The 72089-nt window shown below is 37.3% G+C and overlaps 2 protein-coding genes and 1 pseudogene across 2 annotated transcripts; 2 read left to right on the top strand and 1 right to left on the bottom strand.

The window, feature by feature from the left end:
- The first annotated feature begins 21344 nt into the window (after positions 1-21344).
- On the top strand, positions 21345-22286 carry LOC100461165 (olfactory receptor 9K2-like). Its single transcript, XM_002823364.2, has one exon. It carries the CDS (start codon positions 21345-21347, stop codon positions 22284-22286), a length of 942 nt encoding a protein of 313 aa, XP_002823410.2.
- Positions 22287-39143: 16857 nt separating this feature from the next.
- On the bottom strand, positions 39144-40715 carry LOC100461533 (heat shock factor protein 2-like; annotated as a pseudogene).
- A 2380-nt stretch (positions 40716-43095) lies between these two features.
- On the top strand, positions 43096-49452 carry LOC100459689 (olfactory receptor 9K2). The gene is made up of 3 exons (XM_054528537.1): positions 43096-43206; positions 43514-43597; positions 46527-49452. Exon 3 carries the CDS (start codon positions 46536-46538, stop codon positions 47475-47477), a length of 942 nt encoding a protein of 313 aa, XP_054384512.1. The 5' UTR covers positions 43096-43206; positions 43514-43597; positions 46527-46535; the 3' UTR covers positions 47478-49452.
- The last annotated feature ends 22637 nt before the right edge of the window (positions 49453-72089 follow it).

Below are 72089 nucleotides of genomic sequence, written 5' to 3' on the forward strand. Positions count from 1 at the left end.
TTGTAAATGTTTTATTGCTTTTTCTCATACTCATTTTTTGAAAGTCTACCTCCAAACTTTCTACAACATACTATACCAAAAAAGTTGTCTTTTATATTTTATAATGTGTTGACACAACCAGACAGTTTTAAATTGGCATATTCCCTTTATTTTCTTTCATACACATGCTCCCATAGTCAGGCATGACTTTTCAGATATGCCTTAAAGTGTTAAATATGAAAATGATACTAATGCATCCCAAATCCTACATATTCTTTTCCGCATATTAAATGATGGCCAGTTTATATTCTTTGTAATAAAAGAAGTCCATGTATATATTAAACCTATACTTGATGACTGAGTATTTTGTCATGCATAGATATGGTATTTAAATGTTTTTCCAAGTAGTGTAAGTAGAATTATTAAATTTTCATCATAATCAGCATTATAACAAGTAAATATATTTATAAGAGGAAATACTTGTTAAAAGTAACCAGATATTATACTTTGTTTCAGTTGAGCTTTTAATTGATGTAATTATAAATTCCTGCTTATTATATCATTTTTGTGAAAGTGAGAACTTACTTATTATAAAATCTACTAAAGGTAATTAAGGAAATTTAAATTGATTAGGCTTTGTGTGAGAAAATCAACCTAACTCTTGTATAAATGAAATTATTATTTTCACGTTCTTTTTTTATTTTTTAAAATTTTATTATTATTATTTTTTAAGTTTTAGGGTACATGTGCACAACGTGCAGGTTTGTTACATATGTATACATGTGCCATGTTGCTGTGCTGCACCCATTAACTCGTCATTTAGCATTAGGTATATCTCCTAATGCTATCCCTCCCCCCTTCCCCCACCCCACAACAGTCCCCGGTGTGTGATGTTCCCCTTCCTGTGTCCATGTGTTCTCATTGTTCAATTCCCACCTCTGAGTGAGAAAATGCAGTGTTTGGTTTTTTTGTCCTTGCGATAGCTTGCAGAGAATGATGGTTTCCAGCTTCATCCATGTCCCTACGAAGGACATGAACTCATCATTTTTTATGGCTGCATAGTATTCCATGGTGTATAAGTGCTACATTTTCTTAATCCAGTCTATCATTGTTGGACATTTGGGTTGGTTCCAAGTCTTCGCTATTGTGAATAATGCCGCAATAAAAATATGTGTGCATGTGTCTTTATAGCAGCTTGATTTATAATCCTTTGGGTATATACCCAGTAATGGGATGGCTGGGTCAAATGGTATTTCTAGTTCTAGATCCCTGAGGGATCGCCACACTGATTTCCACAATGGTTGAACTAGTTTACAGCCCCACCAGCAGTGTAAAAGTGTTCCTATATCTCCACATCCTCTCCAGCACCTGTTGTTTCCTGACTTTTTAATGATCGCCATTCTAACTGGTGTGAGATGGTATCTCATTGTGGTTTTGATTTGCATTTCTCTGATGGCCAGTGATGGTGAGCATTTTTTCATGTGTTTTTTGGCTGCATAAATGTCTTCTTTTGAGAAGTGTCTGTTCATGTCTTTCGCCCACTTTTTGATGGGGTTGTTTGTTTTTTTCTTGTAAATTTGTTGGAGTTCATTGTAGATTCTGGGTATTAGCCCTTTGTCAGATGAGTAGGTTGCGAAAATTTTCTCCCATTTTGTAGGTTGCCTGTTCACTCTGATGGTAGTTTCTTTTGCTGTGCAGAAGCTCTTTAGTTTAATTAGATCCCATTTGTCAATTTTGGCTTTTGTTGCCACTGCTTTTGGTGTTTTAGACACGAAGTCCTTGCCCATGCCTATGTCCTGAATGGTAATGCCTAGGTTTTCTTCTAGGGTTTTGATGGTTTTAGGTCTAACATTTAAGTCTTTAATCCATCTTGAGTTAATTTTTGTATAAGGTGTAAGGAAGGGATCCAGTTTCAGCTTTCTACATATGGCCAGCCAGTTTTCCCAGCACCCTTTATTAAATAGGGTATCCTTTCCCCATTTCTTGTTTTTGTCAGGTTTGTCAAAGATCAGATGGTTGTAGATATGCGACATTATTTCTGAGAGCTCTGTTCTGTTCCATTGGTCTATATCTCTGTTTTGGTACAAGTACCATGCTGTTTTGGTTACTGTAGCCTTGTAGTATAGTTTGAAGTCAGGTAGTGTAATGCCTCCAGCTTTGTTCTGCTGGCTTAGGATTGACTTGGTGATGCGGGCTCTCTTTTGGTTCCATATGAACTTTAAAGTAGTTTTTTCCAATTCTGTGAAGAAAGTCATTGGTAGCTTGATGGGGATGGCATTGAATCTGTAAATTACCTTGGGCAGTATGGCCATTTTCACAATATTGATTCTTCCTACCCATGAGCATGGAATGTTCTTCCATTTGTTTGTATCCTCTTTTATTTCCTTGAGCAGTGGTTTGTAGTTCTCCTTGAAGAGGTCCTTCACATCCCTTGTAAGTTGGATTCCTAGGTATTTTATTCTCTTTGAAGCAATTGTGAATGGGAGTTCACTCATGATTTGGCTCTCTGTTTGCCTGTTATTGGTGTATAAGAATGCTTGTGATTTTTGCACATTGATTTTGTATCCTGAGACTTTGCTGAAGTTGCTTATCAGCTTAAGGAGATTTTGGGCTGAGACCATGCGGTTTTCTCAATATACAATCATGTCATCTGCAAACAGGGACAATTAGACTTCCTCTTTTCCTTATTGAATACCCTTTATTTCCTTCTCCTGCCTGATTGCCCTGGCCAGAACTTCCAAAACAGTGTTGAATAGGAGTGGTGAGAGAGGGCATCCCTGTCTTGTGTCAGTTTTCAAAGGGAATGCTTCCAGTTTTTGCCCATTCAGTGTGATATTGGCTGTGGGTTTGTCATAGATAGCTCTTATTATTTTGAGATACATCCCATCAATAGCTAATTTACTGAGAGTTTTTAGAATGAAGCGTTCTTGAATTTTGTCAAAGACCTTTTCTGCATCTATCGAGATAATCATGTGGTTTTTGTCTTTGGTTCTGTTTATATGCTGGATTACATTTATTGATTTGCGTATGTTGAATCAGCCTTGCATCCCAGGGATGAAGCCCACTTGATCATGGTGGATAAGCTTTTTGATGTGCTGCTGGATTTGGTTTGCCAGTATTTTACTGAGGATTTTTGCATCAATGTTCATCAAGGATATTGATCTAAAATTCTCTTTTTTGGTTGTGTCTCTGCCAGGCTTTGGTATCAGGATGATGCTGGCCTCATAAAATGAGTTAGGGAGGATTCCCTCTTTTTCTATTGATTGGAATAGTTTCAGAAGGAATGGAACCAGCTCCTCCTTGTACCTCTGGTAGAATTCGGCTGTGAATCCATCTGGTCCTGGATTTTTTTCATTGGTAAGCTATTGATTATTGCCTCAATTTCAGCTCCTGTTATTGGTCTATTCAGAGATTCAACTTCTTCCTGGTTTAGTCTTGGGAGGATGTATGTGTCGAGGAATTTATCCATTTCTTCTAGATTTTCTAGTTTATTTGCATAGAGGTGTTTATAGTATTCTGTGATGGTAGTTTGTATTTCTGTGGGATTAGTGGTGATATCCCCTTTATCATTTGGTATTGCGTCTATTTGATTCTTCTCTCTGTTCTTCTTTATTAGTCTTGCTAGCAGTCTATCAATTTTGTTGATCTTTTCAAAAAAACAGCTCCTGGGTTCATTAATTTTTTGAAGGTTTTTTTGTGTCTCTATTTCCTTCAGTTCTGCTCTGATCTTAGTTATTTTTTGCCTTCTGCTAGCTTTTCAATGTGTTTGCTCTTGCTTCTCTAGTTCTTTTAATTGTGATGTTAGGGTGTCAATTTTGGATCTTTCCTGCTTTCTCTTGTGGGCATTTAGTGCTATAAATTTCCCTCTACACACTGCTTTGAATGTGTCCCAGAGATTCTGGTATGTTGTGTCTTGGTTCTCTTTGCTTTCAAAGAACATCTTTATTTCTGCCTTCATTTTGTTATGTACCCAGTAGTCATTCAGGAGCAGATTGTTCAGTTTCCATGTAGTTGAGTGGTTTTGAGTGAGTTTCTTAATCCTGAGTTGTGGTTTGATTGCACTGTGGTTTGAGAGACAGTTTGTTATAATTTCCATTCCTTTACATTTATTGAGGAGTGCTTTACTTCCAACTATGTGGTCAATTTTGTAATAGGTGTGGTGTGGTGCTGAAAAGAATGTATATTCTGTTGATTTGGGGTGGAGAGTTCTGTAGATGTCTATTAGGTCTGCTTGGCGCAGAGCTGAGTTCAGTTCCTGAGTATCCTTGTTAACTTTCTGTCTCGTTGATCTGTCTAATGTTGACAGTGGGGTGTTAAAATCTCCCATTATTATTGTGTGGGAGTCTAAGTCTCCTTGTAGGTCACTAAGGTTTGCTTCATGAATCTGGGTGCTCCTGCATTGGGTGCATATATATTTAGGATAGTTAGCTCTTCTTGTTGGATTGATCCCTTTACCATTATGTAATGGCCTTCTTTGTCTCTTTTGATCTTTGTTGGTTTAAAGTCTGTTTTATCAGAGACTAGGATTGCAACCCCTGCCTTTTTTGTTTTCCATTTGCTTGGTAGATCTTCCTCCATCTCTTTATTTTGAGCCTCTGTGTGTCTCTGCATGTAAGATGGGTTTCCTGAATACAGCACACTGATGGGTCTTGACTCTTTACCCAATTTGCCATTCTGTGTCTTTTAATTGGAGCTTTTAGCCCATTTACATTCAAAGTTAATATCGTTATGTGTGAATCTGATCCTGTCATTATGATGTCAGTTGGCTATTTTGCTCGTTAGTTGATGCAGTTTCTTCCTAACCTCTATGGTCTTTTCAATTTGGCATGTTTTTGCAGTGGCTGGTACTGGTTGTTCCTTTCCATGTTTAGCGCTTCCTTCAGGAGCTCTTTTAGGGCAGGCCTGGTGGTGACAAAATCTCTCAGCATTTGCTTGTCTGTAAAGTATTTTATTTCTCTTTCACTTATGAAGCTTAGTTTGGCTGGATATGAAATTGTGGGTGGAAAATTATTTTCTTTAAGAATGTTGAATATTGTTCCCCACTCTCTTCTGGCTTGTAGAGTTTCTGCCGAGATATCAGCTGTTAGTCTGACAGGCTTCCCTTTGTGGGTAACCCGACCTTTCTCTCTGGCTGCCCTTAACATTTTTTCCTTCATTTCAACTTTGGTGAATCAGACAATTATGTGTCTTGGAGTTGCTCTTCTTGAGGAGTATCTTTGTGGATTTCTCTGTATTTCCTGAATTTGAATGTTGGCCTGCCTTGCTAGATTGGGGAAGTTCTCCTGGATAATATCCTGCAGAGTGTTTTCCAACGTGGTTCCATTCTCCCTGTCACTTTCAGGTACACCAATCAGACGTAGACTTGGTCTTTTCACATAGTCCCACATTTCTTGGAGGCTTTGTTCATTTCTTTTCAGTCTTTTTTCTCTAAACTTCTCTTCTCTCTTCATTTCATTCATTTCATCTTCCATCACTGATACCCTTCCTTCCAGCTGATCGCATCGGCTACTGATGCTTCTACATTCGTCACGTAGTTCTCGTGCCTTGGTTTTCAGCTCCATCAGCTCCTTTAAGGACTTCTCTGCATTTGTTATTCTAGTTATCCATTTGTCTAATTTTTTTTCAAAGCTTTGAACTTGTTTGCCATTGGTTCGAATATCCTCCTGTAGCTCGGAGTAGTTTGATCATCTGAAGCCTTCTTCTCTCAACTCATCAGTCATTCTCCGTCCAGCTTCACATTATTTTTTAAAACTGATAAGAGCAGGCAGAAGAAATAACATTGTTTCTAAGCCGAAATTATTGTCAGCTTACACAAGGCTTTTTTTTACCACATTAATATATCAAATATAAATCTCATTTTTTTGAGAATACTGAAATTTACTTTGTATTCTTCTCTTTCTAACAACTTGCACTACATTGCCACCTGCTGTGAAGCCTAATAACCAAAACCATTACAAATTTAGCTAAATTATTTTTCTCCTTAAGTAAGTTTTATCAAGTGTCTGAAGCTTATTTTAAGCAAGCCAACAAATGTAGAACATTTGGCATGAAGTATTTCTAGAAAGTTTTACAGTTCTCTCATATCGGAAATGCTTTTCTAGTCTTTATAAGCTAATGAAGAACAGCTTCCTTTGATAAACAGACATTACTGTGTAGTTCTATAAGTGAAGATATATCAATATGTTTGCTGAGAAAGTATTTATGATTCAAAACACACTTTATGCTTATCAAACTCTTATGTAGATTAGCACATTCAGAAACAGTTTTTAGCTGACTTACTCTCAACATATTGTGTGTTGCTTTTTCTGTAGCACCTGTTGAGTGAGATTGAGGGTTCAGCTAGTGTCATAACTTTAAGCACCATTAAGTTCGTGATGTCAGTACGTGAAGCATAGTTTTACATCTGAATTTTCCATCATTTGTATATTTCTATGGGCCTTTCTTATAGTGTGAAAGAAGAGAAAGAGAAATCATGTACTACGAAGCATTAGATTTTTCATAGTCATGAAACTCTTCTTCTCAAATCAAAAGTAATTTTCCCCATTCTTAATTCCATTCTTTCATTCATTTGTTCTATTTTGTACAGTTTGTTCAAATTATGAACACTTTTCTTAAAAGCTAGAGGCTTTGCCATACAAAACCAGTTTCAAAAGTTTTTGGGAGACATTTACACATTTTCTCCCCATAGATGGGAATGTGCCTGTTTGAAATAGATGTTATTACAGTGTGTGAAAATGGCTTTACAACCAATTAATTTCCAAATATTTCCTGACATAACAGAGAATGTGCCACAGATACAGAAAAAGTACAAAAGATCTTTGTAAGAAATGAATTACTTCAGGATAGAAAAGGCATTTTTAAAATTTGCATGCTCATTATGAGAACTAGAAGTCTCATTTTCCAGTGGCAGCTGTAAGTCAAAGTAAACTTAGCACAAAAGCTCCATAATAGTCACGGTTATTCCAGATCTCTAAGATCTTCCCTTTATTCCAGAGAGAAATGTATTGTTTTATTTCTGATGATTTAGGCTCATAATGACATACAAATAAAATGCATAGCTTAGAGGATGTTAAAAGAAAGTAAAGACTCAAGATGAAAAATAAAAAAGGTCAACTCTATAGAACATCTGTCTTGTTGACTGTCATCTAATAGATACTGTCCCACAATATCAGATTTCCATGGGGAAACATGAGGCTGGGGACAAATCAGGATCAGAGTTAGATTTGCTGAAAAACCAGAATTAGGAAAGAAATACAAAATTAGAGCAAGAGTTCTATAGCTACATGACATTCACCCTGGGAACTGAGAAAAGAGAGATCTTGGTGAAAACACTTCAGAAGGCTCAAATCCCAGTACATGAGGTTGAGTTAGGTTTGGCCCTCAGTTTACCCAGCAAAACCTTCAAAAGAAGTTTCAAAGGAAAAAGGAAAAAAAGGTAGTTTTTTTTCCTACCTTGAAAAAAAAAAGTAGTTTACTTGCAACGAAAGTTTGCAATAGAGTCCAGGCTTTAGGACTAGCTCACCAGATTGAAGAAAAAAGAAAAGCAACAGCCATTTAAATGAAAACCAAAATCCCCCAAACTCTCACGAGATTATCAAGGTTACAGGTATTATAGTTAATCTGATCTTGGTGATAAAAAAGCCAGTTATGTCACACCCATAAAGGCCATGGCATATCTTCAGATATAAGCATTGTGAAATTCAGAAAAGATTTGTTTTTATTAGGGAGTCAGCAATTTATGGGGAATATCAAGGTTTATCTTAGGGAGGGGTCAAAATTAGACAGAAAGACTCTGTTTTTATTAATTTTTTTGTTTTATTTGATGTAAAGAAGCAAAACTCATGTGATATGATAATTAGTTACCACAAGGGCTGCCAAGCAAGCTGACATGTTTACATCAGGTAATTAACCACAGTAACATAGTGTGATGGTTAATATTAAGTGTCAACTTGATTGGATTGAAGGATAGAAGGATGCAAAGTATTGTTTCTGGGTGTATCTGGGTGTTTCTGGGTGTTGCCAGAAGAGATTAACATTTGAGTCAGTGGACTGGGAGAGGAAGACCCACCCTCAGGAAGACCCACCCACAATGTGAATGGGCACCATCCAATTGGCTGCCAGTGTGGCTAGAAAAAGAAGGCAGAAGAAGGCAGAAGGACTAGACTGGCTGAGTCTTCTGGCCTTCATCTTTCTCCCATGCTGGATGCTTCCTGCCCTGGAACATCAGACTCCAAGTTCTTAGCTTTTGGACTCTTGGACTTACACCAGTGGTTTGCCAGGGGTTCTTGGGCTTTCAGACACAAACTGAAGGCTGCACTATTGGCTTCCCTATTTTAGAGGTTGGGACTTGGACTGGCTTCCTTGCTCCTCAGCTTGCAGATGGCCTATTGTGGTATTTCACTTTGTGATCATGTGAGTCAATTCTCGTTAATGAACTCCCCTTCATATATACATTTATCCTATTAGTTCTGTCCCTCTAGAGAATGCTGACTATTACACGTAATGAAGTCATTAAGGATCCTGCAGCATTTTAACTCACATTGTCTGTCTAAACCGTAAAACATGCTAGAAAGAAGTTAGAGAGCTAGAGCTCCCAGTGTGAGCGACGCACAAGACGGGTGATTTCTGCATTTCCATCTGAGGTACCATGTTCATCTCACTAGGGAGTGCCAGACAGTGGGCGCAGGTCAGTGGGTGAGTGCACCGTGCCCCAGCCGAAGCAGGGGTGAGGCATTGCCTCACTCGGGAAGTGCAAGGGGTCAGGGAGTTCCCTTTCTAGGAGTGACAGATGGCACCTGGAAAATCAGGCCACTCCCACCCGAATACTGTGCTTTTCCGATGGGCTTAGGAAACGGTGCACCAGGAGATTATAGCCCACACCTGGCTTAGAGGGTCCTATGCCCACAGAGTCTCGCTGATTGCTAGCGCAGCAGTCTGAGATCAAACAGCAAGGCAGCAGCGAGGCTGGGGGATGGGCGCCCGCCATTGCCCAGGCTCACTTAGGTAAACAAAGCAGCCGGGAATCTCGAACTGGGTGGAGCCCACCACAGCTCAAGGAGGCCTGCCTGCTTCTGTAGGCTCCACCTCTGGGGGCAGGGCACACACAAACAAAAAGACAGCAGTAACCTCTGCAGACTTAAATGTCCCTGTCTGAAAGCTTTGAGGAGAGCAGTGGTTCTCCCAGCACACAGCTGGAGATCTGTGAATGGGCAGACTGCCTCCTCAAGTGGGTCCCTGACCCCTGACCCCTGAGCAGCCTAACTGGGAGGCACCCCCCAGCAGGGGCAGACTGACACCTCACACGGCCTGCCGGGTACTCAAACAGACATGCAGCTGAGGGTCCTGTCTGTTAGAAGGAAAACTAAAAAACAGAAAGGACATCCACACCAAAAACCCATCTGTACATCACCATCATCAAAGACCAAAAGTAGATAAAACCACAAAGATGGGGATAAAACAGAGCAGAAAAACTGGAAACTCTAAAAAGCAGAGTGCCTCTCCTCCTCCAAAGGAATGCAGTTCCTCACCAGCAATGGAACAAAGCTGGATGGAGAATGACTTTGACGAGCTGAGAGAAGAAGGCTTCAGACGATCAAATTACTCTGAGCTATGGGAAGATATTCAAACCAAAGGCAAAGAAGTTGAAAACTTTGAAAAAAATTTAGAAGAATGTATAACTAGAATAACCAATACAGAGAAGTGCTTAAAAGAGCTGATGGAGCTGAAAACCAAGGCTCAAGAACTATGTGAAGAATGCAGAAGCCTCAGGAGCTGATGCGATCAAATGGAAGAAAGGGTATCAGCAATGGAAGATGAAATGAATGAAATGAAGTGAGAAGGGAAGTTTAGAGAAAAAAGAATAAAAAGAAATGAGCAAAGCCTCCAAGAAATGTGGGACTATGTGAAAAGACCAAATCTACGTCTGATTGGTGTACCTGAAAGTGACAGGGAGAATGGAAGCAAGTTGGAAAACACTCTGCAGGATATTATCCAGGAGAACTTCCCCAATCTAGCAAGGCAGGCCAACATTCAGATTCAGGAAATACAGAGAACACCGCAAAGATACTCCTTGAGAAGAGCAACTCCAAGACACATAATTGTCAGATTCACCAAAGTTGAAATGAAGGAAAAAATGTTAAGGGCAGCCAGAGAGAAAGGTTGGGTTACCCTCGAAGGGAAGCCCATCAGACTAACAGTGGATCTCTCGGCAGAATCCCTACAAATCAGAAGAGAGTGGGGGCCAATATTCAACATTCTTAAAGAAAAGAATTTTCCACCCACAATTTCATATCCAGCCAAACTGAGCTTCATAAGTGAAGGAGAAATAAAATACTTTACAGACAAGCAAATGCTGAGAGATTTTGTCACCACCAGGCCTGCCCCAAAAGAGCTCCTGAAGGAAGCGCTAAACATGGAAAAGCACAAACGGTACCAGCCGCTGCAAAACCATGCCAAAATGTAAAGACCATCAAGACTAGGAAGAGACTGCATCAACTAACGAGCAAAATAACCAGCTAACATCATAATGACAGGATCAAATTCACACATAACAATATTAACTTTAAATGTAAATGGACTAAATGCTCCAATTAAAAGATACAGACTGGCAAATTGGATAAAGACTCAAGACCCATCAGTGTGCTGTATTCAGGAAACCCATCTCACTTGCAGAGACACACATAGGCTCAAAATAAAAGGATGGAGGAAGATCTACCAAGCAAATGGAAAACAAAAAAAGGCAGGGGTTGCAATCCTAGTCTCTGATAAAACGGACTTTAAACCAATAAAGATCAAAAGAGACAAAGAAGACCATTACATAATGGTAAAGGAATCAATTCAACAAGAAGAGCTAACTATCCTAAATATATATGCACCCAATACAGGAGCACCCAGATTCATAAAGCAAGTCCTGAGTGACCTACAAAGAGACTTAGAATCCCATACATTAATAATGGGAGACTTTAACACCCCACTGTCAACATTAGACAGATCAACGAGACAGAAAGTCAAAAAGGATACCCAGGAATTGAACTCAGCTCTGCACCAAGCCGACATAATAGACATCTACAGAACTCTCCACCCCAAATCAACAGAATATACATTTTTTTCAGCACCACACCACACCTATTCCAAAATTGACCACATACTTGGAAGTAAAGCTCTCATCGGTAAATGTAAAAGAACAGAAATTATAACAAACTATCTCTCAGATCACAGTGCAATCAAGCTAGAACTCAGGAGTAAGAATCTCACTCAAAACTGCTCAACTACATGGAAACTGAACAACATGCTCCTGAATGACTACTGGGTACATAACGAAATGAAGGCAGAAATAAAGATGTTCTTTGAAACCAACGAGAACCAAGACACAACATACCAGAATCTCTGGGACACATTCAAAGCAGTGTGTAGAGGGAAATTTATAGCACTAAATGCCCACAAGAGAAAGCAGGAAAGATCTAAAATTGACACCCTAACATCACAATTAAAAGAACTAGAAAAGCAAGAGCAAACACACTGAAAAGCTAGCAGAAGGCAAGAAATAACTAAAATCAGAGCAGAACTGAAGGAAATAGAGACACAAAAAAACCTTCAAAAAATTAATGAATCCAGGAGCTGGTTTTTTGAAAAGATCAACAAAATTGATAGACCACTAGCAAGATTAATAAAGAAGGAGAGAGGAATCAAATAGATGCAATAAAAAATGATAAAGGGGATATCATCACCGATCCCACAGAAATACAAACTACCATCAGAGAATACTACAAGCACCTCTACGCAAATAAAGTAGAAAATCTAGAAGAAATGGATAATTTCCTCAACACATACACCATCCCAAGACTAAACCAGGAAGAAGTTGAATCTCTGAATAGACCAATAACAGGAGCTGAAATTGTGGCAATAATCAATAGCTTACCAACCAAAAAAAGTCCAGGACCAGATGGATTCACAGCCGAATTCTACCAGAGGTACAAGGAGGAACTGGTACCATTCCTTCTGAAACTATTCCAATCAATACAAAAAGAGGGAATCCTCCCTAACTAATTTTATGAGGCCAGCATCATCCTGATACCAAAGCCAGGCAGAGACACAACAAAAAAAGAGAATTTTAGACCAATATGCTTGATGAACATTGATGCAAAAATCCTCAATAAAATACTGGCAAACCGAATCCAGCAGCACATCAAAAAGCTTATCCACCATGATCAAGTGGGCTTCATCCCTGGGATGCAAGGTTGGTTCAATATACGCAAATCAATAAATGTAATCCAGCATGTAAACAGAACCAAAGACAAAAACCACATGATTATCTCAATAGATGCAGAAAAGGCCTTTGACAAAATTCAAGAACCCTTCATGCTAAAAACTCTCAATAAATTAGGTATTGATGGGACATATCTCAAAATAATAAGAGCTATCTATGACAAACCCACAGCCAATATCATACTGAATGGGCAAAAACTGGAAGCATTCCCCTTGAAAACTGGCACAAGACAGGGATGCCCTCTCTCACCACTTCTATTCAACATAGTGTTGGAAGTTCTGGCCAGGGCAATTAGGCAGGAGAAGGAAATAAAGGGTATTCAATTAGGAAAAGAGGAAGTCAAATTGTCCCTGTTTGCAGATGACATGATTGTATATCTAGAAAACCCCATTGTCTCAGCCCAAAATCTCCTTAAGCTGGTAAGCAACTTCAGCAAAGTCTCAGGATACAAAATCAATGTGCAAAAATCACAAGCATTCTTATACACCAATAACAGACAAACAGAGAGCCAAATCATGAGTGAACTCCCATTCACAATTGCTTCAAAGAGAATAAAATACCTAGGAATCCAACTTACAAGGGATGTGCAGGACCTCTTCAAGGAGAACTACAAACCACTGCTCAAGGAAATAAAAGAGGATACAAACAAATGGAAGAACATTCCATGCTCATGGGTAGGAAGAATCAATATCGTGAAAATGCCCATACTGCCCAAGGTAATTTACAGATTCAATGCCATCCCCATCAAGCTACCAATGACTTTCTTCACAGAATTGGAAAAAACGACTTTAAAGTTCATATGGAACCAAAAGAGAGCCTGCATCGCCAAATCAATCCTAAGCCAAAAGAACAAAGCTGGAGGCATCACACTACCTGACTTCAAACTATACTACAAGGTTACAGTAACCAAAACAGCATGGTACTGGTACCAAAACAGATATATAGATCAATGGAACAGAACAGAGGCCTCAGAAATAACGCTGCATATCTACAAATATCTGATCTTTGACAAACCTGAGAAAAACAAGAAATGGGGAAAGGATTCCCTATTTAATAAAGGGTGCTGGGAAAACTGGCTGGCCATATGTAGAAAGCTGAAACTGGATCCCTTCCTTACACCTTATACAAAAATCAATTCAAGATGGATTAAAGACTTAAATGTTAGACCTAAAACCATCAAAACCCTAGAGGAAAACCTAGGCAATACCATTCAGGACACAGGCATGGGCAAGGACTTCATGTCTAAAACACCAAAAGCAATGGCAACAAAAGCCAAAATTGACAAATGGGATCTAATTAAACTAAAGAGCTTCTGCACAGCAAAAGAAACTACCATCAGAGTGAACAGGCAACCTACAGAATGGGAGAAAATTTTCACAACCTACTCATCTGACAAAGGGCTAATATCCAGCATCTACAATGAACTCAAACAAATTTACAAGAAAAAAACAAACAACCCCATCAAAAAGTGGGCAAAGGACATGAACAGACACTTCTCAAAAGAAGACATTTATGCAGCCAAAAAACACATGAGAAAATGCTCACCATCACTGGCCATCAGAGAAATGCAAATCAAAACCACAATGAGATACCATCTCACACCAGTTAGAATGGCAATCATTAAAAAGTCAGGAAACAACAGGTGCTGGAGAGGATGTGGAGAAATAGGAACACTTTTACACTGTTGGTGGGAATGTAAACTAGTTCAACCCTTGTGCAAGTCAGTGTGGTGATTCCTCAGGGATCTAGAACTAGAAATACCATTTGACCCAGCCATCCCATTACTGCGTATATACCCAAAGGACTATAAATGATGCTGCTATAAAGACACATGCACACGTATGTTTATTGTGGCATTATTCACAATAGCAAAGACTTGGAACCAACCCAAATGTCCAACAATGATAGAGTGGATTAAGAAAATGTGGCACATATACCCTATGGAATACTACGCAGCCATAAAAAATGATGAGTTCATGTCCTTTGTAGGGACATGGATGAAATTGGAAATCATCATTCTCAGTAAACTATTGCAAGAACAAAAAACCAAACACCGCATATTCTCACTCATAGGTGGGAATTGAACAATGAGAACACATGGACACAGGAAGGGGAACATCACACTTTGGGGACTGTTGTGGGGTGGAGGGAGGGGGGAGGGATAGCATTGGGAGATATACCTAATGCTAGATGACGAGTTGGTGGGTGCAGCACACCAGCATGGCACATGTATACATATATAACTAACCTGAACATTGCGCACATGTACCATAAAACCTAAAGTATAATAATAAATAAATAAATAAATAAATAAATAAATAAATAAAATTACATCTCTGCCAAAAAAAAAAACAACAACAAAAAAAGAAGTTAGAGAATTCTTTAAACAAGAATGGGAGGCAAGAATAATACTGGTAGAATATAAAAGAAAGATTACTTTTGCACAATGAGTTTAGAACTTGAGTTTTTTTCGTAAGATCATGTATCAATTCTACAAGAAAACAAAACTACAAGAAATCTCAAGTGAATCAATATATGTAAATAAGAAGTATAAATTAGTTTGACTTTGTAACCTCAAATATATTCTAAGCTGCAGAAGTTTTATTACCTATATTTCCTTGTTAGTGAGTTCAATGGCATGGTTATGCAATGAATAATATTTATATAATATTCTCTTAAATGTTTGTTGAAATGTTTTTGAATAAACTTAGAGCTAAAGCAAGAACACATTATTTTGTCTCATTTTGACAGTAATTACATTATGTAACTTTCCCTTTGTACTTTTGTTTGTAGGGCATTTTTTGAACTATGAAATGACATTTTGTTACTTTTTGCTTTATCTATGGATTTTATAAATGGCAGATAAAATTATGTTTACCTTTATAGACTGCAGATAAGTTATTTTAATTATGTGAGTTTAGCAAGGTATATTTAACCAATTTTACAACTATTTTTATTTAGCAATGTTATAGAATGTAATATACTAAAACTAACATGCAAAAAAGAGAAAATATCCTTAATTTATCACACAGAGAGTTGCTTTCAGTTTGTTATCTATATACGTTATAATGTTATCTATATACATTATAGTATTTTTGATTTGTAGCTATGATTCTTCAATAATAAGAATATTTGACACATAATAAAAATTCTATTAACAGTTCACATTAGTTTTCTTATTTTAAAAGAAAATCTTTTATAGAAACTATAGAAAAATGATAGAGAAGTAAATACACATGACTTTATCTTATGTCTTTCAAGTTTATTTACTAGCAAGTATAAAATATTAATAAGTAGTACCAGAAAGTGCACTAATTTCACCAAACTTTAAAAGGTACTGATATGGTTTGGCTGTGTCCCTACCCAAATCTCATCTTAAATTGTGGCTCCCACAATCCCCACGTGAATCATGGGGTGGGTCTTTCTGGTGCTATTCTCGTGGTAGTGAATAAGTCTCATGAGATCTCATGGTTTTATACGGGGGAATTTCCCTGCACAAGCTCTCTGTTTGCCTGCTGCCAACCATGTAAGATGTAACTTGCTCCTCCTTGCCTTCCACCATGATTGTGAGGCCTCCCCAGCCATGTGGAACTATTAGTCCATTAAACCTCTTTTCTGCATAAATTACCGAGTCTTGGGTATATCTTTATTAGCAGCATGTAAATGGACTAATACAGGTACTATACTAGCCTGAACATTCTAACATAATTAAGCAATTAAGCAATTTATGTTTTTTGTTTCTGACTAGAACTATATTTTATGTAACACTTAATTTTTAGCACAATTTTTTAACCTTGCTTTGTCATTCAGGTGTATCTTATTATTTTCCTTTATTCCAATGTTACAATCTCCAAAATTATCAGAAGCATGTATTTGAGAGCACCTGTCAAAATTCTATAGCTTACTATAAACCAGCTTTTGAAAAGGATTAAAACAAGAAAACAATTGTCTGTGAATAGCAAAATGTCCAGGGTAGTTACAGATATAAATACAATTGACAAAGAAATTTAGTTATCTCCATCCTTTACAATAACTTAACAACCTTAATTATGATTGATAACATATACTCACACATTATAATTTTAGAAATCCCATGCAATTTTGGAACATATATTAGCATTATTCACAAAAATATAACCTAAAGAAGATTGAACATCATTTTGGCAATCCCATATACCTAAATATGTCAAATAATTCTGTTTACCTCTTTTCTGGATGTTTCAGGGGCCCTCTGATCCATCCAAAAAGCCAGTCATCAGGAAAGACAATTTTGAAATTGAAGTTTGATTTTGGAAAGCCTGTTAAATATGTTCAAAGTTTAAAACACTTGATATTATGAAATAGAATTTCAGATTACTGTAAATTACTTATTTTGCCAAAATGATGACTCAGAAATTTAAAAATTGTATAACCCCTTACAATTTTGCTAAAGAGCAGAGTAGTGCTTTAAGAATACCTTGTTGTGCTTTTCTTTTAATGCTCAATTTACAGAATAACCATATAATACCCCCTTTGAATGTAGTCAATATGTTCACATAGAGAATTTCTATTTCAAGATTAATTTTTAGAAACCTTCCACCACTTGTTTGAACTTTCAGCTTTGTCTTACATAATTTAAAACAATTTTTTAACCCTAGGCAAAAAACAACTAGAGAGAGCAAAACCAAATTTCATGGGCAGACAAATTTATATAACAAAGTGTGACTATGAATCTCCAAATATTAGCAGGTGGGAACAAAGCATCAACCTCAAAACCTGAGCATTATTGGCCGCTGTGTTGGAGAAAGCAAATGGAAGAAATCAGATTTCTAATAGATATGAGAACAAACAAATTCAAAGTAGCCAACAGGTATTCCCTAGAAAGTGTGGCAGACCAAAATGAGAATAGCAGCTAAAATAGGAGAGCTTTTACCCACTCTAACAGTGAGTCTGTGTAAGGAACACATGGTAAGGCCTAAAACAGTTATGAAAGCCTAGCCCATGTAAACTTTCAAAACATGCCAGCTTCATATCCAGACATAGCCTCACATTGAAAAGAAGTGGTCATAATTATTCACCCCCTCCCTTTGTCCATCCTTTTTGCTATGTCATTTTTCAATGCTCTCCAACTCAGGGAAGGGATGCTCTGCCCATTGCTTGATTCATCCATATCTCTTGCTTTGGCCAGTGAGCTGTTTGCTGGAAAAGTGCTTGTGGTATATTTCTGCTTTTATTTGTCTTTCTCAATCATAGCTATAAGAAGATGTCCAGGGTTGCCTGATGGAAGATAAGACACACGCAGAGAAGATACAAGTTGCTTCAGTCATCCCAGCTAAGGTCATCCTCAACCAGCCAACAATAGAGACTGCATAGCTAATATCATCAGAGATTCCTAGTTGATGAGCCCAGTAACATGAGTTTAATGACACTTAGGCTTTGTGGTTGTTCTGTACACATTATTTTTGTAATAGCTGGTAAGTATGCTAAATAAAATTTAATTTAGATATTTAATCTTGTACATTATATTCTAAGTCTTTGGTAACTGAAATTCAGTATATGGTATACTGAATGGCTACATGTTCATTTCTTTCAAGCTTATTAGTTTTTTTCATTACTTCTTGTATTTCAGTGAGATAGGCACATTCTAATGTTTGGACTCTCAATCTTGTGGTCTAGCGAGAACCACAGTACTTAGTACTTCAGAGGTGACTTAGTACATCAGAGGCGACAAGGCCTTGAGATAATAATTGTCACATATTCAAATAGGCTTGCTTGTTAATTGAATCTTGCTCATTAATTTTAATTATAAATACATTGGTAACCTGGTATGTAATATATTGTATGATACAATAGGCAAAATAGAAATCACCTATGATCCCACAAGAAAATGGCAACAAAAAAACCTATAGAACATAAGACTATGAGCTATCACATAAAAGAAGCAATACAAAAATTCATTGTGAATGTGGAAGGTATAAATTCAACTGAGAAATGGAAATTATGTGAAATACATTACCTCAACCTAAAGCAAGTTTTTCTAACAAGAAATTATTTCCATAAAGACTCTGAGATGGTTCAAGGTAAGTAATAAGGATAGATAGTATCCTTTTCTTGTTGTCTCTTCCTTCCTATGTGGCCCTGGTGGAATGAAACTGGAACTTTTCATTGTTATCACCCATAATTGACTTATTCTTAGCTTCCCCCTGAGGGATCCCCTTCCACAATCTATACTGTAATTACCTGAAATAGTTGCAATAGCGCTAACTAGGGGCACCACCAGTCCCTCCTGCCGTATTCCCATAGATCATCAGGGATTACCACAGTTCACTGGTGATTTAATCTTTGCCTTATTTAAATTTCCTTTTTGCTTTCATTGTTCTCATTCCAATGCCTGTAATATACACTACAACACAGGGGAGGCGTGTTCATGCAGTGTGATCCTTTAGGTTCAGTTGCATTTCCTTTTCAGTTTCAATAAAGAAATATTCATAGGCCTGGAAGAGGCCTTGGTAGATTCTCTTCCATCCTCTTTTCTCTTGAGAGGGGTATATAATTACAGGGGATTTTCAGGCAAAAACACTATTAAGGAAATGAAAAAGACATTCTTAATTCAAGAATGAGCTATTATTAATCTATAAGGGCCTAAAACAGAATAAAATTACATATTTCAAAACAAGATTTTTATATCTTACGCTAAACTTTTATTTTTATTATGCTTAATTTTGTCATTGTCTTTAATTTCCATAATATAGTTTTACAACCTTTTTGCCTTTCTAGAATTAAATACAATAACTTTTTTATCCTCACATCTACCAGTAGAAATTTGCTTAACAAAAGTCAAGAAAGAAGACATATTCAGGTAAGAGATGAGTTTTTTTTTTATTTTAGTCAAATAATTAATCATCCTTAAGTATTTCTGCATGCTTTATCAAATAAAAATTATTTTATGGTTGGCAACATTTTCTTGTTGCCAATTATAAAATAAACCCAGTATGCATCTTAAAAAATAACAATCTTTTTATTGAAGGGTAGATTACAACATGCTGATTATTTCATAATAAATTGAAGGCGAACAAAGGAGAAAATGCAGTGCACTTGTAGTTTGAGAAGAAACTAATTTCTAATACTCATGGGTCACCTTATTCTGGCTGACATACAGTAGATGGCCCACAAGTGTTCAGTGATTGAACGAATGATTGTATGAATAAATATTATTCTTGAAAAAAATTAATCTCAATAATTACTTCCTGATCATACTGGATACTGTCAGGTATAGTTTCAGAAAATATTCTGTAATTTAATTAATAAAACTGGGAATTAGAAGAAAGAAAATTTGCTGCTAAAATACTGCCAAATATCCAGTTGCGTGGTATGAATTTGGTAGCTTCAATAAGGCCTTCTTATTTACTCTAAAAATTTCTAATATTTTACTTGTTCTATTAGCCACCTATTATCTGACGATGAGTGGCTGGAATTTCTCTGTTAAATCTTCATTCCCTTAGCCCTAGTTTTACAATGATATTTAAGTGCAATCATTCTTGCAGATATTAACAGGAACACCTAGTGCTTTTCTTAACAACAAATTTAATTAGGATTATTTAAGTGGGTTTCAAGATGGAGCAGTGGGGGAGAGAAGAAATCTAGGAATCATATTGAGTTGTTAACCAGTTATTTTTCTTGTGAACTAAGTTGCTAACTTTTAAAAAACATATAGTATTGGGAGGAGAGGAGAAAGATCGGGTGATGAGAAGATGATAACAACAGGAGCTGAGTGATTTGGGGAGAAGATAAAGCAGACAGAAAGGTCACACGCGTGAGGGAAGATGAGAGCCAAGGCCAAAATATGATGACTCTGTCCTTCATGCCAACCAAGATAGTACTTTTTAGATTATTTTCTGTGTTTGAAAACCAGAAAGCCTGCAAATTTATAAGACAGAGAAATCTGACTACTTAAGATTTGTGTGATAGATTCAAAGTAACCACCATGACTATTTTAATACATTCAGAAACAGGCTGGGCACAGTGGCTCATGCCTGTAGTCCCAGCACTTTGGGAGGCCGAGGCGGGCAGATGGCCTGAGGTCAGGAGTTTGAGACCAGCCTGGCCAACATGGCGAAACTCTGTCTCTATTAAAAATACGTAAATTAGCTGGGCGTGGTGGCATGTGCCTATAGTCCCAGTTACTCTGGAGGTTGAGGCAGGAGAATCGCTTAAACCCAGGAGGCAGAGGTTGCAGTGAGCCACAATCACACCACTGCACTACAGCCTGGGCAACAGAGTGAGACCCCATCTCAAAAAAAAAAAAAAAAAAAAGAAAAGCTCTCAAAATTAATACTTTTTTCCTAGCTAAAAATTTTAGTCAATTTATTGTGTTGAAGCTTCCTTTTTTTTTTAATTCCACATGTGTTTAAGATTAAATTGGCTTCTTGACAGACCTGTGCAGGATTTGTAAGGTTCATGGATTTCTTTTCCTGGTAATGTGTCTGCACTTTGTCCACTTTACGAAGGTGATGGTGCATTCTATTTTTAAGGGTTTTTTTTTTTTTTAAGTTTAGGAGACTCAATTAAATCCCTTGGTAACCTATTTCAAACTATCACAAACAGTTAATACCCTATTAATGTCTAATGTCTATTCATGGAGTCTTAAATCATTTTTAAATTTGATTCTTCTATTGTAAAATAGAAGCATTATTAAGAATAAAATAAATTTGAAATTACCAGCTAAAGATGACAACAAATATTTATACATCTCTCAAAACTTTCAGTTAGTGTATATTAAACTTACCATGAATATCAAGTGAGGATCTAAACAGGTATAAAGAAAAGAGTGAAAGGCACATTGTCGTAATGGGAAGAGCACTGGGTTTGGAGAAACACATTAGAAAGCAATGAGTTTAGTAACTTATATTTGTGTGAAGATGGGTAATTAAAATATACCTCATGTTGAGTTCCTATAAAAGGGTGCAGCAGTTCATGCCTAACAGAATTGGGGGTCCAAAAGGACATGACAACACAAATTTCAATATCTTCCATAACTAAAAACGGATATTTTATCATCCCGAGAAATAGGCAGAAAGTTCAGTTTTTAACCTTGTCTTGTGCCTTTTAACAGGTTCTTGCCATGGGTGACAAGGTAACAGGCAACCATTCAGATGTAACTGATTTCATTCTTGAAGGCTTCAGGGTCTGCCCAGAGTTCTACATTCTCCTCTTCTTCCTGTTCCTGCTGGTCTATAGCATGGTTCTTTTGGGGAACATTAGTGTGATGACAATCATTGTAACTGACTCCCAGCTGAACACACCAATGTATTTTTTTCTAGGCAACCTCTCCTTCATTGACGTCTCCTACTCCACTGTTATTGCTCCTAAAGCCATGGCCAACTTCCTGTCTGAAAAAAAGACAGTCTCTTTTGCAGGTTGTGTTGCCCAGTTATTCCTTTTTGCCCTGTTCATTGTAACAGAGGGGTTTATCCTGGCAGCCATGGCCTATGACCACTTCAGTGCCATCTGCAATCCTCTTCTTTACAGTGTTCACATGTCAAGATGCCTCTGCACTCAGTTGGTTGCTGGTTCTTATTTCTGTGGCTGGGTCAGTTCCATCCTCCAAGTCAGTGTAACATTCTCAGTTTCCTTCTGTGCTTCCAGAGTCATTGATCACTTCTACTGTGATTCTCATCAAATTGAAAAGATTTCCTGTTCTAATCTCTTTGTCAATAAGATGGTATCTCTGAGTTTGAGTGTCATCATTATTTTGCCTACAATTGTTGTTATTATAGTATCTTACATGTACATTGTATCCTCAGTCTTGAAGATCCCCTCCAGTGAAGGGAGAAAGAAAGCCTTTTCCACTTGCAGCTCCCATCTGGGTGTTGTAAGTTTGCTCTATGGGACTGTTTCCTTTGTGTACCTCACACCTCCAAGCAATCCTGAACTTCACAAAGTGGCTTCCGTATTTTACATATTGGTTACACCCATGTTAAACCCTCTGATCTACTCTCTAAGAAATAAAGATGTCAAAGAAGCTTTGAGAAAAATCCTGTGTAACAAAAAGGCTTTATCCTAATTCTACTTTCTTATGATTTCCTCATTAATGGGTCCATTGATTCTTTCATTTTGATTTGCTTTTAATATGGAGCCAAGCTTGAGTCACTTAAGATCCTTTAACATTGAACAAATAAAAGAGATTTAATAGGAGCAAACCTTGATACTTTCTTCAGCAATCCTTTCTATCGATTTTATCATATTTGGAAATCTGAAGTACTTAACAATTTACATTTAAAAGCATATGCTTGAATCAGGAAAATCATAGCAATGTGGAAACAAAATACTACTTGAAAAATATAAATACCCTCATTCATTAAAATACAACATCAATACAAGAGTTAATGGATGCTGGGCTTCATACCTTGGTGATGGGATCATCTGAGCAGTAAACCACCATGGCACACATAACAAACCCACACATCTGGCACATGTACTGCTGAACTTAAAAGTTGAAGAAAAATTAAATGTGATCATTTTGTCTTCCAAACATTTGTTGTATTGATGCTGTTTTGTTTTGTTTTGTTTTTGAGACGGAGTCTCCCTCTGTCGCCCAGGCTGGTGTGCAGTGGCGTGATCTCGGCTCACTGTAAGCTTCGCCTCCCAGGTTCATGCCATTCTCCTGCCTCAGCAGGAGTATGCTGGGACTACAGGCACCCGCCACCATGCCCTGGCTAATTGTTTGTATTTTTAGTAGAGAGGGGGTTTCACCGTGTTAGCCAGGATGGTCTTGATCTCCTGGCCTCGTGATCTGCCTACCTCGGCCTCCCAAAGTGCTGGGATTACAGTCGTGAGCCACCGCGCCCGGCCTCCGTATAAATGCTGTATTTTAATGAATGAGGGTATTTATATTATATGTGAAAGTATCAAGGTTTGCTGCTATTATATCTCTTTTATTTGTTCAATGGGATAAAATTGTAATGTTGATGGAAAGATGTAGAAGTAAGGGGATGTTGTAAAAATGTCATACTATTTCATGAATGTTTGCTTACTTCCATAATATCAGAATACATCAATTTAGTGAATCAATTTTTTGAAAGATCCCAGTGATCATAGGGAGTATGATTCAAATTCCTTTCAAAGTTTAAAAAAGGAGAAGTAGAATAGGGAGAGATGGGGAATAGTAGAACAGAAGTACCCTGGCATGTAACATAATCTTAATTTTAAAAAAAAGGCTTCTCAGTTCTTATGCATTCCAATTAGAAAGTTAGAAAAATTTCTTAACCAAAGACCACAATATCTTTTATCACAGTAAAGATCATTTTTATACTATTCCAAATGTGGTTCTCTATTTAAAAAATAGATTTTATTCATTTCTTACCATTATTTCCAATAAGTCAATTAATATTATATCGTCACCTTCTGTGTTTCAACTACAAACATCTCTTTTTCATTTGCTTTATTGAGTGTATTCCAGGTAGGTTTACATGTATGTAAAACATTGAAAATCACTTTGGCTAAAGTAAACAAGAGGGATATATTGGGTGTGTATGTGGAGCACACTAAATAAAGAGAAAAACAAGGGAAAAAATCTTGTAATTGTTTAGGAATTAAGGCATCTCAACGAATCAAGGAGCAACTGCTGAAGAGTCTGCTAGCAGAATCCAGTCTCACTGAGTATTACATGTGAACTCCATGCATTTTCAAACTTTTTTTTTCATTTGATGTAAATTTGAGTTCTGATAGAGAGTATCATGTAGACCCAGTTTTGGGTAGTAGCCTGCCCTTATACTAGAGGATGGCTAGACCCTTGATTATGACTTTATCTAATTAGAAGTCCGCAAAGCATAATGGCACACCTAATAAGTGGCTAAAATTTAAAAAACTGACAATGTTAAATACTGGTGAAAATGCAGAGCAATAGGAATGCTCATTCATTGCTGTTGAGGATGGAAAATAGTACAGCAGACAGTGTGGCATCTATGCAGCCAATTAACTGTACAAACCAGCATTTGTGCTTCTGTGTATTTACCTCACTGATTTGAAAACTTATGTTCACATAAAAACTGCACATGAAATATTTGTCTTTCTGTGTCCAGCTTGTTTCACTTAAGATAATAACGTCCAGTTATTAGTTGTTGCAAAAGACAGGATTTCATCATTTTTATGGCTGCATAGTATTCCATTGTATATATATACGACATTTTCTTTACCCAGTCATCCATTGATGGACTCAGGTTGATTCCAAATCTTTGCTATTGTGAATACTGCTGCAATAAACATACAAGTTCAATTATCTTTTTGATGTATTGATTTCTTTTCCTTTGGGTAGATACCCAGTAATGGTATTCCTGGATCAAACTGTAGTTCTATTTTTAGTTCTTTGAGAAACCTCTATACTGTTTTTCATAGAGGTTGTACTGATTTATACTCTTGCCAACAGCATATAAGTGTTCCCTGTTTTCTACATCCTTACTAACGACAGTTATTAATCATAAATGGATGCTAAAAATGTGTACACATGGATGTAAAGAGTGAAATGACAGAAAATGGAGACTCAGAAAGGTAATGGTGTGTGAGGGGAATGGATGATAAGAAATTACTTAGTGGGTACAATGTACTTCATTTGAGTGATAGATACCCTAAAGGCCCTGACTTGACCACTACACATGTAACAGAATTGCACTTGTACCACCCAAATGTGTATAAATAGAAACTGCATGTAAATGTTTACAGACTTAATCATAGTCACCCCAAACTGGAAGCAATCAAGATGTTCTTTGGTAGGTGAATGTATAAACAAACTGTGGTATATCTATACAATGGAATGCTATTTATTTATTTATTTTTCTTTCTCTTAAACAAATTTTTAAAAGAAATTGAATTTATAACTTTATTTCTTTTATTAATTTTCTTTTTTGAGACAGAGTCTCCAGCCCAGGTTGGAGTGCAATGGCTCAATCACAGCTCACTGCAGCCTTGACCTCCCACACTCAAGTGATCCTCCCACCTCAGACTCTCAAGTAGCTGGAACCACAGGGATGTGCCACCATGCTTGATTAATTTATTAAAAAACTTTTTGTATATAGGGGTCTTCTTATGTTTCCCAGTCTGGGCCTGACTCATGGGCTCAAGCAATCCTCCCACATTGGCCCCCCAAAGTGCTGGGATTATAGGTGTGAGCCATCACACCCAGCCTGGAATGCCATTTAGAAGTAAAAAGGGCTGGGCACGTTGGTTCACATCTGTAATCCCAGCACTTTGGGAGGCCCAGGTGGGTGGATCACCTGAGGTCAGGAGTTAGAGATCAATCTGACCAATATGGTGTAACCCCGTCTCTACTAAAAATATCAAAATGAGCTGAGCATGGTGGTGGGCACCTGTAATCCCAGCTACATGGAGGCTGAGGCAGGAGAATTGCTTGAACATGGGAGGTGGAGATTGCAGTGAGCCAAGATTGCTCCACTGCACTCCAGCCTGGACAACAAGAGCAAAATTCTGTCAAAAAAAAAAGAAAGAAAGAAAGAAAGAAAAGAAAAGAAAAAAAGAAGAAACTTTTAATTCATGTAAAGATATGAAGAAATCTTAAATGCATTTTACTAAGTGAATGTAGGATTACATTCATATGATATTCTGGAACAGGTAAAATTATAAGGAAGAAAAATAGGTAGGTAGTTTCCAGGGATTTGAGGTGGGAGTAGTGTTTGACTAGAGGAGCTTTAGGGGATTTTCAGGGTGGTGGATATAATCTATATGATATTACAGAGGCAGATACATGAAGCTATGCATTTGTCAAATCCCATTGAACCTTGTAGCACAGAGTGAACCTTATGTCTACAAATTTAAGAAACCAGGAGAGCAGGGGATCCTGGGGTGAAATGCAGACTGAAAAAAGAATCACACTGTACTATACATGTATGACATAATCTCACTGAAGAGGAATGGGGAGAAAGTGCTGTCCTAAGTAATTTTGGAAAACAGCTTTTTGGCTTGTAACTATGAGACTAAATATAAAAGCAATAGTTCATGAACATAGTACTCCAGTTGGTAACGTTGTTTCTCACAGGGAGACAGGTTTGTAATTGTGAAAGTTCTGTGTTTGTAGACTGAGATTGGATAAATAAATGAATATGTGGTGAATGCTGGAGACCTCCAGCTTTCTCACTGCTGGAATGAAAGTTTAAAAGCAAAGAAGATGAGAGTGAATCATGTAGTATAGGATTAGTACTGGAGACATCAGCAGGAATTCATCTTTAGATTATTATAAATATAGATGGAAATAATTATGTATATGTATATATATATATATGGGTTGGCATGTGTATTTTCTAGCTGTCTGTTGGGAGAGTGTACAGGCAATGACACTGCAATACTAACCAAAACATTTATCACCCCAGTTCTGTTTTCTGGCACCATTCCCCAATTAAAGTAACCAGGAATAATTGGAGAAGTGTCTGATTCTAGGGGTAGGGAAAGAAGCACCAGCTTAAACATCTTATAGTGCCAAAAAGTAAGGGAGTATCTATTGCTTATATAGAGTAGCGTACAGAAAGTGTGGGGAACAACTTGATAATGGAGAAACCTAGAAAACACTCTTTCACCCAGGTGTCAAGTTTAAAGTAAATAATCAGTGATAAGCTATGTTGATAATATATATTATATATTATACTTACTGATGTGATGTGATGAGAATGGCACTTCATCTCTGTTGTCTTCCTTCCCACACCCATGTTTCCACAGGAGGAAAACATCAGACAAAACTGAATTGAGGATATTCTATAAAATACCTCATAAGTGCTCCTCAAAACTGCCAAAATGATCAAAAACAAGAGAAGTCTGAGAAACTCTCAGAGACAAGTGGGCCCTCAGAGATATGAGAACTAAATTAATGTGGTGCTCTAGATGGAATTCTAGAAAAGAAAGAAAATATTAGGGGAAAAAGTTAGTAAAAAATGGAATCAATTGTGGGGTTTAGTTAGTAGTCATATACCATTATTGCTTCCTTGGTTGTGACAAATGTTCCATAGTAGTGTAAGATGTTAACAATTTGGGAAACTTAGAGGTTTGTAGGACCTCTATGTACTATCTTTACAGTTTTTCTGGAAATTTAAAATAATTCTAAAATTAAAAGTGCATTTAAATCAAAATTATGAGCATATTTTTAGGAAAAGGAAATGAACAGCAGGCAGGCTACATTAAAAATAAGTCCACTGCAGATGACTGGTAAGATGGCCAAATAGGAACAGCTTCGGTCTGCAGCTCCCAGCGAGATCAACGCAGAAGGCGGGTGATTTCTGCATTTCCAACTGAGGTACCCAGCTCATCTCATTGGGACTGGTTAGACAGTGGGTGCAGTCCACAGAGAGCAAGCTGAAGCAGGGTGGGGTGTCGCCTCACCTGGGAAGTGCAAGGGGTCAGGGAACTCCCTCCCCTAGCCAAGGGAAGCCATGAGGGACTGTGCCATGAGGAACAGTGCACTCCAGTCCAGATACTATGCTTTTCCCACGGTCTTCACAACCTGTACACCAGGAGATTCCCTTGGGTGCCTATACCACCAGGGCCCTAGGGCCCTGGGTTTTAAGAAGAAAACTGGGTGGCTATTTAAGTAGACACCGAGTTAGCTTCAGGAATTTTTTTTCATACCCTAGTGGCACCTGGAATGCCAGCAAGACAAAACTATTTCACTCCCCTGGAAAGGGGGCTGAAACCAGGGAGCCAAGTGGTCTTGCTCAGCAGATCCCACCCCCAAGGAGCATAGCAAGCTAAGATCCACTGGCTTGAAATTCTTGCTGCCAGCATAGCAATCTGAAGTTCACCTGGGATACTCAAGCTTGATGGGGGAGGGGCTCCCACCATTACCGAGGCTTAAGTAGGCAGTTTTCCCCTTACAGTGTAAACAAAGCCACCAGGAAGTTCGAACTGGGCAGAACCCACTGCAGATCAGCAAAGCTGCTGTAGCCAGACTGCCTCTCTAGATTCATCTCTGGGCAGGGCACAGTTGAAAACAAAAAACAAAAAACAAAACAAACAAACAAAAAAAAGCAGCCCCAGTCAGGGGCTTACAGATAAAACTCTCATCTCCCCAGGACAGGGCACCAGGGGAAGGGGCAGCTGTGGGTGCAGCTTCAGCACACTTAGAAGTTCCTGCCTGCCAGCTCTGAAGAGAGCAGCAGATTTCCCAGCACGGTGCTCAAGCTCTGCTAAGAGACAGAGTGCCTCCTCAAGTGAGACCCTGACCCCCATGCCTCCTGACTGGGAGACACCTCCCAGCAGGGGTTGACAGATGCCTCCTACAGGAGAGCTCCAGCTGGCATCTGGTAGGTGCCCCTCTGGGATGAAGATTCTAGGGAATGAACAGGCAGCAATCTTTGCTGTTCTACAACCTCCGCTGGTGAAACCCAGGCAAACAGGTCAGGAGTGGACCTCCAGCAAACTCCAGCTGACCTGCAGCAGAGGGGCCAGATTATTAGAAGGAAAACAAACAAACAGAAAGGAACAGCATCAACATCAACAAAAAGGACATCCACACAGAAACCCCATCCAAAGATCACCAACATAAAAGGCCATAGGTAGATAAATCCTTGAAGATAAGGAAAAAAGTGCACAAAGGCTGAAAATCCCCTAAACCAGAATGCCTCTTCTTCTCCAAAGGATTACAACTCCTCACCATGAAGGGAACAAAAGTGGATGAAGAATGAGTTTGACAAATGGACAGAAGTAGACTTCAGAAGCTGAGTAATAACAAACTCCTGCAAGCTAAAGGAGCATGTTCTAACCTAATGCAAGGAAGCTAAGAACCTTGAAAAAAGGTTAGAGGAATTGCTAACTAGAATAACCAGGTTACAGAAAAACATAAATGAGCTGATGGAGCTGAAAAACACAGCATAAGAACTTCATGAAGCATACACAATTGTTGATAGCTGAATTGATCAAGCGGAAGAAAGGATACCAGAGATTGAAGATCAACTTAATGAAATAAAGCATGAAGACAAAATTAGAGAAAAAAGAATGAAAAGGAATGAACAAAGCCTCCAAGAAATGTGAGGCTATGAAAAGACCAAACCCACATTTGAATAGTGTACCTGAAAGTGACGGGGAGAATGGGACTAAGTTGGAAAACACCCTTCAGTATATTATCCAGGAGAACTTCCCCAACCTAGCAAGACAGGCCAACATTCAAATTCAGGAAATACAGAGAACACCACAAAGATACTCCTTGAGGAGAGCAACCCCAAGACACATAATCATCAGACGCACCGAAGTTGAAATGAAGAAAAAATGTTAAGGGCTGCTAGAGAGAAAGGTCGAGTTACCCACAAAGGGAAGCCCATGAGACTAACAGTGGATCTCTCTGCAGAAACCCTACAAACCAGAAGAGAGTGAGGGCCAATATTCAACATTTTTAAAGAAAAGAATTTTCAACACAATTTCATATCCAGCTAAACTAAGCTTCAGAAGCAAAAAAGAAATAAAATCCTTAACAGACAAGCTAATGCTAAAAGATTTTATCACTGCCAGGCATGCCTTACAAGAGCTCCTGAAGGAAGCACTAAATATGTAAAGGAAAAACTGGTACCAGCCACTGCAAAAACATACCAAATTGTAAAGACCATCAACACTATGAAGAAACTGCATCAGCTACTGAGCAAAATAACCAGTTAGCTTCATAATGACACGATCAAATTAACACATAATAATATTAACCTTAAATGTAAATGGGCTAAATGCCCCAATTAAAAGACAGAGACTGGCAAATTGGAAAAAGAGTCAAGACCCATTGGTGTGCTGTATTCATGAGACCCATATGTGCAAAGACACACATAGGCTCAACATAAAGAGATGGTGGAAGATTTACCAAGCAAATGGAAAGCAAAAAAAAAAAAAAAAAAGCAGGGGTTGCAATCCTAGTCTCTGATAAAACAGACTTTAAGCCAACAAAGATAAAAAAAAGACAAGGGCATTACATAATGGTAAAGGGATCAGTGCAACAAGAAGAGCTAACTATACTACATATATATGCACCCAATACAGGAGCAACCAGAGTCATAAAGCAAGTTCTTAGAGACCTACAAAAAGACTTAGACTCCCACACAAAAACAGTGGGAGACTTTAACACCCCACTGTCAATATTAGACAGATCAACAAGACAGAAAATTAACAAGGATATTTAGGACTTGAACTCAGCTCTGGACCAAGCCAACTTAATAGATATCTACAGAACCCTCCAACCAAAATCAACAGAATATACATTCTTCTCAATACCACATTGCACTTATTCTAAAATTGACCACACAATTGCAAGTAAAACACTCCTCAACAAATGCAAAAGAATGGAAATTATAACAAACTGTCTCTCAGACTACAGTGCAATCAAATTAAAACTCGGGGTTAAGAAACTCACTCAAAACCACAAAACTACATGGAAACTGAACAACCTGTTCCTGAGTGACTACTGGGTAAATAATGAAATTAAGGCAGAAATAAATAAGTTATTTAAAACCAATGAGAACAAAGACACAATGTACCAGAATCTATGGGACACAGCTAAAGCAGTGTTCAGAGGGAAATTTATAGCACTAAATGCCCACAGGAGAATGCAGGAAAGATCTAAAATTGGAACCCTTACATCACAATTAAAAGAACTAGAGAAGCAAGAGCAAAAAAATTCAAAAGCTAGCAGAAGACAAAAAAATAACTAAGATCAGGGCAGAACTGAAAGAGACAGAGACATGAAAAACCCTTCAAAAAAATCAGTGAATCCAGGAGATGATTTTTTTTGAAAAGATTAACAAAATAGATAGGCCACTAGCCAGACTAATAAAGAAGAAAAGAGAGAAGAATCAAATAGACACAATAAAAAATGATAAAGGGGAGATCATCACCGATCCCACAGAAAACAGACAAACTACCATCAGAGAATACTATAAACACGTGTACGGAAATCAACTAGAAAATCTAGAAGAAATGCATAAATTCCTGGACACATACACCCTCCCAAGACTAAATCAGGAAGAAGTCAAATCCCTGAATAGACCAATAACAAGTTCTGAAATTAAGGCAGTAATTAATAGCCTACCAACCAAAATAAGCCCAGGACCAGGCAGATTCACAGCTAAATTCTTCCAGAGGTAAAAAGAGGAGCTGGTACCATTCCTTCTGAAACTATTCTGAACAATAGAAAAAGAGGGACTCCTCTCTAACTGACTTATGAAGCCAGCATCATCCCGATACCAAAACCTGGCAGAGACACAACAAAAAAAGAAAATTTCAGGCCAATATCCCTGATGAACATCGATGCAAAAATCCTCAATAAAATACTGGCAAACTGAATCCAGCAGTACATCAAAAAGCTTATCTGCCGTAATCAAGTTGGCTTCATCCCTGGGATGCAAGGCTGGTTCAACATATGCAAATCAATAAATGTAATCCATCACATAAACAGAACCAATGACAAAAACCACATGATTATCTCAGTTGATGCAGAAAAGGTCTTCAACAAAATTCAACAGTGCTTAATGCTAAAAACTCTCAATAAACTAGGTAGTGATGGAATGTATCTCAAAATAATAAGAGCTATTTATGACAAACCCACAGCCAATATCATACTGAATAGGCAGAAGGTGGAAGCATTCCCTTTGAAAACCAGCACAACACAAGAATGCCCTCTCTCACCACTCCTATTCAACATAGTATTGGAAATTCTGGCCAGGGCAATCAGGCAAGAGAAAGAAATAAAGGGTATTCAAATAGGAAGAGAGAAAGTCAAATTGTCTCTGTTTGCAGATGACATGATTGTATATTTAGAAAACCCCATTGTCTCAGCCCAGTATCTCCTTAAGCTGGTAAGCAGCTTCAGCAAAGTCTCAGGATACAGAATCAATGTGCAAAAATCACAAGCATTCCTCTACACTAATAATGGACAAACAGAGAGCCAAATCATGAGTGAACACCCATCCACAATTGCTACAAAGAGAATAAAATACCTAGGCATACAACTTACAAGGGATGTGAAAGACCTCTTCAAGGAGAACTAGAAACTACTGCTCAAGGAAATAAGAGAAGACACAAACAAATGGAAAAATATTCCATGCTCATGGATAGGAAGAATCAGTATTGTGAAAATGGCCATACTGCCCAAAGTAATTAATAGATTCAATGCTATCCCCATCAAGCTACCATTGACTTTCTTCACAGAATTAGAAAAAACCACTTTAAATTTCATGTGGAACCAAAAAAGAGCCCGTATAGCCAAGATAATCCTAAGCAAAAGGAACAAAGCTGAAGGCATCATGCTACCTGACTTCAAACCATACTACAAGGCTACAGTAAATGTAACAGCATGGTACTGGTACCAAAACAGATATATAGACCAATGGAATAGAACAGAGACCTCAGAAATAACACCACACATGTCCAGCCATCTGATGTTTGACAAATCTGACAAAAACAAGCAATGGGGAAGCATTCCCTATTTAATAAATGGTGTTGGGAAAACTGGCTAGCCACATGCAGAAAACTGAAACTGGACCTCTTCCTTACATCTTGCACAAATATTAACTCAAGATAGATTAAAGACTTAAACATCAGACTTAAAACAACAAAAAAACCTAGAGAAAACCTAGGCAATACCACTCAGGACATAGGCATGGGCAAAGACTTCATGACAAAAACAAAAGCAATGGCAACAAAAGCCAAAATTGACAAATGGGATCTAATTGAACTAAAGAGCTTTAAAGTAGTTTTTTCCAATTCTGTGAAGAAAGTCATTGGTAGCTTGATGGGGATGGCATTGAATCTATAAATTACCTTGGGCAGTATGGCCATTTTCACAATATTGATTCTTCCCACCCATGAGCATGGAATGTTCTTCCATTTGTTTGTATCCTCTTTTATTTCACTGAGCAGTGGTTTGTAGTTCTCCTTGAAGAGGTCTTTTATGTCCCTTGTAAGTTGGATTCCTAAGTATTTTATTCTCTTTGAAGCAATTGTGAATGGGAGTTCACTCATGATTTGGCTCTCTGTTTGTCTGTTATTGATGTATAAGAATGCTTGCGATTTTTGTACATTGATTTTGTATCCTGAGACTTTGCTGAAGTTGCTTATCAGCTTAAGGAGATTTTGGGCTGAGACAATGGGGTTTTCTCGATATACAATCATGTCATCTGCAAACAGGGACAATTTGACTTCCTCTTTTCCTAATTGAATACCCTTTATTTCCTATTCGTGCCTAATTGCCCTGGCCAGAACTTCCAACACTATGTTGAATAGGAGTGGTGAGAGAGGGCATCCCTGACTTGTGCCAGTTTTCAAAGGGAACGCTTCCAGTTTTTGCCCATTCAGTATGATATTGGCTGTGGGTTTGTCATAGATAGCTCTTATTATTTTGAGATATGTCCCATCAATACCTAATTTATTGAGAGTTTTTAGCATGAAGTTTTGTTGAATTTTGTCAAAGGCCTTTTCTGCATCTATTGAGATAATCATGTGGCTTTTGTCTTTGGTTCTGTTTATATGCTGATTTCATTTATTGATTTGCATATATTAAACCAGCCTTGCATCCCAGGGATGAAGCCCACTTGATCATGGTGGATAAGCTTTTTGATGTGCTGCTGGATTTGGTTTGCCAGTATTTTATTGAGGATTTTTGCATCAATGTTCATCAAGGATATTGGTCTAAAATTCTCTTTTTTTGTTGTGTCTCTGCCAGGCTTTGGTATCAGGATGATGCTGGCCTCATAAAATGAGTTAGGGAGGATTCCCTCTTTTTCTATTGATTGGAATAGTTTCAGAAGGAATGGTACCAGTTCCTCCTTGTACCTCTGATAGAATTCGGCTGTGAATCCATCTGGTCCTGGACTCTTTTTGGTTCATAAGCTATTGATTATTGCCACAATTTCAGCTCCTGTTATTGGTCTATTCAGAGATTCAACTTCCTGGTTTAGTCTTGGGATGGTGGATGTGTCGAGGAATTTATCCATTTCTTCTAGATTTTCTACTTTATTTGCGTAGAGGTATTTGTAGTATTTTCTGATGGTAGTTTGTATTTCTGTGAGATCAGTGGTGATATCCCCTTTATCATTTTTTATTGCATCTATTTGATTCTTCTCTCTTTTCATCTTTATTACTCTTGCTAGCGGTTGGAACCAAAAAAGAGCCTGCATTGCCAAGTCAATCCTAAACCAAAAGAGCAAAGCTGGAGGCATCACGCTACCTGACTTCAAACTATACTACAAGGCTACAGTAACCAAAACAGCATGGTACTGGTACCAAAACAGAGATATAGATCAATGGAACAGAACAGAGCCCTCAGAAATAACACCACATATCTACAAATATCTGATCTTTGACAAACCTGAGAAAAACAAGCAATGGGGAAAGGATTCCCTATTTAATAAATGGTGCTGGGAAAACTGGCTGGCCATATGTAGAAAGCTGAAACTGGATCCCTTCCTTACACCTTAGACAAAAATCAATTCAAGATGGATTAAAGACTTAAACTTTAGACCTAAAACCATAAAAACCCTAGAAGAGAACCTAGGCATTACCATTCAGGACATAGGCATGGGCAAGGACTTCATGTCTAAAACACCAAAAGCAATGGCAACAAAAGCCAAAATTGACAAATGGGATCTCATTAAACTAAAGAGCTCTGCACAGCAAAAGAAACTACCATCAGAGTGAACAGGCAACCTACAAAATGGGAGAAATTTTTTGCAACCTACTCATCTGACAAAAGGCTAATATCCAGAATCTACAATGAACTCAAACAAATTTACAAGAAAAAAACAAACAACCCCATCAAAAAGTGGGCAAAGGACATGGACAGACACTTCTCAAAAGAAGACATTTATGCAGCCAAAAAAACACATGAAAAAATGCTCATCATCACTGGCCATCAGAGAAATGCAAATCAAAACCACAATGAGATACCATCTCACACCAGTTAGAATGGCAATCATTAAAAAGTCAGGAAACAACAGGTGCTGGAGAGGATGTGGAGAAATAGGAACACTTTTACACTGTTGGTGGGACTGTAAACTAGTTCAACCCTTGTGGAAGTCAGTGTGGCGATTCCTCAGGGATCTAGAACTAGAAATACCATTTGACCCAGCCATCCCATTACTGGGTATATACCCAAAGGAGTATAAATCATGCTGCTATAAAGACACATGCACACGTATGTTTATTGTGGCATGATTCACAATAGCAAAGACTTGGAACCAACCCAAATGTCCAACAATGATAGACTGGATTAAGAAAATTTGGCACATATATACCGTGGAATATTGTGCAGCCATAAAAAATGATGAGTTCATGTCCTTTGTAGGGACATGGATGAAATTGGAAATCATCATTCTCAGTAAATTATCACAAGGAAAAAAACCCAAACACTGCATGTTCTCACTCATAGGTGGGAATTGAACAATGAGAACACATGGACACAGGAAGGGGAACATCACACTCTGGGGACTGTTGGGGGATGGAGGGAGCAGGGAGGGATAGCATTAGGAGATATACATAATGCTAAATGACGAGTTAATGAGTGCAGCATGCCAGCATGGCACATGTATACATATATAACTAACATGAACATTGTGCACATGTACCCTAAAACTTAAAGTATAATAATAATTAAAAAAAAAAAACTGAAGAGTTTCTGCACAGCAAAAGAAAGTATCATCAGAGTAAACAGACAACCTACAGAACGGGAGAAAATTTCTGCAATCTATCCATCTGACAAAGGGCTTTTTTAAGTTTCAACAAACAGCTAATATCCAGAATCTACACATAACTTAAACAAATGTACAAGAAAAAAACAAGCAATGCCATTAAAAATTGGGTGAAGGATATGAACAGACACTTCTCAAAAGAAGACATTTATGTGGCCAACAAACATATGAAAAAAAGCTCATCATCGCTGGTCATTAGAGAAGTGCAAATCAAAACCACAATGAAATACCATCTCATGCCAGTTAGAATGGTGATCATTAAAAAGTCAGGAAACAACAGATGCTGGAGAGGATGTGGTGAAATAGGAATGCTTTTACACTGTTTGTGGGAGTGTAAATTAATTCAACCATTGTGGAAGACAATGTGGTGATTCCTCAAGGATCTAGAACCAGAAATACCATTTGACCCAGCAATCCCATTACTGGGTATATACTCAAAAGATTATAAATCATTCGACTATAAGAACTCATGCACATGTATGTTTATTGCTGCACTATTCACGATAGCAAAGACTTGGAACAACCCAAATGCCCATTAATGATAGACTGGATAAAGAAAATACGGCACATATGCACCATGGAACACTATGCAGCCATAAAAAAGATGAGTTCATGTCCTTTGCAGGGACATGGATGAGGCTGGAAACCATCATTGTCAGCAAACACACACAGGAACAGAAAACCAAACACAGCATGTTCTCACTCATAAGTGTGAGTTGAAAAATGAGAACACATGGACACAGGGAGGGAAACATCACACACCAGAGCCTGTTAGGGGGTGAAGGGCTACGGGAGGGATAGCATTAGGAGAAATACCTAATGTAGATGAGGGGTTGATGGTTGCAGCAAACCATCATGGCATGTGTATACCTCCGTAACAAACCTGCACATTCTGCTCATGTATCCCAGAACTTAAAGTATAATTTAAAAAGTTATTGGTATTCATATACTTATAAAAGTTTTCATTAATATATGAAATTGTTTTAATGATTAAATTATGAAATTCCTGTAAAGTGCTTAAAAAATGCTTGGCCCAAATTAAGTTTAGAATACATTTAATAAATTATTTGGTTACTGCAGTTGTTGCAAGTTACTTCAAAAAATTTTTTTAAATAAGATGTATTAGTCATGGTTCTCTAGAGGAACAGGGTTAATAGGATAGATGCATATATGAAAGGAAGTTTATTAAGAAGTATTTACTCACATAATCACAAGGTGAAGTCCCACAATAGGCTGTTTGTAAACTGAGGAGCAAGAAAACCAGTCCGAGTCCTAAAATCTCAAAAGTAGGGAAGCTGACAGTGCAGCCTTCATTTCTGTGGCCAAAGGCCTGAGAGTGCTTGGCAAACCACTGGTGTAGGTTCAGGAGTCAAAAAGCTGAAGAACTTGGAATCCAATGTTCGAGGGCAGGAAGCATCCAGCACAGGAGAAAGATGGAGGCCAGAAGACTTAGCCAGAAGGAAGACTAGTCCTTCCATGTTCCTCTGCCTGCTTTTGTCCTAGCTTCGCATCGCTGGCAGCTGAATAGATGGTGCCCACCAGATTGAGGATGGCTCTGCCTCTCCCAGTCCACTGACTCAACTGTTAATCTCCTTTGGCAACACTCTCACAGACACACCCAGGAACAATAGTTTGCATCCTTCAATCCAATCATGTTGACACTCAATATTAACCATCACAAATGAACTATAAATTAATTCAATAAATTAAAAATGAATGAGCACTTATGCTGCACTCCAAATTATGTTAAGTGTTACTGAATCTTGCAAGTAATGCATTGCATTGTAAGGAGCTGAAAATTCAATTGTAAATGTAAATGACATTCATTAAATAATCAAAGCATAAATGGATGCTATCATATGTAGGGATAACTATAATAATATTTAAAAAGGGTACAGAGAAGTGATGCCAAGTTTGGCTACTGTAGCAAGACAATGGTAATTTTGGGGAGATATGAATGGAATCTTAAATATTCAGGATTTAGAACTAGATTCAAAGAGAATGTATCAGGTATAATTAAAATCAATGTGTTAAGCCTATACTGTGCAAGATGAATTGATGCAGTGAGACATCTCATCTGGTTTCATAGAGGTTACAATTTGGAGAGTAATAGAAAGCCCAATTTGCTAAATAGGAAATTGGGAAGTAACAAAATCTCTTTTTTAAATTTTATTTTATTATTATTATACTTTAAGTTTTAGGGTACATGTGCACAATGTGCAGATTTGTTACATATGTATACATGTGCCATGTTGGTGTGCTGCACCCATTAACTCATCATTTAGCATTAGGTATATCTCCTTAAGAAAGAAGTGACATGATTAAAATAGTGTTTGAGAAAGATAAATCTGGAAGCTTCAAAAGTAAATGCTGAGGAGAAAAAGGAAATCAGATAGGATTTTAAAAAAATAACGTTCAAGTTGAGTTGAGTGGGTACCGAATCTGGATTATCACTGTAGTAGTGAAAATATAGAAAAAAGGGGAAACCCGGGGTTAATTATGAAGCACTATATTTAAAATGTTATATGAGAAAGTAGAAAACATAGTGTTACCACTTACAGAAGTTTGATAACTAGCCTATTAATAAAAAAGCCTATTAATAAATGTCACCAGTAGGCAATTGTATTAGTCTATCCTCACACTGCTATAAAGATATACCTGAGATTGGGTAATTTATAAAGAAAGAGGTTTAATTGACTCACAGTTCTGTATGGTTGGAGAGGCATCAGGAAACTTACAATCATGGCAGAAGGTGAAGGGGAAGCAAGTACCTTCTTCACAAGGCGGCAGGAGAAAGAAATAGTGAGGGGGAAACTGCCACAGACTTTTAAACCATCAGATCTTGTGAGAAGTCACTCACTATCACAAGAACAGCATGGGGGGAACCACCCCATGATCCAATCACTCCCACCACTTCCCTCCCTCAACACACAAGGATTACAATTTGAGATGAGATTTGAGTGGAGAGCCAAACCGTATCAGCAATGCAGGTGTGTGTGTGTGTGTGTATGTGTGTGTGTGTGCATGTAAGCTTATCATGTATGGCCTTTATTGTGTTGAGGTACAGGTATATTTCTTCCCCACATGTTTTTATGAGAGTTTTTACTATATTATTAAAAGATGTTTGATTTTGTCAATTTTTTTTTCTGCATCTATTGAGATGATCATATGGTTTATGTTCTTCATTATGTTAACATAGTATATCATATTTATAGACTTGTGTTTGTGTGTTTGCACTCTGGGATAAATTTCACTTGATCAACTTCTATGGATTTATCTACAGAGGACATAACTTCTGATGATGCTGTTGTACTCACCTGTTCAACAGAAGAAATAGGGTTCCCATCGAGGAATGCAAGAAGTGGAAAGGCAGTGTAATGGATAAGCTGCTAATGTGGCCTGGATTTAGATTTTCTTCCCTCTTCCCAAACTGGCTGAACTACATCGTTCTTGGTAGTTTCTAATCCTTTTTTCTCAGAGTCAACCAGGAGACCTGGGTCTATGCTAATTGTCTTCCTGATAGCATGGCTTGGAAGTCGTCTAAACTGCAATCAATACTGTCAAGATAATCCAACAACTCAACCTTTCCCAAAAGATTGATGTTATCATTCAAAATGGAATACATCGTGGTCACTGGATCTTCTGAGGTCAGACTGGATGAGCCATTTAGCTGGACAGCACTAGACATGAAAGGGTTGCTGCCATCACTGCCTGAACTTAGGGATTCTCTAGCTGGTTCACTCTGCTCTCCACTCTGAATGGCAGGTGCATACTCATCTTCATTGTCATCTTCAATGATGACAATATCAGGGTACTGGCTACAATTGGAGGGATCAGATATAACATCCTGGAGATATATAAATATATATATATATATAAATATATGGATATGATATAATGTCCCAGTTTCTGGAATAACTGGGATATTTTCTTCCTTTGCATTATCATCAGTAACACTGTAAATAATGATGTCATCTGAAATCATCTCCCTTGGCTTTAAACCTTCAGTCCTACTGTGTGGAACTTTATGATGGTGATTATCAGTTGGTTCTTTGACTATATGCTGAAACAGATTCTTCTTTTGGGCTCCATTAGTGTTTAAAGTAGAGGCCTTTTATGTTTTAAACTCATAAGTTGGTTATTTTGAACCAATGCAACAGTAAACTGGACAATCTTTCGAATAACTTGTTCCTGTTGTGCATGCTTTGCTCGTAATTCTGACACCTCCTTCCAAAGGGACTGATTCTCACTTTTTAATTCAGAAAGCCTGTACTCAATAGTTTCCTGTTTTATTGGAACGTTCTGAGCACTACTTATAATTTTTTAAAAATTCTTCCTGAAGAATTTTTATTTTCTTCTGGTTTTGAATATGAAACCTTCCTTTTAATGTTCTCCAACAAGTCATCCTGTCTTTGTTTGAAGTAAGGATGCTGAAATTCTGCAGGACCATCTCTTTCCTGCTTTACAATTTCAGAGTTGATATGTACTACTTTACAGAAATCATACATATTCAGTTGCCTCACAAAGCTTGCCATGTTATTGTGCTCGAAATATTTGGGAAGAATTTCTTTTGCAAATCGTTGCTCATCCAAGACCAGAAAACTTTGGCCATTCTGGTTCCAGGTGATGAATTCGTTAGTGTGGGTTTTCTCCACAAGCGTCCACAGCTTGCTGAGGAAAGCAGGCAGTTCAGACTCTGCTTCCTTGTTAACAGGGGTGCAGAGATTCCAAATTCTACATCCAAATGCGGTGGTAGCATCGGCAGCAGCGACCAGAATCATTTATTAAAGATTCAGTTGTTGGACCAACTGGATGCCATTACTTTAGAAAGGTGAGTAACTGTCATCCTGGATATAATCTGTGCTATTCATTAGCGACAAATATATGAAACAATTACAGGTCCAAGTACAAGGGGTCAAAATGGAAATGTCAGCCACCACTGTAAAACCTATCAACTCACTCTCAACTTTTTTTTGCTGGATGCCTGCATGACATTTGTCCCTGCTGAATGAATATTCTTACTGCTTAACAGAGGGATAATTTTACTAGGGGAACACAACAATTGATAAAATGAGCTCTAAATTCAGTCTCCTTACTGAACACATTCATTTTGCTGAACCAATTGGGAGGTGAAGCTGGCTGGGCTTCTGGGTCAAGTGGGGACTTGGAGAACCTTTCTGTCTAGCTAAATGATTGTAAACACACCAATCAGCACTCTGTGTCTAGGTAAAGCTTTGTAAACACACCAATCAGCACTCTGTAAAAACGCACCAATCAGCACTCTGTGTCTAGCTAAAGGTTTGTAAAAGCATCAATCAGCACTGTGTAAAAACGGACCAATCAGCACTCTGAGAAATGGACCAATCAGCGCTCTGCAAAATGGACCAATCAGCAGGATGTGGGTGGGGCCAAATAAGGGGATAAAAGCAACCCGCTAGGGTCCTCTTCTACCCTGTGGAAACTGTTTTTTAGCTTAGCAACAAATCTGGCTGCTGCTCACTCTTTGGGTCCATACTGCCTTTATGAGCTGTAAAATTCACCACCAAGGTGTGCAGCTTTGCTCTTGAAGCGAGTGAGACTACAAACCCACTGGGAGGAAGAACAACCCCGGAGGTGCTGCCTTTATGAGCTGTAACACTCATTGCAAAGGTCTGCAGCTTCACTCCTTTTTTGGTTTTTTTCTTTCTTTTCTTTTTTTTTGTTTTTGTTTTTTAATTATTATTAGACTTTAAGTTCTAGGGTACATGTGCACAATGTGCAGTTTTGTTACATAGGTATATGTGTGCCATGTTGGTGTGCTGCACCCATTAACTCATCACTTACATTAGGTATATCTCCTAATGCTATCCATCCCCGTTCCCCGCCACCTCAGGACAGGCCCTGATGTGTGATGTTCCTCACCCTGTGTCCAAGTGTTGTCATTGTTCAATTCCCACCTATGAGTGAGAACGTGCAGTGTTTGGTTTTCTGTCCTTGCGATAGTTTGCTGAGAATGATGGTTTCCAGCTTCATCCATGTCCCATCAAAGAACATGAACTCATCCCTTTTTATGGCTGCATAGTATTCCATGGTGTATATGTGGCACATTTTCTTAATCCAGTCTATCATTGATGGACATTTGGGTTTGTTCCAAGTCAGCAAGACCACAAACCGACTGGGAGGAACAAACAACTCCAGACGCACCACCTTTATTAGCTGTGACACTGCGAAGGTCTGCAGCTTCACTCCTGAAGCCAGTGAGACCACAACCCACCGGGAGGAATGAACAACTCCAGACACACCACTTTTAAGAGCTTTTAAGAGCTGTAACTCACTTCTGAAGTCAGTGAGACCACAAACCCACCAGAAGGAAGAAACTCCGGACACATCTGAACATCTGAAGGAACAAACTCCGGACACACCATCTTTAAGAACTTTAACACTCACCAGAAGGAATCAACAGTTCTTTAAATTATTTTGAACTATATACAGGGACTGATGAGAAGTTACTAACTTAATACATGACACCTGAATAAACAACTTTAAAGCAATTAAAATTACAATATAAACCCAACTTTAGAGCCAGTTAATCATGTGGCCTTTGCTTGATGGATTAGAAGGCATTTGTTGGATTTTGCCCATATCATGGTCATGCTATTCTATCTTTCTTCTCAATTACTATTGAGAAAATATAGTTAAAAAGTCATCAAGGAGAGATTTGGGTGAATAGAATTCTGAAAGTAAATATGAAATTAACTTTATGACTAGGACTCAAAATTTTCCTACAAATGGCATTATGAACCACAACATTTCCTTTCATATCTATTTCTACTTGCTTATCAAAAACTGTGCTATAATGATAAATTGAAAATGCTGCTTTTTCATTGAAGAAATTAAAATTAAAAGATCCTTGTGATTTTTTCATAAAGAATGTCTTATATGTACTTTAAGTCCTCTTAGGCTTTTTAAAAAAATCTAGAATCTCTGAGGTCTTCATGGATCTTGCTTCTAGATCCTAGAAGTCTTATTAATTAATTGACTTGTGTTCTTCTCTCCCAGAGGTACTGTCTCCCAGAAGATATAGGAAATCTCAATACTGTAATTATATGAAAAAGTTATAGCAAAACCAAAGCCCTCATGGATAACTGCTGTTGATATTTTGGCAGTATTCAGAGATGCCAAAGAGCTCAAGACCTCTACTTGCATATCCATGGCAGTCTATCCTCTTGCCTTGAAACCATACAAGCTTCTGAGAATTCAGGATAGATAATATCCTGCGGATTGATTCCTCAGGTTCACTTTGCTTAACTATAGACTATTGTTCCTGGAATCACTTCAGTTTTGGCAGAACATGATTTGAAAAATTCACCTTGACTCTCTTCTAAAAAGGACTATAAAATTTTTCAGGATATCAACTACTGAAAAAAGGACTGTTTTTAAAATAGAGCAATGAGGCACATAAGCCACATTTATCTATGGGAAGAATCTAAAACTGTAATAATAAATGTGGATTTGTGGGGAATGATTCATTTTCTTTCAAAGTAATTATTTTTCAGTACTTATGACAGTCATTAATTAACTTTATGTTTATCCCTTCTAGAATTAAAACAATAAACAGAGGAAAACATTGGAACTCTGCTGATTGATTTTTAACAGAATCTGACAAGTTACTGAACAATATAAGGTAAAAGTAACTTTTAAAACATGTAAATTTTTGAAAAATAAGTCACAAACTGACTACTTGTTGTTGGCTTCTGCGGGAAGAACTCCCTTTTCCAGGTAAAAAATGTTATCAGCAATGCATTTATCAACATTTATAATGTTACAATGTTTATAACATTTATGATATAAATTTATTTTAATAAATTTGTTTTTTTACATTCTTCTCTGATTATGCATACTCATTATCATTCATTTTTTTCTATCTGATAAATATGTATTGAATTATTGTCATTCACTAGATTCAGAACATTATGTTGACAATACGCAGCAAACAAACTGAGTTTGATGTTAAGGATATTATTGTCAAGTGAGGAATAATTACTATTTAATAATATTAAATTATAATGTTGAAGTGAGTGTGGTGGAAATAAATCTTAGAAATTAAAATAATCTGTGTTTTGCCTCCAGATGAGAATAAAACGAAGATAAATTATATATATTATTTTTCAAAAAATGATTTTTCATGCTTACTTCAGTCAGCTTTCTTTCACTTCTTAAATATCTCGCACCTTTCCAGACCCTAAGTGCAATCTAATGTAAGCTCTTACTACTTTTTAATTATTTACATATTTAATTTTTGATAAAATGGGTGAATATTTTATTTTCAACATTTAATACAGTCTTAAATAATGATAACATCGTATGCAACTTTTCTTTTAATAATCTTTTTTCTCAAGCAAAATATTCCATTTCTCCAAGAGTTCTTCATCTCTCTAAACTTTTAACAGATTGATTCTTCCCCTCAACTGAGAATGTTTTGTCCAAAAACGACCATATATATTATTAATTTTCAACCCAATAAGCACTATTTGGTATGAATATGGGACTGAGCATTGAAAAGTATAATAAAAATAATGGCTAACATTTACTGATTACTTAGTTTACCATAAAAGGTGCTAAGTGATTTATATACATATGTCATTTTCTATTCCCAAGAAAACTTTGAGGACTGTTATTTCCACTTTATATATAAGAATACAGTAACATAGAGAGAGAGCATAAGTAACTTTTCCAAGGTCCCATTTAGAAAGTGAGAGAAGCAGAACTGGAGCCTAGATTTATTTAAACCTAAAACCCATACTAACCACTGCAGTATTAGATAGTTTTTATGTTTTTCTCTATTTCTGCATGATCATTATCATTCAACTTTTATCTATAATAAATATGCATTGATTAACTGCCATTTACCAGACGCACAACATTATGCTGACAATATATGGAGAACAAATTGAATTTTGTCTTAAGTAAGTTATTGTCAAGTGAACAATAATTAATACGTAATCTCAATATTAAAATATGGTGACAGTTGGTCTCTTCAAATTGTCTTTGGATGAGATTTTTGACCCAGGTTGAAGAATTAGAGATTTTATTTGGAAATAGGAAATTTTAACTACACTGTAAAGTACAAGGAGAAGTAAGGTAGGGGAACAGGAAGGGTCCTTTATTTAAAGTTGATATAGTACAGTGATTAATCATTAATGATGATTAAAAGCATGGATTCTGGAGCCAGTTTTCCTGGCTTCAAATCTTGATTCTGACTCTAGTAAGTGAATTTCAGCAGACTTCATTTCTCTGTACCTCAATTTACTCATCTGTAAACTTGGGAATATAATAATAACCACCTAATGTTATTATTGTATGGATTAAATGAGCTACTATGAAAGCATTTAGAAAACTGTCTGGCACATAAAAAGTGCCATATACATATTTGTGATTATTGTTGCCTAGAGAGAATCATGCACATAAAGCCCTTAGGACAGACAAAGAGTGGCTTGTATTGTTAACATATGCAGTTAAAAAATCTATTTGAGCAGTAATTAGTTAATAATGGCTACAAAAGTTGTATTCAGGGCAAATAAAAGTGTAATCAGCAATGCCCACATATGTATCCCTTGCAGTATTAATTTCTAAAGTAACTCTTTTATCTGTGGAAGAGTTCTACTGTAGATCTCTTTTTAAAGAACTGCAAGTCACATGGACACATAGAAGGGAAAAACACACACTGGAGACTTTTGCAGGGTGGAAGGTGGGAGGAGGGAGAGGATCAGGGAAAATAACTAATGGTTACTAGGCTTAATGCCCTGGTGATTAAATGATCTGTACAGCAAAACCCCATGACACAAATTTACCTATGTGACAAACCTGCACTTGTACCCCTGAACTTAAAAGTTAAAACAAAGATCTCCAAGTCTTGGGATCAAGAAATGAAGGGAAGTTTTCTTTATGAAAGTGCTTTGATGGCCCATCTGGGACAGAAATTCTTGAATATGAGTACTAACAATTTTGTGCTTGGTTGTGCACACCTTTTATCTTAGTGGGTACATAACTTCCATCAGAATCCAGTTTCCATGACTTGTGAAAGGTAATTGCACTTCTCAAGTAGTTTGTTTTTTTTTTTTAACTCAGTCACTTCCTTTATATTTGTTGGTACTCCAAATTAAATCCGTTTTCCTAAACTTGACTACTAAAACCCCAAATATCTCCCAACCCAAACTACCTAATGTGCTTCCCAAAGTCATTTATTAAATTAACTGTGCTCTTTTCCAGTCACTGCTTCATGATGTTGAAGTTATTGTGTGAATCATGAGTGGGAAATGTATAGAGAAATGATACTTGGAAATGTGAAAGGCATTTGGGTAGAAAGGCATTGTATTAGATGCAGAGGCAAAAAGCCTAATTCTAACACTTAAAGAATTAAGAAAAACAACTAATCTTTGGTTTCAACAGTAATTGATTGGCTTTAAGTCACAGTATACTTATGAGGCTAAAATTAATAATAACATTAATTTAAAAAAAGCTTTGTAAATCCTAATACCATAAGAGATTATTTGTAATGCTAGGATCTCAAACCAAGAGTTCATTTGTATATTTTGCCCTGTGCCTCTCAACAGGTTTCTACCATGGGTGACAGAGGAACAAGCAATCACTCAGAAATGACTGACTTCATTCTTGCAGGCTTCAGGGTATGCCCAGAGCTCCACATTCTCTTCTTCCTGCTATTTTTGTTTGTTTATGCCATGATCCTTCTAGGGAATGTTGGGATGATGGCCATTATTATGACTGATCCTCGGCTGAACACACCAATGTATTTTTTCCTAGGCAATCTCTCCTTCATTGATCTTTTCTATTCATCTGTTATTGCACCCAAGGCTATGATCAACTTCTGGTCTGAAAACAAGTCTATCTCCTTTGCAGGCTGTGTGGCCCAGCTCTTTCTCTTTGCCCTCTTCATTGTCACTGAGGGATTTCTCCTGGCAGCCATGGCTTATGACCGCTTTATTGCCATCTGCAACCCTCTGCTGTACTCTGTTCAAATGTCCACACGTTTCTGTACTCAGTTGGTGGCTGGTTCTTATTTTTGTGGCTGCATTAGCTCAGTTATTCAGACTAGCATGACATTTACTTTATCGTTTTGCGCTTCTCGGGCTGTTGACCACTTTTACTGTGATTCTCGCCCACTTCAGAGACTATCTTGTTCTGATCTCTTTATCCATAGAATGATATCTTTTTCCTTATCATGTATTATTATCTTGCCTACTATCATAGTCATTATAGTATCTTACGTGTATATTGTGTCCACAGTTCTAAGGATACACTCTACTGAGGGACGTAAGAAGGCCTTCTCCACCTGCAGCTCTCACCTGGGAGCTGTGAGTGTGCTGTATGGTGCTGTCTTTTTTATGTATCTCACTCCTGACAGATTTCCTGAGCTGAGTAAAGTGGCATCCTTATGTTACTCCCTAGTCACTCCCATGTTGAATCCTTTGATTTACTCTCTGAGGAACAAAGATGTCCAAGAGGCTCTAAAAAAATTTCTAGAGAAGAAAAATATTATTCTTTGATTATTATTTCTCTTTCACCAATTGTATTGTGGCTATTTATTTAATACACCTGTGGTCATTAATAAAAGTTACTCTCCTGAATGTCATAAAAATACTCTTAGTAGATTTTTTCATGTGATGTGCTCTTTCCATATTTTACTTTTTACCTCCCAAGACATCATTAATTCTGAAAATCTTGGATATTGGAGATATCCTGGACATTAGAGAAGTATTTTTATGATAAACCCTCTCACTGGTCTTCAACATTTTATTTCACAGAATTTATATCTATTGATTCTTGTGGCATAATGTAGAACAATGTTTTGTATTTTGTTATAGTGCTTCAGCAAGATTTTATCTGGTGTTTGTCTTTGGGATTGCCCATCCCTCCTACACACAATCATGGGTAGTTGACAAAGATGCCCAGATTATTTTTAAATAAAATATGTCTTTAATTTTATAGCTAGTTTCATTAGCATGCTAAATGAGTATTAAGTTTTCACCTTATGTGTGCTACATAGGAAGTACTAATAATAAGAAACAAACTATAAGTAATCTTTACTATATATATTAATTTGGAAAATTTTATACTTCATTATTGTGGAGTGCTCTAAGGAACTGCTAGTTGCTGGATCCCAGTGCAAAGAACTAAAATAGGAAATAGAGATCTTCAAACATTTTGATCAATCATGCCCTCAATTTTGATCTTCATGATTTTGTCTTGTGTTAATACTTGTTAAGGAATAGTTAATAAAGGTATAGAATAAGGGAAGTCATCAAAATGGATTATGATCCAAAATTTACTTATCTATGCTTAATATAGGTATATATTTGATTAATCTTATTGAATATCTGTTTAATATGTTCTGGCCTTACAGTGGGCTCAGGGATAAATAACCTCATTCTTTTGAAAGTTTAAAAGTTAGTGAGATAGTCAAATCCTTGGACATAAAACCAAAATCCAGACATTTTGCCAAAGGTACTCATAGAGATCACAAAGTGGGGTGCCTGAAAGAAGGTGGTTGATAATCAGAGAAACCCTTCTTGGGCTACATGGAACATTGATCAAAGGGGGATTAGATTGAAGTCAGGAAACCTGCTACGGTGGTTTATAATATTGATGTGGGCTCAATGGTATGTTGATATTAATGAACAAAGGCAGATTTTTTAAACTGCAGGTAAAAGACCCAAAATATATTAACTGACTAGTATGAAGAGAATGTACAAAAGATGGTATGTTACCCCATTTTTGAAATTGAGTGTGTGTGTGGTCATGGTATGAACAGATAAAAAGTATAGGAGCTCTTAGAAAACCTGAAATAAAGGGGGAACTTTCTTGCCTTGATGAACATGTATAAAAAACCTACAGTGAACATTTTAAATGACAAGAAACTAGAAGCTTTCCTGCTATTATCAGGAAAAATGCAAGGGTGCCTTCTTTCACCACATCTTTTCAATATTTTAATGGAAGTGCTAGCCAATGCAACAAGATAAGAAAAGGAAATAAAAGTGTTATGAGCTTAATGGTATTCCCTCAAAATTCATGTGTTGAAGCCCTAAACCCTAGTACTTCACAATGTGACTTTAATTAGTGATAGGGTCGTCAAAGATGTAATTGAGTTAAAATAAGGCTGTAGGATAAATCCTAATTCACTATCATTTGTGTCCCTATAGAAAGAGGAGATTAGGGCACACAGAGGGATACCAGGGGTGCATGTGCACAGAACATCAGCCATGTGAAGAATCAACAAGAGGGCAGCCATCTGCAAGCTAAGGAAAGAGGGCTCAGAGAAAACCAACTCTGCTGACACCTTGATCTTGGACTTCCAGCCTCCATCACTAAGAAAATTAATTTCTGTTGTTTAAGAACCCAGTGTGTGGTGTTTTGTTATGGAATCTCCAGCAAATTCATACAAATAGGTCTATAAATTGGAAAAGAAGAGAAAATGTTCCTTTTTTGCAAACATATCTATGTAGAAAATTAAAAATAATAAACCCTTCTGAAACTGAATATAAGGTTAATATATAAATGCCAATTTCTTTTTTACATACCAGCAATGAATATTTGGATTTTAAAATTAAGAACACGACTCTGTAGGTGATATCAGCAAGATGACAGTATAGGAATTTCTAGCCCTGATTCCATCACAGAAACATTAATTTGACAATGAACCAAAATACTTTTATGAGAATTCTAGAATGCACTTAAGAAGTTGCAGTACCCCCAGGCAACCACAAAGCCAAGGAAAGCAACAATGAAATGGGTGAGAAGAGAAATTTCATTTTGCCCACATCAGCTATTTTACCAAGCTGGCACAGCTCTGCACTAGGACAGCACCCTGCCTCATGACTTCTCCCTTGGGAACAAAGATAACAGTGCAGAATCCAAGCCAGAATCCAATATTCTAGCTTTTCAGAGGGCTGTAGGAGGGACTAATTTCTATCATTCTCCACTAAGAGCACTGGTGGAACTAGTATAGTTTTAATGCCTGGGGGCTTCTGAGAACAAAGGAGAATGTGTATATGGGGTGGGAGTGGAGGTGGTTTGCTGCAGCTAGCATGGCTAGATGGAATCAGAAAAAGCCACATAACTTGAGCCGTCTACTTCAGAGGCAAGGAGAGTGGCAGAGTGTACATCTGGTTATATGCTTTTTGGAAGGCTGCTTGAAGGAATGGAATCAGTTTTGCCTGACTCGGGATGCTGATGAGGAGCAGCATACTTTGGATACCTGGTGACCACTGAAACCAAGGAAAGACAGTACTAGAGAATGAGCAGTACTGTGCAATGACACCAAAGAGGCAAGATATGAACTCCTGAAAAAGGAATTAGTAATCAGCTCTGAGAAATTGCATGAACAGGCTCAGAGAAGTCACATCTTCCCCCAAAAGGTTTCACATATCCCTGGAATTTCTAGAAGGGCTGATTGGGGAGGGTCTCTTATACAAAGCCAGTCTGTAAAGACTGATAGAGGTGGCTGTTTTTCAAATGGGTGGGTTCCAATGTAAAGTTATGAGACACATGACACATATGAGACACATGAAGAAAAAGATAAACAGAAAAACAAGGCTCAAAATAGGAACAAAATAAATCTTCAGTGACAGTTCTAAAGATTTGGAGATATATAATCTAAAGAATTGGAGATACATAAATTATCTGAAAAAGAATTCAAAATAGCTATCATAAAGATGCTCCATGACTAAAGAAAACTATGCATGAACAAAATGAGAATATCAACAAAAAGATACAAAATATAAAAAGAAGCAAACAAAAGTTTTAGAGCTGAAGAATACAATACTTGAACTAAAATTTACTAGAGTTTTACAGCAGACTTCACAGAGCAGAAGAAAATCAGCAAATCAAAGAAAGGCCATGTGAAATTATTCAGTAAGAGTAACAGCAACAAACAATAATAAACAGTAAAGAAAACCTAAAACACATCATCAAGTGAAATAATATATAAATTATTAAGGTTCTAGAAGGAAAAAAGAGAAGAGGCAAAAAGCTTATTTAAAGAAATAGTGGTGGAATACTGCCCAATTCTGGGGAGGGAAATGAACATCTATATACAAGAATCCCAATGGATTCCAAATAGGATGATCCCAAAGAAATCCACACAGATAAACATTATAATTAAATTTTCAGAAATTGAAGACAAAGAGAATCTTGAGAGCAGCAAAAGAAAAGCAACTAATCACTTACCAGGAAATCTTCATAAAACCATCAGTATATTTCTCAGCAAAAACCTTGCAGACTAGAAGAAAATAAGATGATACAATTCAAAGTACTGGAAGAAAAAAATGCCCATTAAAAATACCATATCTGGCAAAATATCTTTCAAAAATGAAGAATTAAAAACTTTCTCAGACTAACAAAAGTGAGAGAGTTCATCACCACCACATCTGCCTTTAAAAAATACTAAAGTCCCTCAAATTGAAATGAAAGTACATTAAACAGCAGCATGAAAGCATATGAAAGTATAAAGCTTGCTGGTAAAGGTAAATATGTAGAAAACACATAACACTTTGATACTGTAATGGCAATGCACAAATAACTTTTATTCTGGTATAAAAGTTAAAAGACAAAAGTATAAAAATATGTTAATGGATATGCAATATTAAAAAAATGTAAGTCATGACATCCATAGCATAAAGTGTGTGTGTGGGAGGGAAGAATTAAGAGGGTAGAGTATTTGTATATGATTGAAATTAAGTGGTTATCAGTTAAAAATAGATTGTTATAATTGCAAGATACTTTATGTAAACCCATTGCCACCACCCCTGCCACTGGTAGCTATGCCTGCAGGCAATGCCTGCTAGAACTTCAAGCCTAGCAATCCCACTTCTGTGTGAACACAGCTGGTGGGTACAGCTTCCTGCTGTCCTGGGAACCACCTGGATGGCATCATGGGTGACCCAACTCACCTCTGCCACTGGTAGCCAGGTAGGCAACACTTGCTAGAGTTTCCAGCCCAGTGATCCCTCTTCTACCTGAACTCAGCCAGCATGTTCAGCCTCCCACTGTCCTGGGAAACACCGAGACAGTCAGACACGTGAACACCCCCACCCCTTCTGCTGGTAGCCAGACAGGCAATACAAGCTAAATCTTCCAGCCCACCAGTCCTGCTTCTATGTGAACTCAACTAGAGGGTGCAGCCCCCTGTTGTCTTGGGAAGCACCCAGATGGTAGGGTGGGTGACACCTGCAGCTGGCAATGCCTGCTAGACTCCACCCACCTCTGCCAGGCAAGACATGTCTGCTACAGCTGCTAGCCCAGCAGTTACACTTCTGCTTGAATTTGCCAAGGGGTGCAGCCTCCTATTGCCTTGGAAACACCCAGATGGCAGGGCAGGCAACTCCACCCACTCCTGTTTCTCATAGCCAGATGGGCTATGCTTGCTAGAGCTTCCAGCCCAGTGGTCTTGCTTCTGCCTAAACTCTGTGGGCAGGCACAACCCTGTGTTACCCTGGGAAGCACTTGGACAGTGGATTAGGGCTGACTTGGCAAAGATGTGGCCTGTCTGCTAACTGAAGCCCCTGCATGAGGAAGCCCCATGGACTAGATCACCCAACAGAAAAAAAAAAACATGGACATGGAGATAGTAACTGGAGGGGGCTCTTTCAAGACCCAGGAGCAGATAAGAATCAAAGCCCATCAACTGAACCCAGCTCATACTACAATCAAACTCCCAAGGGCGTCAAATAAGATAAAAGGAAAACAAAAACCCAAACACATCCTAAGGAAAGCAGCTTCAAATATTGAAGGAATATCCACCCACACAGATGAGAAAAAAAAAAGCACAGGAACTCTGGAAGCTCAAAATGCCAGAGTAGAGTTCTTACCTCCAAATGACTGCATTAGTTCCCCAGAAATGGCTCTTAACCAGTCTGAAATGACTGAAATGGCAGAAATAGAATTCAGAATATAGATAGGAATGAAGACCATCAATATTCAGAAGAAAGCCAAAACCCAATCCAAGGAAGCTAAGGAATACCATAAAAAGATATGGAACATAAAAGATGAAATGGCCATTTTAAGAAAGAACCAAACTGATCTAATAGAGCTCAAAAACCCAGTTCAGGAATTTCATAATACAATCACAAGTGTTATCAGCAGAATAGACCAAACCGAGGAAAGAATCTCTGAGCTTGAAGACTGGTTCTCCAAAGTAACTCAGTCAGGCAAGAATAAAGAAAAAACAATAAGGAAGAATGAACAAAATCTTGGAGAAATATGGGATTATGTAAAGGGACCAAATCTATGACTCATTGGCATCCTTGAAAAAGAGAGGGAAATCAAGCAACTTGGAAAACATATTGAGGACATCAGCCATAAACATTTTTTCAATCTAACCAAAGAGGTGAACATCCAAATCCAGGAAATGCAGAGAACCCTTGTGAGATACTATACAAGAAGGTCATTCCCACAATACATAGTCATCAGATTCTTTAAGGTAGAAATGACAGAAAAATGTTAAAGGCAGATAGGGAAAAGATGCAGGTCACCTACAAAGGGAATATCATCAGGCTAACAGCAGACCCTTTATCAGAAACCCCACAAACTAGAAAAAATTGAGGGCATATATTAAACTTTTTAAAATTATTATTTAAGTTTTATTTTAAGTTCAGGGGTACATGTGCAAGTTGTGTAGGTAAACTTATATCATGGAATTTTGTTATTCAGATTATTTCATCACCCAGGTATTAAGCCTAGTACCTATAAATTATTTTTCCTAATCCTTTCTCTCCTCCCACCCTTCACCCTACAATAAGCCCCAGTGTGTGCTGTTCCCCTCTATGTGTCCGTGTGTTCTCATCATTTAGTTCTCACTTATAAGTGAGAACATGCAGTATTTGGTTTTCTGTACCTGAGTTAGTTTGTTAAGAATAATGGCCTCTAGCTCCATCCATGTTCCTGAAAAAGATATTTTATTCTTTTTTATGGCTGCATAGTATTCCATGGTGTGTATGTACCACATTTTCTTCATCCAGTCTACCATTGATGGGCATTTAGGTTGATTCCTGTCTTTGCTGTTGTGAATAGTGTGGCAATGAACATACATGTGCATGTGTCTTTATAATAGAATGATTTATATTCCTTTGGGTATATACCCAGTAATGGGATTGTTGGGTCAAATTACATTTCTGCCTCTAGGACTTTGAGGAATCACCACACTGTCTTTCACACTGGTTGAACTAACTTATACTCCCGCCAGCAGTGTATAAGTGTTCTTTTTCTCCACACCCTCATCAGCATCTGTTATTTTTTTACTTTTTAAAAGTAGCCATTCTGACTGGTGTGAGATGATATCTCATTGTGGTTTTGATTTGCATTTCTCTAATGATTAGTGATGTTGAGTTTTTTTTTAAATATTATTATTGGCAGCATGTATGTCTTCTTTTGAAATGTATCTGTTCATGTCCTTTGTCCACTTTTTAATGAGGCTTTTTCTTATAAATTTAAGTTCCTATAGATGCTGCTTATTAGGCCTTTGTCAGATGCATATTTTGCAAAAATTTTCTCCCATTTTGTATGTTGTCTTTTCACTCTGTTGACAGTTTCTTTTTCTGTGCAGAAGCTTTTTAGTTTAATTAGATTCTATTTGTCAATTTTTGTTTTTGTTGTAATTGGTTTTGGTGTCTTTGCCATAAAATCTTTGCCTATTCCTACATCCAGAATAATATTGCCTAGGTTGTCTTCCATGGTTTTTATAGTTTTGGGTTTTACATTTAAGTCTTTAATCCATCTTGAGTTAATATTTTTATTAAAGAAAGAAATTACAACTAAGAATTTCATATCCAGCCAAACTAAGCTTCCTAAGTGAAGGAGAAATAAGATCCTTTTCAGACAAACAAATCCTAAGGGAATTTGTTACCACCAGACCTGCCTTACAAGAGATTTAAGAGAATGCTAAATATGTAAATGAAATACAATTACTGGGCACCATAAAAACACACTTATGTACATAGACCACTGACACTACAAAGTAACTACACAATCAAGTCTGCATAATAACCACCTAAAAACATGATGACAGGATGAAACCATGCAATCAGTCTTAACCTTGAATGTAAATGGGCTAAATGCCCCAATTAAAAGGCACAGAGTGGCATGTTAGATGAAGAAGCAAGTCCCAACTATATACTGTCTTCAGGAGACCCATCTCACATGCAATGACACCTATACGCCCAAAGTAAAGGGATGGAGAAAAATCTACCAAGCAAGTGGAAAACAGAAACAACAGCAACAACAACAAAACAGAAAACAGGGGTTGCTATTCTATTCTAATTTCAGACAAAACAGATTTTAAACCAACAACAATCAAAAAAGGAAAAAGAAGGACCTTACATAATAGTAAAAAAGGATTCAAGTCAGCAAGAAGACCTAAATATCCTAAATATATATATACAAAATACAAGAGCACCCAGATTTATAAAGCTAAGTTCTTAGAGACCTATGAAGAGACTTAGGTAACAACATAATAAAAGTGGGAGACTTCAAAACCCCACTGACAGTATTACACAGATCATTGAGGCAGAAAAATAACAAAGATATTCAGGACCTAAAATCAACATTTGACCAAATGGGCCTAAGAGACATCTACAGAACTCTCCACCCCAAAATAACAGAATATACATTCTTCTCATCTGCACAGGGCACATACTTTAAAATAGACCAATCAGCCATAAAACAATCCTCAGAAAATCCAAAAAAATTGAAATCATACCAACCACTTTCAGACCACAGCATAATAAAAATAGAAATCAGTACTTATAAAATTGCTCAAAACCATACAATTACATGGAAATTAACCTGCTCCTGAATGACTTTTGAGTAAACAATGAAATTAAGGCAGAAATCAAGAAATTCTTTGAAACTAATGAAAACAAAGATACAACATACCAGAATCTATGGAATACAGGTAAAGCACTACTAAGGGAAATTTATAGTGCTAAATACTTACATTAAAAAGTTAGAAAGTTCTCAGTTAACAACCTAACATCACACTTAGAGAAATTAGAAAAAACAGGAGCAAACCAATCCCAAAGCTAACAGGAAGCAATAAATAACCAAAACCAGAGCTGAACTGAAGGAAATTCAGATGTGAAAACTCTACAAAAGTTCAACAAATCCAAGAATTTGTTTCTTGAAAGGATAAGTAAGATTGATAGACCACTAGCTAGACTAACAAAGAAAAGAAGAGATGACCCAAATAAACACAATTAGAAATGACAAAGGGGACATTACCACCACCCCCTCAAAAATTTAAAAAACCCTCAGAGACTACTGTGAACACTTCTATGCATACAAACTAGAAAACCTAGAAGAAATGGATAAATTTTTGGAAACATGACCTCTGAAGATTGAACCTGAAAGAAATTGTATCACTGACAGACCAATGAGTCCCAAAATTAAACCAGTAATAAAAAAGCCTACCAACCAGAAAAGCCCAGGACTTGACAGATTCACAGCTGAATTCTACAAGGTATATAAAGAATTGCTGGTATCATTTCTCCTGAAACTATTGCAAAAATGGAGGAAGAGGAACTCCTCCCTAACTCATTCTGTGAGGACAGCATCATCCTGATACCCAACCTGCAGAGGAACAACAACAACAACAACAACAACAAACTTAGGTTAATATCCTTGATGAATATACATGCAAAAATCCTCAATTAAATACTAGCAAACTGAATCCAGCAGCACATCAAAAAGGTAATTCCTGCAATCTTGTAGGCTTTATCCCTCAGATGCAAGGTTGGTTCAACATATGCAAATCAATAAATGTGATTCACCACATAAACAGAACTTAAAACAAAAACCACATGAACATCTAAGTAGATGCAGAAAGGACTTTCAATAAAATTCAACTTCTTTCATGTTAAAAATGCTCAACAAACTAGGTAGTGAAGGAAGATATCTTAAAACAATAAGAGCCATCTATGGCAAACCTATAGCTAACATCATACTGAATGAGCAAAAGCTGGAAGCCTTCCCCTTGAGAACCAAAACAAGACAAGGATGCACATGCTCACCATTCCTATTCAACATAGCACTGGAAGAAATAATAAGCATCCAAATAGGAAGAGAGAAAGTGAAAGAATAGGCATCCAAACAGGAAGAGAGAAAGTGTTTGTGTTGGCAGACAACATGATTCTAAACCTGGAAAATCTCAGTTAGCCCAAAAGCTTCTTCAGCTGATAAACAGCTTCAGCAAAGTTTCAGAATGAAAAAAATCACTGTACAAAAATAGGTATCATTTTAATACATGAACAATATTCAAGTTGAGAGCCAAACCAAGAATGCAATCCCATTCACAATAGCCACAAAAGGAATAAAATACCTAGGAATACAGCTAACCAGGGAGGTGAATAATCTCTATCACAAGGATTACAAAACACTGCTGAAAGAAATCAGAGGTGACACAAACAAATGGAAAAAAATTCCATGTGCATGGATAGGAAGAATCAATATTGTTAAAATGTCCATACTTCCCAAAGCAATTTACAGATTCAATGCTATCCATATCAAACTACCAATGATATTCTTCTCAGAATCAGAAAAAACTATTTTAAAATTCATATGGAACCAAAAAAGAGCTCAAATAGCCAAGGAAATATTAAGCAAAAGTAACAAAGTTGGAGACATCAGGTTATTCAATTTCAAACTATGTTACAAGGCTACAGTAATCAAAACAGCATGGTTCCAGTACAAAAACAGACACATAGACCAATGGAACAGAATAGAGAGCCCAGAAATAAAGTCATATGCCCACAACCATCTGATCTTTGGCAAAATAAACAAAATCAAGCAATGGGAAAAGGGGTCCCTATTCAGTAAATGATGCTGGGATAACTGGCTAGCCATATGCAGAAGATTGAAACTGGACCCCTTTCTTACACCATCTACAAAAATAAATTCAAGATGGATTAAAGACTTAAATGTAAAACCTAAAATTATAAAAATCCTGGAAAATGAAAATAACCTAGAAAATACCAATCTGGACATAGGCCCTGGCAATGATTTCATTACAAAATGCCAAAAGCAATTGCAACAAAATAAAAAATTGACAAATGGGACCTAATCAAAGTAGAGAGCTTCTTCACAGCAAAAGAAACTGTCAACAGAGTACACATACAACCTACAGAATAGGAGAAACTATGCATCTGACAATGTTCTAATATCCAGCATCTACAAGGAACTTAAACAAGTTAACAAGCAAAAACCAAATAACCCCATTAAAAAGTGGGCAAAAGACATGAAGAGACACTTTTCAAAAGAAGACATACACATAGCCAATAATCATATGAAAAAATGCTGAACACTACTATTAGAGAAATAGTAGAGAAATGCAAATCAAAACCACAATGAGATACCATCTTATACCAGTCCAAATGTCTATCACTAAAAAGTCAAAAAATAGATGCCGGAGAGGTTGTGGGGAAAAGGGAAGTCTTATTCACTGCTGATGAGAATGTAAATTAGTTCAGCTATCATGGAAAACAGTGTGGCAATTTCCCAAAGACCTTAGAAGTATCATTTGACCAAATAAATAAATAGAAATATATTTTAAAAACATAAAAAATTTCCTTTCCTTTAAACACGTTAGCATTGGTAAGAAAAAGAAACTAAAATATATGACCAGATTAAAAAATAAGTACAACTTCTAGAAACAAAAAAAGTAAAATTAAAAGCTTAATAGTAAAACAAAGTTTAACTTAAAATTGAAATTTTAAATACAGATGAAGGATAATTGAAGAAAGAATTAGGATACTTGAAAAAAAAACCCAGCAAAAAGAGACAGAGATAGATGACACCGATAGTGTTAGAGAGTCTGCAATATGTCCAGTGGAAATGATGGAATTAAAGAAAAAGAATATGGGTTGGTGAAATGGTGCCAAAAAGAATGTACACTACAAAAAGTGTACCATAGTGAAAATGCACAATACCAAAGACAAAGAGAAGAAGTCAGAAGGAAAGGCAAAATAAAGATAAGTTTAGTAAAGGAAAACTTAGACTGATGGCTGAATTCCCAAAAGCAGCATGCGAGTCAGAAAACAGTGGTATGATAACATCAATGCCCTGAGACAAATAGCTTTACACCTAATATTGTATATCTGGTGTGGGGGAAAGCATTTAATATTGGTAAAAAAGAGGATTTCAAATAAGTAAATACTGGGAAAACTTATGAGCAAGCATCATTTACCAATGCAGCTTTAAACATACGTGTATCAGAAGGGATGATTACCCTAAAAAGAATATGTGAGCTCAAGAATAAACATTCTGTTAAAATGTTAAGCATTTGATGAATATGTAATATATTTCATACATATGTATACACACATATATATGCATAAACTATGCAGAACCATAGGGCATTTCTTAATTTTAGAAGATAATAACAAATCATTTTGTTCCTATCATCATCATATTACATGCCACATTGATTCATATCCTTGCCAATAGCTGGTAGCAATCATACTTTAAAATGTTTTTATACAATTATGGTCATGATATTGCATCATCTCATTGTGGACTTATTTTTGCATTTCTCTGATTATATCAAGTGCCTTTTTGGCATCTATTGAGATAATACAATCAGTTTTATCTCTTTTTCTATTAATGTGGTGAATTATATTGGTTTTCTAATATTAAACCAACTGTACATTTCTGAGATATAATCAACTTTTTCATAATGCACTACGCTTTTTTACATTTTAAATCCTATTTTAACATAACAAAAAAGTTTCAAAGTGTATTTTTTTTCCCCTTAAGAGTAAGGATCTTGTTGGGAAGTAAATGGTGTGATCCAGGATGTGCTGAACTGCTCAGGATTTCTGGGTAGTTGTGGCTCCAGAAGGAAATCCTGTACTCAATTGTAGTTTGCTGCCATCTGGTGGCTGGTGTCTACTGCCACGAAATCTAAAGATTCTGGGTACTGTGAAGAATGGAACTTCGAGGGCAATGGTAAGAAATCAAACTATTTCCAAGAAACCTGGTTTTCATCCCCACCATATTACCCTGAACAAAGGAGATTGGTTGAAAATAAATGGAATTGTGCGAGCCACCCTCTAACTCCTTGTTTCCCAAGACAAAGTTGTCCGACACTGTCTGCCTTGTTTTCCCTCCCCTCCTTTTGTTTTTTTCCCTCACTGAAAATAATTCCTGTAAGATTTCATCCCTGTTCCAGAAAAGGGATGAAGAGAAAATGGAAAATATTTGCCAGTAACATTATATCTGAACTTGTCTTATTCTGAGGTGCATTTTCATGGAGTTTCACTGAACTTCATTTATAATTGTGTATATGTTCATCATCAAGACAGAACATTATTTATTTTCCTCATAATAACCATGGCACATTTTGGACTCAAGCTTGTATTACATCATTAAAAGGTGAAGTTTTTCTTCTTTTTATTCTAAAGAGGAGATTGTATAACATTGAAATTTTCTGCTCCTTGAAGGTTTGCAAAAACTGACAAGATGCCATCTGGACAAGTGTTTATTATGGGAAGAGTTTTGAGGAATGATTTATTGCTTTAGTGATTAACAGAAGGGGTGATAATCAAAATATTTAACAGGTGTTCAGTAATTGATATATACAAATGCTTATATATCAATATGTAAATCAATAATAAAAGTCCCTTTTATGATCTTAGTAAACTGCTTAATGAGTGATAAAATTTTTAGCAAATCTATTGATTTTTATGAATTATTGGGGGAATCTTTGGATTTACGTCTTACCACTAAATACTGTCTGAGCCACAGTTTGATGTGGAAGGGCTAGACTAGACCAAACCATTACAAAAGTTGTCCCATTAAATTAAAAGTTATCACATGATGTGGTGTTCAAAAGAATTTTTTTCAGAAAAATTTTTATAGTGCTGAATTCTCTTCAAATTTCTGATAACTATTACCAACATTTGAAGTTTTCTGGCTCCTTTAATGCTCTCTGATATTTTTTATATTCAATAACTCAATTATTCAAGAAGACAAAATCATTTTTCCATTGACATATTTAATTAGATGATTTAAATTTATTAATGTTTGTTTTGTTTTCTTTCTTTTTTTTTCTTTCTCTTTTTTTTTTTGAGACAGCATCCGGCTCTGTCGCCCAGCAGAGGTGCGATCTTGGCCCACTTCAAATTCTACCTCCTGGGTTCCAGCAATTCTCAAGCCTCAGCCTCCTGAGTAGCTGGGATTGCAGGCAGGTACCACCTCTCCTGGCTAAATTTTGTATTTTAAGTAGAGACTAGGTTTTCCTATGTTGGCCAAGCTGGTATGAAACTCAAGCCATCTGCCTGCCTTCACCTCTCAAAGTGTTGGGATTACAGGTGTGAGCCACCACGCCCAGCCTGTTTGTTTACTTTTTATTCAAAAAAGTATGCAAATGTTCAATAGGGTTTCTCATGCAATAGTTTGAGAGAACTTAGAAGTTCACTACATATTTTTTATTCTTGTCTAAATCAATGTTTTTGCTTTTCTTTAAATTTTAATTTTTATTATCAAATTATTGATCATAGTTTTTATTTTATGTTGGTAATTTTTATTTATTTTTTTCTATCACCTCGAACATTTATTGTGTTAAGAATGTTTCAAATCTTCTCTTCTAGCTGTTTTGAAATACATAACATATTGTTGTTAACCATAGTCACCCTACTGTGCTATCAAACACTAGAAATTATTCCTTCTATATAACTACATGTTTGTACCAATTCACCAACCTGTCTTCATGTCTCCAGTCCCCACATCCTTCCCAGCCCCTGGGAGCTATAAGTCTACTTTCTGCCTCTACAAGATAAACATTTTTAGCTCCCACAAATGAGTGGAAAACATGAGATACTTGTCTTTCTGTGCCTAGCTTATTTCACTTAACATAATGACCTTCAGTTCCATCCACATTGCTGCAAATAACAGGATTTCATTGTTTCCATGGCTGAATAGTATTCTATTGCATATATATACCACAAATTCTTTATCCATTCATCCACTGATTGACACTTAGTTTGACTCCATATCTTGGCTATTCTGAATAGTGCTTCAGTAAACATGGGGATACAAGCATACCTTTGATATACTGATCTACTTTCCTTTGGATAAATACCCAGAAGTAGGATTGCTGGATCATATGGTAGTTCCACTTTTGGTTTTTTGAAAAATTTCTATACTTTTTTCCATAATAGTAGCACAAATATACATTTCCATCAACAGTGTGTGAGAGTTCATTTTATCCCACATCCTTGCCAGCATTTTTTATCTTTTTTATAATAGCCATTTTAACTGAGGTAAAATAGCATCTCATTGTGGTTTTGATTTACATTTCCCTAATAATTAGTGATGTCAAGTATTTTTTTATAAACCTGTTGACCATGTGTATGCCTTATTTTAATAAACGTCTATTCAGATCCGTTGTCCACATTTGAATGGGATTATTGTTATTATTATTTTTATTGTTATTGTTACTGTTGAGTTGTTTAAGTTCCCTGTACATTCTGGATATCAGTGCCTTGTTAAATGAATAGTTTTCAAATATCTCCCATTTTACAGGTTGTCTCTTCACTCTGTTGGTTGTTTCACTTGCTGTGTAGAAGCTTTTTAGTTTACTATAATAAACTACATTGAAATACAGAACATCTAAGACATTATCAAATCATCTTGGAATTTACAATAGTAAGGAAGTGTAAATTTTGAGTTAAGTCACAGCTGAATTCTAGGAATTAGAAAACAAAAACTTCAAAAAATGGAAAAATATAATTTCATGACTAAAGAATTTGTAAGTGAAAATATTTACAAAAAATGAAAATGTTTCCACTATTCTTTTCTTTCTTTTTATTATTATGATTATGATTATGATTATGATTATACTTTAGGCACTATGGTACATGTGCGCAACGTGCAGGTAAGTTACATATGTATACATGTGCCATGCTGGAGTGCTGCACCCACCAACTCGTCATCTAGCATTAGGTATATCTCCCAATGCTATCCCTCCCCCCTCCCCCCACACCACAACAGTCCCCGAAGTGTGATGTTCCCCTTCCTGTGTCCATGTGTTCTCACTGTTCAATTCCCACCTATGAGTGAGAATATGCGGTGTTTGGTTTTTTGTTCTTGTGATAGTTTACTGAGAATGATGATTTCCAATTTCATCCATGTCCCTACAAAGGACATGAACTTATCATTTTTTATGGCTGCATAGTATTCCATGGTGTATATGTGCCACATTTTCTTAATCCAGTCTATCATTGTTGGACATTTGGGTTGGTTCCAAGTCCTTGCTATTGTGAATAATGCTGCAATAAACATACGTGTGCATGTGTCTTTATAGCAGCATGATTCATAGTCCTTTGGGTATATACCCAGTAATGGGATGGCTGGGTCAAATGGAATTTCTAGTTCTAGATCCCTGAGGAATTGCCACATTGACTTCCACAAGGGTTGAACTAGTTTACAGTCCCACCAACAGTGTAAAAGTGTTCCTATTTCTCCACATCCTCTCCAGCACCTGTTGTTTCCTGACTTTTTAATGATTGCCATTCTAACTGGTGTGAGATGGTATCTCATTGTGGTTTTGATTTGCATTTCTCTGATGGCCAGTGATGGTGAGCATTTTTTCATGTGTTTTTCAGCTGCATAAATGTCTTCTTTTGAGAAGTGTCTGTTCATGTCCTTCACCCACTTTTTGATGGGGTTGTTTGTTTTTTTCTTGTAAATTTGTTGGAGTTCATTGTAGATTCTGGATATTAGCCCTTTGTCAGATGAGTAGGTTGCGAAAATTTTCTCCCATTTTGTAGGTTGCCTGTTCACTCTGATGGTAGTTTCCTTTGCTGTGCAGAAGCTCTTTAGTTTAATTAGATCCCATTTGTCAATTTTGGCTTTTGTTGCCATTGTTTTTGGTGTTTTAGACCTGAAGTCCTTGCCCATGCCTATGTCCTGAATGATATTGCCTAGGTTTTCTTCTAGGGTTTTTATGGTTTTAGGTCTAACATTTAAGTCTTTAATACATCTTGAATTGATTTTTGTATAAGGTGTAAGGAAGGGATCCAGTTTCAGCTTTCTACATATGGCTAGCCAGTTTTCCCAGCACCATTTATTAAATAGGGAATCCTTTCCCCATTTCTTGTTTTTCTCAGGTTTGTCAAAGATCAGATAGTTGTAGATATGTGGCATTATTTCTGATGGCTCTGTTCTGTTCCATTGATCTATATCTCTGTTTTGGTACCAGTACCATGCTGTTTTGGTTACTGTAGCCTTGTAGTATAGTTTGAAGTCAGGTAGTGTGATGCCTCCAGCTTTGTTCTTTTGGCTTAGGATTGACTTGGTGATACGGGCTCTTTTTGGTTCCATATGAACTTTAAAGTAGTTTTTTCCAATTCTCTGAAGAAAGTCATTGGTAACTTGATGGGGATGGCATCGAATCTGTAAATTACCTTGGGAAGGATGGCCATTTTCATGATGTTGATTCTTCCTACCCATGAGCATGGAATGTTCTTCCATTTGTTTGTATCCTCTTTTATTTCATTTAGCAGTGGTTTATAGTTCTCCTTGAAGAGGTCTTTCACATCCCTTGTAAGTTGGATTCCTAGGTATTTTATTCTCTTTGAAGCAATTGTGAATGGGAGTTCACTCATGATTTGGCTCTCTGTCTGTTATTGATGTATAAGAATGCTTGTGATTTTTGTACATTGATTTTGTATCCTGAGACTTTGCTGAAGTTGCTTATCAGCTTAAGGAGATTTTGGGCTGAGACAATGGGGTTTTCTAGATATACCATCATGTCATCTGCAAACAGGGACAATTTGACTTCCTCTTTTCCTAATTGAATACCCTTGATTTCCTTCTCTTGCCTAATTGCCCTGGCCAGAACTTCCAACACTATGTTGAATAGAAGTGGTGAGAGAGGGCATCCCTGTCTTGTGCCAGTTTTCAAAGGGAATGCTTCCAGTTTTTGCCCATTCAGTATGATATTGGCTGTGGGTTTGTCATAAACAGCTCTTATTATTTTGAGATACATCCCATCAATACCTAATTTATTGAGAGTTTTTAGCATGAAGCGTTGTTGAATTTTGTCAAAGGCCTTTTCTGCATCTATTGAGATAATCATGTGGTTTTTGTCTTTGGTTCTGTTTATATGCTGGATTACATTTATTGATTTGCGTACATTGAACCAGCCTTGCATCCCAGGGATGAAGCCCACTTGATCATGATGGATAAGCTTTTTGATGTGCTGCTGGATTCCGTTTGCCAGTATTTTATTGAGGATTTTTGCATCAATGTTCATCAAGGATATGGGTCTAAAATTCTCCTTTTTTGTTGTGTCTCTGCCAGGCTTTGGTATCAGGATGATGCTGGCCTCATAAAATGAGTTAGGGAGGATTCCCTCTTTTTCTATTGATTGGAATAGTTTCAGAAGGAATGGTACCAGCTCCTCCTTGCACCTCTGGTAGAATTCGGCTGTGAACCCATCTGGTCCTGGACTGTTTTTGGTTGGTAAGCTATTGATTATTGCCACAATTTCAGCTCCTGTTATTGGTCTATTCAGAGATTCAACTTCTTCCTGGTTTAGTCTTGGGAGGGTGTATGTGTTGAGGAATTTATCCATTTCTTCTAGATTTTCTAGTTTATTTGCATAGAGGTGTTTGTAATATTATCTGATGGTAGTTTGTATTTCTGTGGGATCAGTGGTGATATCCCCTTTATCATTTTTTATTGTATCTATTTGATTCTTCTCTCTTTTTTTCTTTATTAATCTTGCTAGCGGTCTATCAATTTTGTTGATCCTTTCAAAATACCAGCTCCCGGATTCATTTATTTTTTGAAGGGTTTTTTGTGTCTCTATTTCCTTCAGTTCTGCTCTGATCTTAGTTATTTCTTGCCTTCTGCTAGCTTTTGAATGTGTTTGCTCTTGCTTTTCTAGTTCTTTTAATTGTGATGTTAGGGTGTCAATTTTGGATCTTTCCTGCTTTCTCTTGTGGGCATTTAGTGCTATAAATTTCCCTCTACACACTGCTTTGAATGCATCCGAGAGATTCTGGTATGTTGTGTCTTGGTTCTTGTTGGTTTCAAAGAACATCTTTATTTCTGCCTTCATTTCGTTATGTACCCAGTAGTCATTCAGGAGCAGGTTGTTCAGTTTCCATGTAGTTGAGCAGTTTTGAGTGAGATTCTTAATCCTGAGTTCTAGCTTGATTGCACTGTGATCTGAGAGATAGTTTGTTATAATTTCTGTTCTTTTACATTTATTGAGGACAGCTTTACTTCCAAGTATATGGTCAATTTTGGAATAGGTGTGGTGTGGTGCTGAAAAAAATGTATATTCTGTTGATTTGGGGTGGAGAGTTCTGTAGATGTCTATTAGGTCCGCTTGGTGCAGAGCTGAGTTCAATTCCTGGGTATCCTTGTTGACTTTCTGTCTCATTGATCTGTCTAATGTTGACAGTGGGGTGTTAAAGTCTCCCATTATTAATGTGTGGGAGTCTAAGTCTCTTTGTAGGTCACTCAGGACTAGCTTTATGAATCTGGGTGCTCCTGTACTGGGTGCATATATATTTAGGATAGTTAGCTCTTCTTGTTGAATTGATCCCTTTACCATTATGTAATGGCCTTCTTTGTCTCTTTTGATCTTTGTTGGTTTAAAGTCTGTTTTATCAGAGACTAGGATTGCAATCCCTGCCTTTTTTTGTTTTCCATTTGCTTGGTAGATCTTCCTCCATCCTTTTATTTTGAGCCTATGTGTGTCTCTGCACGTGAGATGGGTTTCCTGAATACAGCACACTGATGGGTCTTGAGTCTTTATCCAATTTGCCAGTCTGTGTCTTTTAATTGGAGCATTTAGTCCATTTACATTTAAAGTTAATATTGTTATGTGTGAATCTGATCCTGTCATTATGATGTTAGCTGGTTATTTTGCTCGTTAGTTGATGCAGTCTCTTCCTAGTCTCAATGGTCTTTACATTTCGGTATGATTTTGCAGTGGCTGGTACCGGTTGTGCCTTTCCATGTTTGGCGCTTCCTTCAGGAGCACTTTTAGGGCAGGCCTGGTGGTGACAAAATCTCTCAGCATTTTCTTGTCTGTAAAGTATTTTATTTCTCCTTCACTTATGAAGCTTAGTTTGGCAGGATATGAAATTCTGGGTTGAAAACTCTTTTCTTTAAGAATGTTGAATATTGGCCCCCACTCTCTTCTGGCTTGTAGGGTTTCTGCCGAGAGATCTGCTGTTAGTCCGATGGGCTTCCCTTTGATGGTAACCCGACCTTTCTCTCTGGCTGCGCTTAACATTTTTTCCTTCATTTCAACTTTGGTGAATCTGACAATTATGTGTCTTGGAGTTGCTCTCCTCGAGGAGTATCTTTGTGGTGTTCTCTGTATTTCCTGAATTTGAATGTTGGCCTGCCTTGCTAGATTGGGGAAGTTCTCCTGGATAATATCCTGCAGAGTGTTTTCCAACTTGTTTCCATTCTCCCCATCACTTTCAGGTACACCAATCAGACGTAGATTTGGTCTTTTCACATAGTCCCACATTTCTTGGAGGCTTTACTTGTTTCTTTTTATTCTTTTTTCTCTAATCTTCCCTTCTCACTTCATTTCATTCATGTCATCTTCCAGGGCTGATACCCTTTCTTCCATTTGATCGCATCGGCTCCTGAGGCTTCTGCATTCTTCACGTAGTTCTCGAGCCTTGGTTTTCAGCTCCACCAGCTCCTTTAAGCACTTCTCTGTATTGGCTATTCTAGTTATACATTCTTCTAAATTTTTTTCAAAGTTTTCAACTTCTTTGCCTTTGGTTTGAATATCCTCCTGTAGCTCGGAGTAATTTGATCATCTGAAGCCTTCTTCTCTCAGCTCATCAAAGTGATTCTCCGTCCAGCTTTGTTCCGTTGCTGGTGAGGAACTGCGTTCCTTTGGAGGAGGAGAGGTACTCTGCTTTTTAGAGTTTCCAGTTTTTCTGCTCTGTTTTTTCCCCATCTTTGTGGTTTTATCTACTTTTGGTCTTTGATGATGGTGATGTATAGATGGGTTTTTGGTGTGGATGTCCTTTCTGTTAGTTTTCCTTCTAACAGACAGGACCCTCAGCTGCAGGTCTGTTGGAGTACCTGGCCGGCCATGTGAGGTGTCAGTCTGCCCCTGCTGGGGGGTGCCTCCCAGTTAGGCTGCTCGGGGGTCAGGGGTCAGGGACCCACTTGAGGAGGCAGTCACCCCATTCTCAGATCTCCAGTTGCGTGCTGGGAGAACCACTGCTCTCCTCAAAGCTGTCAGACAGGGACATTTAAGTCTGCAGAGGTTACTGCTGTCTTTTTGTTTGTCTGTGCCCTGCCCCCAGAGGTGGACCTACAGAGGCAGGCAGGCCTCCTTGAGCTGTGGTGGGCTCCACCCAGTTCAAGCTTCCAGGCTGCTTTGTTTACCTAAGTGAGCCTGGGCAATGGCGGGCGCCCCTCCCCCAGCCTCGCTGCCGACTTGCTGTTTGATCTCAGACTGCTGTGCTAGCAATCAGTGAGACTCCGTGGGCGTAGAACCCTCTGAGCCGGGTGCGGGCTATACTCTCCTGGGGCACCGTTTCCTAAGCCCGTCGGAAAAGCACAGTATTCGGGTGGGAGTGGCCCGATTTTCCAGGTGCCGTCTGTCACCCCTGGAAAGGGAACTCCCTGACCCCTTGCGCTTCCCGAGTGAGGCAATGCCTCACCCCTGCTTCGGCTGGTGCACGGTGCACTCACCCACTGACCTGCGCCCGCTGTCTGGCACTCCCTATTGAGATGAACACGGTACCTCAGATGGAAATGCAGAAATCACCCGTCTTCTGCGTCGCTCGCGCTGGGAGCTGTAGATCGGAGCTGTTCCTATTCGGCCATCTTGGTTCCTCCCCCGTTTTTCTGGTAATTTTTATTCATTGTATATAAAAATAATGAAATAAAGTTCCTTGTTTTGCAATGAAAGTGTATTAGTCAAACTTCTCCAGAAAAGCAGAGAAACAACAGGATGTATATAAATGAAGAGATTTATCATGAACAAATTGGCTTATTCAAATCCCTATAAGGTTGTCCTGAAAATATTTATTATTAAAACCAGTTTTTTAACATCAAATATAAATTTTGATATGGTATTTTAGGTATTGTTCTTTCCAAATTAGTGAAATTCACAAAAACTAATAAATGATCTTCTAAATCCCAAGTTTTACATTTTAGATAAGTTATTTAAATTTTTAAGGTTAAAAAATAAAGATTTTTTGATAATAAGTAATGTCTCCATGATTTATATATTTTTCTAAATTAGATTCCCTTTTTAGTAGATGCACATTTTAACCAATTTGGAACATAGCTAGATTACAAAAATATTTCTCAGTACCGTTATTTTTATCAGACCCCACTGAAATTTTACCAGTTGACCGGACAATTCTCTTCATAGAAAAAAAAAAATGCTTTCTTCTCTTATACCCTTTTCTCTCTTGTTCAGCATCTGACCCGGTATCACATGTTGCATTTGTCATACCTCTCTAATCTCTTCCAATATGAAACTGTTTCTCAGTCTTTCCTTCTTTTTCACATCTTTGACCTTTTGAAATGTCTGTTCATTTTAGTTTAATATTTCCTGTTGAACTAGGTTCAGGTTCTGTGTTTGGGGCAGGAATGCCACGAAAGTGTTGCTTCTTTTATTAGTCCATAATATCAGGAGGCTCGCCATGGTGATAATTTGTCTCCTTACTGACAATGTTAACTTTTATTATTTTGTTAAGATGATGTCTTCCAGGTTTCTCCACTGGACAGATAATTAATAAGTGTTATTTAGTGTTTAATAAGAGTAATTAATAAGTATTTTGTTGAGAGATGTTTTAAACTATGTAATAGTCTCTTTCTTATCACACTTTCATCCATTATCTTTAGCCCATGCATGACTCAAATGAATCAGTTATTACTTTGAGGGTTGCCAAGGGCTAATTTTCTTATTCCATCATTTCTTCTGTATCAGTTACTTTACATTTTATGGTAAGGTTGCATTCCATTCATTCGTTCACAAATAGATAAAACACGGAGTGTAGAATAGTAATTGTTGAAAATAAGTGGCAGGACAGACGTATTGTCTTGTTCCTGACCTTAGGGAAAATGATTCAGTCTTTCACCATTAAGGATGATACACCTATAGGTTTTTCATAGATGGCCCTTATCACGCTGAGGAAAATTCCTGAGAGCTATTATCAGGAATGAATGATTGGTTTTGTGAAATGCTTTTTTGTGCATCTAGTGGGATGATTATAGTTGTTTTTTTCTTTCTTCTTCTTTTTTTTTTTTTTTGAGATGGAGTTTCCCTCTTCCCTCTTGTTGCCCAGGCTGCAGTGCAATGGCGTGATCTCGGCTCACCTCAACCTCTGCCTCCCGAGTTCAAGCGATTCTCCTGCCTCAGCTACTTCCGAGTAGCTGGGATTACAGGCGTGTGCCACCACGCCCGCCTAATTTTTTGTATTTTTAGTAGAGACGGGGTTTCACCGCCTTAGCCAGGATGGTCTCCATCTCCCGACCTCAGGTGATCCGCCCGCCTCAGCCTCCCAAAGTGCTGGGATTACAGGCGTGAGGCACCGCGCCCATTTTTTTTTTTTTTACTTTTTTTTAGATTGTTAATATAGTAAATTAAATTGATTTATTTTTGAATGTTAATCCAGCTTTGCATTCCTAGGATAAAGCTTATGTGGTTCATAGTGTATTATCCTTTCAATGTTTTGTTGGATTGAAATTACTAAAATTTTGTTTAGGAATTATGTTCACAGAAGATACTGGCCTGTAGTTTTCTTTTTCTGTTCTGTTTCCACTTGGTTTAATATCAACATTACATTGGCTACATAGAGTAAGTTGAGAATATCCCCTCATTTAAAATGTTCTTGGAAAGTTTTCATAGAATAGAATGTTTTTACTTAAATATTCAGTAACATTCACCAGTGATTAAAGTGGGCCAGGTGGTTTCTTTGTGGGAAAGTTTTAAACTATAATTTCAATTTTTAAAAATGCTATCAATGAAATAAACTAAGGCAATCATTGGACTTACCACATTTGTTTCTTACCTTTGTGGAGCCACTATTCTTTATTGTATGCTGTCTAGTGTCTTGTGGAATATATATACACATATGTGTGTGTGTTTCTGTGTTATATATCATATATATATTTATATACATATCCTATATGCATCTATCGATCTATCACACAAAAAGGAGCGGGGAGAGAAAGAGGGAAAAGAAGGAGGGGTGAGAGAGTAAGAGTAAGAGAAAGGCAGAGAGAGAGAGACAGACAGAGATTGAAATTCTCTTTTGTTGTTGTTTACTCATGAAAGTAAATCTGTTTTCTATTATTTCATCTTGGCCAGAATCAGAAGTCTAGTCACAGCTGTTTTATTTTCCCATCAAATTGAACTTCTTTTCTAATCTTCCTGAAGAGCAGAAAAGCAGGTATTTTCCATTGGGACCCCCTAGTTTATTATTATTATTATTATTAATTTAACCAGAGACTCTCACAGGTATGATCAATATCATAAACCCATTGTTTCTCAGCCTGGTGTGGTGTCTCTTGCCTGTAATCCCAGAACTTTGGGAGACTGAGGCTGGTGGATCACTTGAGGCCAGGAGTTCCAGACCAGCCTGGCCAAAATTGTGAAACCCTGTCTCTACTGAAAATACAAAAATCAGCCGGGGGTGGTGGCGCATGCCTGTAGTCCCAGCTACTCAGGGGGTGAGGAGGGCTAATCACCTGAGGTCAAGAGTTCAAGAGCAGCCTGGCCTACATGGCAAAACCCTGTATCTACTAAAGATAGAAAAATTAGAAGTACATGGTGGCACACACCCATACTCCCAGCTAGTTGAGAGGCTGAGGCAGGAGAATCTCTTGAACCCAGGAGGCAGAGGTTGCAGTGAGCCAAGATCACGCCACTGCACTCCAGCCTGGGCGACAAACCCAGACTCCATCTCAAAACACACACACACACACACACACACACACACACACACAATAAACCCACTGTTTCTCATGGAACATTCAAGAGTTACTGATGGAAGTTAAATTTCCTATGGATAAAACTGGCCTACTATTGATGAAGTTGCCTGAAAAGTCTAGAAGATGATCAAGGAAGAAATTATATATTTCTGTTGATTTTTTTGCAGAAT

This window comes from Pongo abelii, chromosome 10 (assembly GCF_028885655.2).
Source record: "Pongo abelii isolate AG06213 chromosome 10, NHGRI_mPonAbe1-v2.0_pri, whole genome shotgun sequence".
NCBI classification, from domain to species: Eukaryota; Metazoa; Chordata; class Mammalia; order Primates; family Hominidae; genus Pongo; species Pongo abelii.

What these genes read in the sequence shown, in the direction of transcription:
- LOC100461165 (XM_002823364.2), top strand. Translation starts at nt 21,345, where the DNA reads ATGGGTGACAAGGTAACAGGCAACCATTCAGATGTAACTGATTTCATT.
- LOC100459689 (XM_054528537.1), top strand. Translation starts at nt 46,536, where the DNA reads ATGGGTGACAGAGGAACAAGCAATCACTCAGAAATGACTGACTTCATT.